We start from the raw sequence: 71040 nt of genomic DNA, 5'->3' as shown, positions 1-71040 counted from the left end.
TGCACAGATCTCCTGGGTGGGACAAGGCAACAGGCACTGAGTCAGATGCAAGGAGCAGATCAAGCAAAGTTGTTATTCCCACTTTACCTGGTACCAGTGACATTGCTCTTGGAGCACTACAGGAACCCCACGTCATGGTGGATGAGTATAAGTTGGAGTTGGTCTGGCACAGGGTTTCCAGTGAGCCTTGATCATGATCTGTTGTAGTTTTAGTCCAGCAAAAAGGATGTTAAGGGCAAAGTAATGACAAAATCACAGACTGGTTGAGGTTGGAAGGCACCACAGGGAGTCACCTGGTCCCACCTCCCTGCTCCAGCAGGGCTATCCCACAGTACAGGGCACAGGATTGTGTCCAGATGGTTCTGGAATATCCCCAGTGAGGAGACTCCACGCTCCCTCTGGACAGTCTGTTCAGGGCTCAGTCACTGCCCAGGACAGAAGTTCTGCCTCATGTCCAGGTAGAACTTCCACCTGAGCATCAGTTCCTGCCCATCCCACTGATGCCACTGCTGGGCACAACTGAAAAAATACCACAGGGCAGCCACAAAGATGAGTGGGACAAACTCCCCCTGGATGTGGGCAATGGCAGAACTGAGGGCAATGTCCTCAGACAACAATTTGAGACTTCAGAGGGAAAAAAAAATGTCTTTGGGAGGTTAGTGCCACATTGGAACAGGACACTCAGAGAGGTGCCCTCCATATTGGGAGTTTTCCAAAGCCACAGCAAACCTGATTTAGGGTGGGCAACAGTCCCATGGGCATGCAAAGATCAGTTAAAAAGGGAGAAACTATGGAAGACCAGACTGGCATAAAGAAAGGTCATGTGGGAGATTGAACTTCCAGAGGTCACTTCCATCCAGAGCATCCATGGATCCGTAAATGCATTGTTGAAATGCCTTTTTGTTGTTCTGAACAGGTGCCCTAATGATCAGGTCTGAGGGTGCTGGCTCAGTAATAATCACAGGTGTGAAGAGTGGACGTTACCTGTGCATGGACACAAAAGGAAACATATTTGGCTCGGTGAGTGACCTCTCCTAAGCCTTGAGGCTGAATGGCTGAATGCTGTGGTGCCCATTTCCCCAGCCAGGGCAAGCCTGGGTAGCTGCAGGTGGAGGGGGAAGTGTTAGAGAAGATCTGACAAAGGTCAAACTTTTCTCTCTCCTTTGATTGTATTAAGTTGTAGAGCTGACAAAAATCATCTGAGATCCTGCCTGGGTAAATGAGGACAAAAAACTCCCCAAAAAAACAAAACCACAAAACCAACCAAACAAACAAAAAACCACCATCATCAACAACAAAACCCCAAAAAACACCCAAAAAACCACCATCACCAACTTTCCCATATTACAGAAATTGGATCTAGTGAGGGACCAATCTGTAGCACAAAGCCATGGTTGGGGACCCTCTGGAAGAAAAACAGGGTTTATCATTAAAATTCCTTTGCTGAAAGCATAGACATGCAACTCTGATCTGCATTTGGGTCAGACACAGACCTGGGGAGATTAGAAAAACACCTGCTGCAAGATCTCACCCTTCTTTCCCTTTTAACCAGTGTTTGCAATTCATCAGACTCCTCTGCTTACAAGTGTCCTATTTCTTCCCCTCAGCATTACTTCAACCAAGAGGACTGTGTGTTCAGCCACAGGACACTGGAAAATGGGTACGATGTGTACCAATCCCCCAAACACCACTTCTTGGTGAGCTTGGGCAGAGTTAAACAAGCCTTCTCCCCTGGTATGAATCCACCACCATACTCCCAGTTCTTGTCCAGGAAGAACGAGATCCCTCTGTTCCGATTCAACACCCCCGAGCCCCACAGACACACCAGGAGCGCAGATGTTGATCCCGTAGATCCTCACCAGATCCTGGTCCCGCAGAAGAAGACCCCAGTGTTTGGCTCCCTGCAGCAGCAGCCAGCAGACTTTCCCCATATGCCCAGGGAGCCCATGAGGATCAACCAGAACGACGTGGTGAACCCCGATGATCCCCACGCTATGATGGAGGCCAGGAGGTTCCCAAGCCCCCGCTTCTACATCACGAGATAACCGCGGCCCCCGTGCTCACCAGGGGCAAAAGGAACTGTCTGTCAGACTCAGCCTGAATGCCAAAGTGGCTCTTAGAAACCTGGGAGACATTGGGAAAAGTTCCTTAGCTTCAAATCTTGTTTTCTCAGTAAACTGCTGTCTGTAAGTACAAGTCAGATTTTTCCAGTTCGGGCTCTACTGGAAAGAAGATCCATTTTTGAAAACAGTCACACAAACCAAACCTTTTGGGGTCTGAATCACCTTAAGTTTGCATCAATGATGAAATCAAACAAAACAAGGAATCCCTTGTATGAAATGGGAAACTGATGTTATGTTACTGATGAAGAGACCTGAAGCATCCAAGATTTCAGCAGAAACAGGGAATCTCTTATTAGCACCATCCTGTCCAAGCACAGCAGACAAACTGCCAGGTGGTGTGTTATTTTATTATTTAAAAATTATCATGTCATGTATCCAATATCTGAAGGGACTACAAGGAAGCTGGAGAGGGGCTCTTCATCAGAAATTGCAGGGACGGGACAGGGGGGAATGGCTTCACAGTCACAGGAGTAGGTTTAGATTGGATATCAAAAAAAATTGCTCCCTGTGAGAGTGGGGAGGCCCTGGCACAGGGTGCCCAGAGCAGCTGTGGCTGCCCCATCCCTGGAAGTGTTCAAGGCCAGGTTGGATGGGGCTCTGAGCAACCTGGGATAGTGGCAGGTGTCCCTGCCCATGGCAGGGGGTGGAATGGATGAACCTTAAGGTCCCTCCCAACCTGTGATTCTTTGTTTTTAGCCTTTAAGTTGGAGCTTCATTCTCTCTTCACCCATATAAGTCAAAAAAAGGTATTCTGCTGTTATAGGAGCAGCAAACATGGAAAATTGGTGGAACTGACAGGACAACAGAGGATTAAAGGCTCCTGTGGAAAAAGAGCAATTTCTGACTGAATCTAAACTGAGGTTTTGAAAAAAAGAGGAGAGTCTCACTCTCTCCCAAGTGGTTCTCTATCACAGTTCTACATTTACTAAATTCTAGAATCTCAATATGGAAATAAAGATTATTAGTTTTGCATATTTCCAATTCAGAGAGAAGTACCAGGATTAATAATAATCAGTAGTGTGTTACACAAGACAGTTTGTTTTGCATAATAATGAACTCTACAGGGGAAAAATAAAAAAAAAATTATGTTTTATAAGGATCAAAGGATTAATACTTAGACTATAATGAAGACTCTCATCTAATGAGTGGAAATTAGGTTTGTATTTAGAAAAGGAATGTCCAGTTAGCATCCATGTTTGTATTCAGCTCTGAGCAGGGATCAGATGCTTTACACTTGTAGGAGTGCAATTACTACTAATCAGGAGATCTCTAATGGTGACAAAACCTTTTCCCTAGTTTGGTTTATGCTTTGGGTGAGTTCACTTTGAAAAAGCTATTCTTGATAAACTCTGCAGAAGTCAGGTGCAAGGCACTGATGAGCAGCACAAAATCCAGTGTGGCAGAGATTTGAGGTTTTTATTTTGCGGGGATTTTTTGCATGTCAAAACACAGATTCTTCTGCTTTGTTTATTTAGAGTATTTATCAGCCTGACAACAATTTGAAGTGATACACTGCACCTCAGTGTGCTCATAGCAACATACAAAAAAAATTACGTTGGATGCTGGTTTCTTTTTCTTTTTCATGAAGTAGTTCACTGAAGCCACGGGAGTTACATCAGTGCAACAAAAATCAAAATAAGAACCCTCTGTGCTTCTTGCTTCCATTTAATTTTTTCTGGATTTAGCACAGCAGCAGGACTGCTGACAGCTTTTAAAATAATATCTTTTTTTTCCCCATATTTGTATATATACACAATATCTTTTTATCTACCACATCCAACTCATTATGTTGGAAAAGTCATAGGTCCCTGATTCTGCTCTTAGAACAGTTTTCCTAAATTGAGAGATTCCTAAATAATATAAATATTTAGGAGCATAGGACAAGCCAAATGATCAGGATTAGTCCAAGAGTTCCATCTCCTGGAATTTGTTTTTCTAAAATTATTGGGGTTTTCAATTAATTTCTGAAGGAAAAGAGTGATTCTAAGGAATTAAGGAAATTGCAGGCAGGCAGACAGTTGTGCTTTTTCTTGCTTATTCAAAATACAGCAAGACTTTTTAACTTGCTGTCTATACAATGGAGAGGTGTGATTTTGTTTATGTTCTATTTTGATCTTTTTACTTGATTCCTATACCATTATTCTTGGCTTTCGCTGCTTGAGAGCTCTGGTCTTCAAGTATACCAGCAAAGTTTGCATTTTGAATTAATTGTTGGAAGCTCCTCTCCAGGACTGAGGCAACTGCCCTACAACAACTGGAACCATTAAAAGCTCTGTCCACATTAAATTTTGATGGGAAATATTGGTGGGGTTAAATCTATAGACCTAAATTCTTACACTAGAACAGAGTAAGAAGGCTTGCTCACTCTATCAATACCCGGGAGGAAAGTAAGCTAAGACTGAATATAGGATGTATTTCCATCAAAAAAACCATAAATGTAACTATAGGCAACTGTATCAAAACTTAAAAGAATTTATTCCTCAATGGAGATGCTGGCAATCACCAGCTAGTAAGAAAGCATTACTTATTTATGTCACAGTATTTATTTATTTATTTGAGTGGGTCTTAAATCCTGCAGAATATTTATAAGTATTTATAATAATGTATTATAGAGACTATTTCCTTTTAAAAAAGTACCAATAAACTTTTCCATTATCTCCAAATGGTGGATTCTGCATTGTCTGTTCAAGCTCCCTGTTCCAGAAGTAATTGAGTGAACAAATAAATGGTAGCAGCAGTGTCTGAAAATTTGTGTGCTGCTGTCCCCTGTGACTTCCAGCCTCACAGGTTTCAGCTTCCTAAGTGTTTCATGCACCCCAAATACAAAAGTTCTGTGAAAGATGATGAGAAAAACAGTGTCTTAGTAGGTCTAGACTGACCATGAAGGGATTTTAACCTCTAAAGGGAAATGTCTTATACAAGCAATGGGAAACCACAGGTCTGTCAGTTCAGTCCTGCTGGGAATTATTTGTGATCAAAGATCTTGGGATAAAAGACACTTGGCAAATTAAAAGCCTCTGCAGGAGGGCTCCGAGCAGGGCCCAGGCTCTGCTCCAGGGCCCAGCAATGGCACCAGAGGAACGGGCAGGGACTGAGCCCAGGAGGCTCCACCTGGGCAGGAGGCAGAACTTCTGTCCTGGGCGGTGACCAGGCACTGAACAGATTGAACAGAGAGGGTGTGGAGTCTCCTCAATGGGGATATTCCAGACCCCTCTGGACACAATCCTGCGCCCCGTGCTCTGGGATGGCCGTGCTGGAGCAGGGAGGTGGCACCATAGGAGCCACTCTCAGGGTCCAGCCTGACCCATTCTGTGAAGACTCAAGCTGTTGTAAGATTGGAAGTTCATTATTTGCTCCTCTGCACACTATTCTGCCCCACATAGTTATTGATGATGCCTTCTCACTAACATTTCACATTCCTGTATTTTTATTCAAAGTCATTGCAAAAAAAATTGCCCCTTAAGGGCCTTAAAAAGCAACTTTACTCCAGGTCATGCTTGACCTTGGACATTACTACTTCTATGCCCACTAATTCCTTTCATACCTTCTTCGTCATGTTTTTTCTCCTGAGCAACATTTATCTTTACCAGCTGAGCTGATGGTTTCCATTGTGGCATTAAGCCTTCAATTAAGATTCACCTAGATCATATTTAATTTGTCCCTTGCCTATACATTAGTTACTTCATGAAAGAACTACCCATTTAGTAGAGTGTGAACTACTTATGGTAAAAACTCATTTAATTAGATTCCAGGTTTCATTTACCCCTCTTGTCTGCAATTACTTTCTCCTTCAGAATTTGTTGCATTAACCATTATTTCAATTTCTTTGAAGAAGTAGAATTGTGTGATTCTTGGGACAGTCCCATGTAGGGCCAGGAGCTGGACTCAGTGATTCTTGTGGGTGCCTTTCAACTCAGGATATTTCACCATTCTAAAACTAATTTTGTGATTCCTGCCCTCTGAAATCAAAACTCCTTTCTTCACCTCAGCTTTTAAATTCAGTAAATTCACTTTTCAGTGGCCAGCTGTTCCAAAACACATTCAGGACTTATTACAGTCAAGTGTGCTGCACTACCCTGCTCCCATTCAGCTCTGGCTGGATGACCCAACTGGGCATCAGAAGGAAAGAGTTTTGCCTGGAGCATTCCTTTGGTGACCAGTACCAGCTTGCTCAAGATTCCTGGCTTTTATCCCAGTATTCTCCTGTTCCTTATGCTCAGTGCCCTCGGAGCCCTCCTGCCAGGCTCTGCCACACGGGGTCCCTGCACCCCAGGAACCCCAGAGCTGCTTGCAGGTGACAGCAGAGCTGTCTGTCACATGAGACCCTCCTGAATGGCACTGGAGTCACCACACACACACACACACACACACACAGATGCCCCACAGTGGCTCTGCCATATCCATGGACACCAGAGAAGCAGCTCACAGATCACTGTGCAGTTCATTTGTGCCACGCAGCTGCCATTTGCCTGGGAATACCAAGATCTAAAAACCTCCAGCTCATGGCCAAAGCCCTCAAAAGCAGGACACATCTGGGGGAAATCTGACATATTTTAAGTCTAGGCTTGTGGGTTGTGGATCTGAGGCAGCTAAAAGTTTGGATATATAGAATGCATCTATATGAATTATGTTTTAATTTTTTTTTAAAGGAAAAACCTCCTTTTGCAAAGGCAGGGATATGTCTGCACTACAGTCTTCAACAGAGAACTGTGGGAATAGAGAACATATCTTTGCTTTAGAGGAAGGAAACTGTGGTACTACCAGAGCTCTGTGCCTGTTAGCTGCTTGAGGAGAGGCAGACCTGTGAGGAAATGGAGCCAGCATCCATTGCCACTACTGAGTAGTCCCTCAAATATTTATGTTCTGTTCCTATTCCTAACAGACCCATCTATTGCTGCAGCTCTCCTTTCCCATGATCCCAATAAACTGTACAGATTTACTGTACACATGCACAAGAGTCACTTGATCAAAAAAGATTTAGTCTCAGTGCTGATGTAAAAACTTTAAAAGAGCAGTACTATACACAGACCTAAAGAAAACAGCTTTTAGAATTAGCTTCAGAAGCTTCCAAAATGAGTGACTTTTTAATGCAGAGAGAACCTGACATGTGACATAACAAAGGAGAAATAACAAATGCAACTATTTTGGGGCAGGCTGTAAGCCTACCTAGGCTGGCATCCTGCCTCCAGCAAAGTCAGCAGCAGATACTGAGGGAAAAAGCACATCCGGGCAACTGTAGGACACTCTTGACTGCTTGTACTCCTCTGGCAGATGTGTTTGCAGCATTTTAGTGTGTTTTCCAAAGTCTGAATAGGGAGATTCTGATGCATTTTCACTGAAAAATGTGACTTCATTAAGATAGGAGCTGTTCAGAAAACCTGAGTGGTTTCACCCTTTGGTATTTTTCCTTGTTAGGCACCATAGTACCATCTACTTGCCCTGTGTGAGACTTACCAGAGGAAAGAATTTGGTAACAGCAAGTTAAAAGAAAACAATCACACAGGTTCCTTAAGCTGGATTTAAATTTTAATGACCTATAAATACAAAAAAGAAGGTAAAGCATATTATAGAGGAAGAGTCAAAAATCCCTCTGGGAGTAGTGACCAAGCAGCGGCAAAGCACTTAACAAAGCAGATGTTCTCCTAAATTATGGGATCATCAACCAGAACAAAATATTAATTACCTGCTTGAGAGCAAGAAAGATAAAGGCAAGAAAGATAAAGAAACCTTTTAAAGTCAGAAGCACTCCAATCCCTAGTGTGTTTTGAAATATTTGATGAAATGACAGACTTAGGGAGAAAAATGTGTCACGTGTCCACTCATCCTCTCGTCTTTTCAACTCCATTAAGAATTGATGAATGGTTCCAAGAAGAATTGATGGAATGACTGGCAAAATCCTGGATGTGGCAGTTCCAGGGGAGTTTCAGCAATTTAAAGCACTGGCAGGAGAATTCCTTGCCAGTGGCATGCCTGAAATAAACTGGCACTACCAGGGACAGGCAAATTCAGAATGAACTCCTGCCCCATTCTCCTACCATTAACTCTGTTAGAAGTCATAATTAAAGCTTTGCTATCTTCATTGGCTGTGACCACCAATTTAGTTATGAGGAGCCTTCCAGGAAGATGCATTTCACAAAGAGCTTGAGGAGTCCATGCAAAAGTCATATTCCCATTTTAGCTTCCTGTGAAGACTTATTTCCTTCAGTATATTGAGAAGGAATTATTTTATTACTGAAAAAGAGCTATGAAAACCTCTAAACAGCATCAGCCCCAAGAGTCTTTTTCACAGTAAAAGGCCAGGAAGGAAAACAAGTTATGTGATCTGAACAAAGCTTCACAGGGCAATATTAAGAAAGATTTTTACCTCAAAAGAAATACAGATGAAATGGGAGTTCTATTCAAGAGCCTTTAATTTATTTTTTTTAACAGGCCAAAAATATGCAAATGAAGAAAAAATACATGAATCTTATAAATAACATAAACCAGATAAGCTCACACTGTAACACCACAAACACCCCAGTGGGGAAAGAATGCAGTATTAACACCAACTGTCACCAAACAATCAAACTTGCCTCATTCTAGGAAAAAATATTCATAAAGTCAAGTGCATGACTGCAGCTGACAGAAGGATTCCAGTCAAGTACAACTCACTCCAGAGAGAAAGTCCCTTTTCCAGAAAAGAGACCACTACTATGTGCACACAAGGTTCCTCATCCTGCTCACAGCTAAAAATAAATACTCTGTGTTTGTGTACAGTGCTCTTCAACAGAGACCTCGAGAACCTGAACAGTTTCTTAGGAAATACTCCTGGCGAGGTAGGTTTATCATCATTCCCACATTACAAATGGAAAGGAGACTTGCCCAGAGTCCCACAGATATTCAGTGTCAGAGTCACATCCCTTGGCTCTGCACCAAGCCTGTCCCACTGGGCAATGCTCCTTCCTAGGTTCTACTATTGCATTCAAAAATCTATTTTAAGACAACAAGTACATTTCATATTACAATATAGCATTTTGTAATAAAACAGGAATACAGTATAGCTCAGCTTTGAGGTACCACTCCTCTCCTGTCCCCAACCCTTTCACTTGGAGGTAACCAAAATAATTATGGAGTAATGCAAAGGAGTTGTTTGAAATATGTGCTGTAGGAGCAGATATGCAAGTGACTGCAAGTATTATGCTTCTGAGAACAGGGAATATTTGTTTTATTTTGCTACTGCCAACTTATTCTGGGCACTAGGACCATGCAAATTGTAGTTTTTAGGATGGCAAGCAGTTGCATGTCTCCCTTTTTGCAGTTTAGTGTCAGCAATTCCAGTCAATCCCAGTAATTACTACAGATACTTTTCCCAAGTTTAGCAAAATTGATCTAAGTGATCTAATCCCACTTTCCCCCCACAGAGACCCTTAAAACACTTTTGAAGCTACACATTCAGCTCCCACATCCACTAAGTGAGAGTCTTGGTTAAGACAGACACACGTGATATTGGGCTTCAACAAATTCCCATTTTCAAGTTTTATAATGAAATGGCTGACTCCAGTATTGGGACTGACAGAAGACAGCTGGGACTTGGTTAAATTTGCTGGTAAGGTACAGTTGAGATCTGAAACCATGTAGCCAATCCAGTTCCTCATGTAGGCTCCATGACTCACCACCAAAATATTGGCATCTAATACCGTGGAAGATCCGCTGCCCGCAGAGCTCATCTCCGCCTCACTGCAGTGGTTTGTCCAAGGGAAAACAAACTGCTCTCCAGATGTTCCTGAGCTCCTGCCTGGGGCACCGGGCTTGCCATGCTCCTTCTGCTCCAACTCAACAGCCAGCTGGCAGAGGAATTCAAAAAAATCCTTCGCACGCTCTCTCACCTGCAGGGAAAGGCCAGAAGGGAATGTTGCGAAGAACGAAGAGATCGTGGTGAAGCAAGCACAGATTTGGCTTTCAGAAATCTGACACAAAACTATTTCAGCTACAAGACAAAGATTTCTCACAGACAAGGCTCAGAAGCCAATGCAAGTTACTGACTGCTGTGCAAACTCCTCGGCCCTCCAGAGAACAATTGCTATCGTCCTCCTGTGAGCCAGAGCTTCACGAGGAGTCAGTTTCAAAATCAATATTTTAGTTATAAAGAGATTCCCCACTTGGCAGCCACTGTTATCAGACCAAGCAGTATTTTTTAGCTTAGAGAATATCTCTGGTTGGGCTGAGCTCTCAGTGGGAAGCTCCCAATACCTGCAACTGCACTGCTAAAAAAGCCCAGAAAGCAGGACAAGAATAGATAAATAAATAAATAAATAAATAAATAAATACCATACTTCATCCAGTGTTTCTCCTCCAGAAGGTGTGAATGAAGGACATTGCTCTCCAGCATCCTTTGCCATAGCCTTGAGGTCAGCCAAAGGCTTTCCTTCTGCAACACCATATTTCTGTGAGGGAAAAACGAGGTTTGGCAGGATGTGTCAGGTCCCCTGTAACCCCTTCCAGAGGCTGCAAACAGCTCTTCCCTTTGTGAAGCTTCAGCTTTGTTTTCTTGGATTCCCAAGGCATAGCTACCTTTTACATTTTATCCCAATTTTGGGCGAGGAAATATCTTTATAGGTACCCTTTTAAACAGCAGATAGATAGATATAGATATAGATATAGATATAGATGATATAGATGCTCAGTAGACAAATACTCTAAGAGCAGCATCTCATTTAAAGCATGGACATTCAACACATGACCCTCAGCCTGATCTTCGTATGGAGAGTTTTTTTCTTCCACTGACACTCATCCCCAGCATACAAAATTCAAGTGTCATTGTGACTGAGGTCACAGTGCAAATGCTTCTGTACGAAGCCCTTCACATGAGGATAAACTCCATTTTCCTTTTGCTTGCAAAAAGGCTACAGGAAGTTATTTTGCACATGTTAGAAACCAGTATTTTCTCTAAAGAGCTGTGACCTTCTCTAAAGACCTTCCTCTTCACAACAGAGGAAAGATCCATCTTCAATTCGGAATTTTTGAAAAAGACATTAAAAAAGGAAACAAACCTACACAAGTACCCTTGCAATTAAAAGTAAATAATAAGGCCTTGCTGATTTCAAGTGAAGAACTGGAATTTCTGAGAGAAAAAAAATTCAAACAGGAAATGCTACAATCACATGCTGCTCCTTAAATACTAAACTTTACCATTAAAGCATCATAGTTAAAACATTCATAACTTAATTTTGGCTCTGCTTCACCCTTCTGCAAACAATTTATTGTCCCTGATGTGAATTGTTCAGTTTCCAGTGATTAAGTAGTGCTCTCCACTGCTAAATCTACCATTCAATAAGGCAAGTTACCCATGAGCAGGAAGTTACATTTTCAAATAGTTCAATATTTGATAATAAATTCTTTTGGCACCACTTACTCTCTCTCGCAGTCTTGCATCGTACTTGATTTCCAAATCTTTGCAAAACCTGTTTTTTCCTAGAATGGCAGCAGCAGTCTAAAAGTGAATATACAGTCACATCAACTGGACAGAACATAGACACACCACCTTACACCACCAGAGCCAAGGTGAATCCCATCAGCAGCACCCAACAACGCAAACCAACAAAACAGGAAGTTTTTCAGCTACCAGTCTGGCACAATTGCATAGATGGCCCAGGCCAGGCCATAAAAATAGAAAAGCTGCAATCTTCTGGCAATTCCTTCCCAATTCAAAGTCCAGAACAGCTGAAGAAACAGCACCCATGAGAGGTGGCCAGCAGGGTTTACTGGGATAAGAGCCACATCTTCTGTTGAACAGAACACAGAGCAATTGTGTGGACATTCTTTACATGGAGTACATGGGCCAGACTCACAGCTGTGCTGCCTGAAACTGCTCAGTTAATTCAACTGAACCAACATCTGACACTCTCTGGCTGCCACAGCCAATCCTGAGGGCTGGAAGGGACCTCTGGAGATCACCCTGCCCAGGCAGGGTCACCTGGAGCAGGTGACACAGGAATGTGACCTGGTCATGTGTCCTTGGAATGTCTCCAGAGAGGGAGACTCCAGGCCCTTCCTGGGCAGGTTGTTCCAGGGCTTTGCCATCCTCAGTATACAGAAATGCTTTCTCATGTTGGAAGGTGGAACTTTTTATGTTTTGGTTTGTATCCATTGCTCCTCATCCTGTCACTGGGCACCACTGGAAAGAGCCTGGCACCATCCTCTGACACTCCTTGGAGATTTTTCTATGCATTAATGAGATCCCCTCTCAGTCTTCTCCAGACTAACCAGGCCCAGCTCCCTCAGTCTCCCCTCATAAGAGAGATGTTCCAGATCCCTCATCACCTCTGTGGCCTCCACTGGGTCCTCTCCTTGTCTTTCTTGGGAACCAGAGGACAGCTGCTCCTGATTCTTACATGCACCCAAGTGTGAAGGCTGCACTGGCTTCAGAGGCAGTTTGAGCTGTGCAAACATCCACACCAAATCAATCTGACACTTAAAGAATTCATTTTGAAAAACACTCCTTGGATTCTGGCACAAGTAAGCAGCCTTGTTGTACTACTGGCACATTTAATATCTTGCTTAAGACAAATCTGGTCTTGGAACTTTAACTTTCTCTCAAAGAATAAGGCAGAAATAAAGACAGGGTTGAATCCACTTCCTTGTGTATATGCACAGTACAGTTATTTGTATGATCACATGCAGGAATTTCCTCTTTTGCAACAGAACTTGTACATTCCTCCCATATTCAAGCTGTGAAGTGACAGTATAGTAACAGGCCCTTCACAGAACTGCAGCTGCCAAGAAAGCTGCACATGGACCACTTGGAAACCTCAGCTTTACACATCTTTGGGAAAGCTTTCCAAACATCTGGACAGCTTGTCAAACAAGTGGCAAAACACATTTCCTGTATGCAAAAGAAAATTCAGGTCTTTCACGTTAGGAGAGTGCAATTCTGAAAGGGCTCTTCATGGAAAAACCTGTCCCTAATAAAAGAAAAAATATCCCAAACTAATTCCCATAAAGCAGGCACACAGCACAGACAGCTTTATGAAAGTTAGAAAGCACTCTTTAATGTTTTAAAATATCATCACTGCCATTCACACACATAAAGGAAGTGACTCAGGCAGCTATTCTGCATATTTAAAATATACAACTATTGCACTCTTCCCTCCTTGTCTCTTTTGTTTTCTGCTTAAGTTGTGCTGCTACAGCAGTTTCTGGAACTGTGCTGCAAAACTGATGAGCAATGTTGATGGTGTATGTTTTGAGGGGAAAAAAAAGAGATTTATACTACATTTGGTTGATCTGGTTTACAGCTTCACAGACTTCTAGCAGGACAACACAGCAAAAAGCAAGCGAACAAGAATGGCTTAGGAGTTTCAACTCCCCACATGTCTCTTGAAAACACAGAATCAGTAACAGAAGAGAGAATTAAAGATAGGGCTCCATAGGAGACATGACATTCCTACAACAGTTGACCTCTAACTTAGAAAGTTTTGCTTCTGTAATTTTGAGTATTTCATAATTCTGCACACAAGGTCACATGTAATGCCATGTAGAAACTTTTCCTCTTTATTTAATCTGTATTCTGGATTTACTGCATCAAGGCAAGAGGTGTGAGATGCCTGACAAAGTCCAACATCTCTGCCCATTTAATGATCCTTGTACTGATTTCACAGCAAAACTCGACCTTGCCTGCATTGGTCTGCACTCCTCAAAGGAACACAGCACTCAGCCACAGTGCCTGGGACACCACAACAATGTCACAGGCAGTCTGGTTTGCTTCTTAGAGAAAAACTCAGTCCTGTCTGTGGTGATGGGGACCACCAAGTTCCCATTACTCCTTTAGCAAGAACAATGTCCATATAAAATAACAGCAAATCATGGAACCATGGACTGGTTTGGGTTGGAAAGGACCTTAGAGATCACCCAGTTCCAACCCCCTGCCACAGGCAGGAACACCTTCCACTATCCCAGAGCTCAGAGTCCCATCCAACCTGGCCTTGGACACTTCCAGGGATCATGGGGCAGCTTTTGGCTCTGTCACTGCATTATTTTTGCATCACCAACAGCAAATAAATGCCAGATTTGGGAGCCAGCTGTTGCCTCAAGAAGCACTTACCTGCTTTGCTCGAAGGAGGTCACTTGAAAAGACGTGGGTAAACTTCACATTACTGAGAAATAAACCAGCAGCATCTGCTTGCCTGAAACCAGTTGCAGAGAGTGGCTCATCCACTCCTTGACCTACAAAACAAAAACCCCACAGCATTAAAACATGCAAATTTTAGACTATTTAGCAGCTGACCAGGCATGTCAGCAATAAAGAAACTGCCCAGTCATAAGAAAAACTTTCTCCTTTAGCAAAACCAACCATTAGGAAAAGTCACTGCTCTTCTGGTCTTCCCTAAACTCAGTCACATATATTTAATGATAAAAGGGAGTAAAGCCTAGGAAGACAATTATCATTGTCAATGATAATTATGTTAATCTATACCTTTGACAAATTTTAAACATAAGACAGAGACCTACATTTAATAAATGTGACCATTTTTAGAAGGGTCACTAGTTCCCTCAAGAGGTATCTCACAGCTGAAACTCCATAAACAGATTTGTTAAATGTAAATAAGAAAGAGGACAATACTGCTGAGAGAATGAGATGCAAACACAATCCATTGTGGTCTCTTCCTCTCCATCTCACACACTGACAGTTATGCTCACACAAGCTGGAGCAAACCCAGCTGCAAAGCAGCAAACCTCCCAAAAATTGTTTCCAGCCAGGAAGTCTGTGAGAATAACTGGTCACAGAGCTCTAGGACAGTGGTGAGAGAAGCAGCACTTTGGAAATCCAGCCTGAGTTGGGCAGGTGTGCTCCTGCCACAGCTCAGAGTCTGCAGGAGAACCCAGAACTGTGGCGGGGGGACAACCGTGTAACAGATTGCTACATCCACACCTTTTACCCATTCTAGCTCTGCAGGAAGCCAGAGCAGACAGAGTGAAATTCCCATCAGATTCAGAACAAAGAACACAAACTCCTTTCACCCAGAAAATGCCCAATCCAACACCAAAAAACAGGACACCAGAAGTCCAGAACCTGAGTTCTGAGCACCTCATCTGTAATTCAGACATGTGAGACGTGTGACCCCAGTGTGCTGGTAAAGGCTTACACCTCTCAATTCAAAAGAGGCTTGCTCAAAACCAGAAGCTATGTTCTCTCCACACTGGAGAAGAGCCCTATACACATCATTTGACCCAAGGAGCTAGGAAATCAAAAGACATCATCAATATTTTTAAGCAAGTAAAGCAGGGGAATATTCTTTACTCATTTTATTATGAGCACAAATCTATGTTGCAAGACCTGTATTGTAGAAAGCTAATTTATTTGAGTAAAACCCCAACCATTATTTTCCTGCAGCAGACGTACAGGCAGCTCAGTGTGCTCAGTTCTGGGTGTGCAAGCCAGCAGCCACAAAGGTGAAATCTAGTTTGAAATGTGTCTACTCAAGACTGCCTTCCTAGAAAGAGCTGGGATTGAGCAATTCAAGCATTTAAACAACCTCTACTTTTCATTCTCCCTTGCCCTACTGCAGGTTTTTACTGCACGTAACAGATTCCCTTCTTGAGGCAACAGCCCCCCTCACATCAGGATCTTTACCCATCCTTCTGCAGCTCCTTTTCCCAGAAGCCCTTTTCCCAAACTTCCCATTACTGGGATTTAACACAGTGGTATGGAGTCCTTAGTAAAAGGTGCTGCTACCATTTTATTTGATCACATGCAACATGCAACATATTTTTTCCCTGTGGGGAAAAAGGAACTCTTCTAACACCCCTGTTAAAACACAATGTGCATCAGCATCTGTTGATATTCTGTGGAGGGTGACTTAAAATCTCCTGTACTGTTATGAAAGCCATGTCCTGGCTTACACATGAAGTCTCTAAAGGTTTACAGTATTATTGCTTAATGACATCTGAGCAGTTGGTGACAGGATTTCACCATGATTCTCCATCTCTAACCAGGTAACAGAATAACTCTTACTAACCTTGCAGTATCTTGTCTTTGTTGTATCTTGTTTCTCCACTGAAAGAGAATGTAAACAACAACAACAACAAAAAATTAACTTGTCATAATTTAAGTGGATTTTCAAAAACATTGCTGTATTAAATACCAACAAGAGACAGCACCACCTGAAGGTAAAAAAAAAAAAGATACAATGCAGCACAAACCCTTTTCAAAACAACGCACATGAAGATTTTATAACAATAAAAAAACATTTTCAAATCAATTCCAATCATGCTGCCAGCTTTTAATGAGACAAAGCCATCTGGAATGAAAGTAAGAGAAGTGATTTCTTAAATTTATCATAAATGCAGCACAATTTATCTCTAACAAATACACCTCCATGCTGGAGAGAACAAAGCTGCAGGAAGACTCTGGAGCCTTCTTTTGACAAACGTGTTGCAGCTGGTTCTCTGAACTTTACAGGAAGCAGTTCCAGAGATTATCAAGGGTAGCAGCACAGTTGCACACCTGGAAGAAAGAGAGCCTAGGAAGCCAAAGCAGAAGAAATCACAGACTCATGGAATGAACTGGGTTGGAAAATACGTTAAAGATCACCCAATGCCAAACCCCTGCCATAGGCAGGGACACCTCCCACTATCCCAGGTTGCTCAGAGCCCCAACCAGACTGGCCTTGAACACTTCCAGGGATGGGGCAGCCACACTTCTCTGTGCAACCTATGCCAGGGCCTCAGCACCCTCTCAGGGAACTTTTTGTACCTGACAGTCAATCTAAGCCTCCTCTCTGTCAGTGTGAAGCCATTCCCCCCTTGTTCTGTCACTCCAGGCCTTTGACAAGAGTCTCTCTCCATCTCTGAGGTTTCCCCAAAGCCTTCTCCTCTCCAGGCTGAACAATCCCAATTCCCTCAGCCTTTCCTCCCAGCAGAGCTGCTCCATCCCTCTGCTCCCCTTGGTGTCCCTGCTCTGGCCTGGCTCCAGCAGCTCCCTGTCCTTGCTGTGCTGGGCCCAGGGCTGGATGCAGCCCTGCAGGGGGGCTCAGCAGAGAGGGGCAGAATCCCCCCTGCCCTGCTGCCCTGGTGCTTATGGTAAAGGAGAAAAAAAGCTGAGCCTTCCTACAAATTAAGGAGTTTTCTCCTGACAGCTGCAGGCAGCTGGAGCTACTTGGTTCAGTCAGCCACAAACCTCTGCCAACAGAGCGGGAGAAAAAAGTCACCTCAGGAATTCCAGCCGAGTCACAACCACTTTAACCTTTCACGGGGAAAAGGTTCACACCACCCTTGCCCCCCTGAGAGCTTTTGCTCAGCTCCCCCCTCCCGCTGCCCGTGACCGAGGAGGGGACGCGGCCGCCGGGGCACGGCCAGCGCCGGGGGTGCGCGGCCGGTACTCACTGCCGCACGACCGTCAGCCCGAACCGAACCATGGCGCACGGCAGCGCAGGTGAGCCCAGGTGAGCCCAGACGTGCCCAGATGTGCCCAGGTGGATCCGAGGTGCGCGCACGTCCCACCGCCAACACTGCGGCGCCGCGCGCCGCGCCGTGACGTCATGCCCGCGCCCCGCGTGCCGCTCTGACGTCACCGGAGGCGGCTCCCGGCAGAAAAGGAGGATCCGGGAAGGGTTTGTGGCTCCGCGATGGTCGGGGACGGCTGGCGCTGCTCCCGCTCCACAAGCGACAGGACGAGAGGGAGCGGCCTCACCGGAGGCTCGGCTTGGGCACCGGGAAGAAATTCTTCTCCCAGAGGGATCAGCAGCATCACACAGGCTGGAAGTCACCGGCCCCGGTGGCATTTGCGCGCCCGTGGATGTGGAGCCTGCGGACAGGGTTCAGTGGCGGGCGTGGCAGGACGAGGTTTACACCTGGACTGCCGCACCCTAAATGGTTCCGCATTCTCACTCTGCAATTGCAATCAGGAAGCTTTCGCCTTAAAAGTCCGGGTTTGGCAGCGTCTCGTGATGCTGGTGTTAAGGAAAGTTCCTGGTCTGAGCATCCCGGAGCCGCTTGGGGTGACACTGGCGGCGTCTGAGCTGGGACTGAAGCCCCTTCCCAGCTGCATCCCCCGCACTCCCAGTCGGACCGGGTTTCCTTACCGGCTCCATTCCAGGTTTCCCTGACCAGAGTCTCGGATGTCCAGTTCCGTAACATCCTTCAGTCACGGTGCAATTCCTAAATGACAAAACAACAGCCCGAGCTGGTGGCCTTGCAGGAGGGACGCAGCGCAAGAGAACCCCTGTGCTTTTACACCCTCACAGATTAAGGGTAGGAAAAATCTGAGTTTTCATCTCCTGCCGTGACTCTTAGTGTCCGTTCCCTGCCCGGTGCCACAGGGCTGGCATTTCCCAGCCTCTTGTCTCAGCTGGGCTGCTCCAGAGCTCAGCCTGCAGCTCCACTGCAGCTGCACCCCGAGCTCCCTGCACTGACTGTGTTCCTCCACACAGGGACCAGGGATAGACCCAGTTTGCCCCTTTGGAGAACACAGAATGCTTGGTGATGTTCACTCTGGTTACATCAGCTCAGTTAACACTGATTGGCAGCAGCTCTTTGCTCAGAGTAATATCAATACATTGATATTTGTATTTAGATAGATAAAAGACATTACTCACAAGTCAGTTGTGGCACTCACAAGGCAGCCTGGGCAGCCTAATCACACCCTGGATTAACCATCAGCAAAGGTGAGCTGGTTCCAAGGAATAGTTTAAAGCAGCAGTTTCCAAGGCAGAGCAGTGTGAGATGTTAGCACCCACATCCAGCTGGGACCACACTGGTCTTGTCCTGCAGAACCCACAGAATCACAGAATGGCCTGCCTTGGAAGGGACCTTAAAGATCGTCCAGTTTCAACTCCCTGACGTAGGCAGGGACATCTTCCACTGTCCCAGATTGCTCCAAGCCCTGTCCAACCTGGCCTTGGGCACTTCCAGGGATCCAGGGCCAGCCATAGCTGCTCTGGGCAACCTAGAAATTCCTGCTGGTAAAATGGACAAAGTAACACAAGAAGTAACTTGAACTTGTCGCCCTGATTTTTTAAGATTTTCTAAGCGTTCTGATATTTACATTCTTGTAGCAAACTTTTTCACACACTTTCTATAAATAACTTATTGTTTTGCATTCTTTTATGGAGGAGGAGAAATTTGATAGACTGTTGGTTTGTTGGGTGTCATTGGAGAGGTGGCACTTTCACCCTCCAATCCACTGTCACTTTTAGAAAACTATAAATGTTGGAGTCAGAAAATAAACTTCCCTTTTTTCTGCACCTTGAGAGCAGTGGTGTGTGCGCTTGTGTTGTGTCCTGTCGCGACAGGAACTCATCCTTTTCCCCTCAGAAAGCTGAAGTTTTATGGCTTGCAGACAGTGTGATTAACCAAAATATTAGTTGGTGAGCTGAGTATACTTCCTTCAGGATTTTTCAACTAGATCAAATAAATCCTATCTAAAAATCTGAGAAATTCTTCTGGGTTGCCCAGAGGTATGACCTCAGTTTGAAAGTGGTTTGTGCTTTAACATCAAATACATTCTGAATGAAGACTGAAACATAATTTGTTTCAATAGCTGTTTAAAGCAGATGCAAAAATTAAATATTTAATGCAACAGTTGTGTCTGTTTAGTTTCCTTTTTGTCTTCCTTTCAGAGCGTGGTGTTAACCTCAAATTTCTGCAGTGCCTCTCCTCCACAGATTTCGGAACTGACATTTTCAAGGGGTGACACCAGTGACAGTCTTGCCTGTAAATGAGTCTGTGCCAACTGGATCAGCTCTGGCCTATTTCTGTTGTATCACCATTAAAAACAACTGTGTTTTGCTGCAGTGATAAAACTCCAGCTGTGTCTCACGCGTAGTTTAGGGGATCAAGTCTCAAACATGAGCCTACACTGTTAACATCTCTTCTAAGTGCATGCTTTCATACAGGTCCTTTTGCAAAACTGACAGCCCTTCAGGCAAAGTTAGTGACAGACTTTGTCTGAAGTCACCCACTTTGGGTGACACATAAGCCACTTTGGCTTTGAGAGAAAACAGCTCTGAAAGCCTGTACCTTCTGACTTAGAGCCTTGTGGCTTAGCTGCTAGGTTAGGTTTCCCTTTTCAGTTGTTATTTGGGATCTGATCTTGCTCCTTGTGCTTACAAATACACCCAGCAGAAACCTTTGCTGAATTTCTTCAGTTCTCTGTTGCTGCACTTCTCTGCCTGCACAATGCTCCTCTGAAAGATGTGCTGGCCTGAAGAGAGGCATAACCCTGACAAATCCTACCCAGAGATTGTGCTGCAGACAGGCCTCAAATTGGCTCTGCTGGAGAACACAGTTCCTAGAATTTCATTCGTGGCAGAGTAACTTCGGGGATGTTTTTAATTGTTTTTAAGCTGGTTCTCAGTGCGGTATACGGGCTGCGAGCAGGGAGCAGGGGCAGCCCCGGGACGTTCCTTTCCCAGCGCGGGATTCCCGGGATTGTCCCGGGGCCCTGAGGGCGGGGCGCGGGCGCCCCCTGGCGGCTCCCACCGCGCTCTGCAGCGCCCGCCGCGGCCCTTCCCATTGCACAGGCCTCCCGTTCCCGGGCTCACGGATCCCATCCTTGGCCATGGCGCTGTCAGCGCACACCAAAAAGATCAAATACTTCGTTGTGTCCAAGAATCAGATCCAAAGTAACCAGAATAAAAAGTTTCTCTGAGAAGCAAACAAGCTGAATTTACAGTCATGGAATCATAGAACATCCTGACTTGGAAGGGACTCACAAGGGTCGTCCAGTCTCGCTCCTGGCCCTGCACAGACACCCCAACAATCCCGCCCTGTGCATCCCTGAGAGCAGTGTCCAAACCCTCCTGGAGCAATTCTGGCAGCCTTGGGGCCATGACCATCCTTGGGGAGCCTGTTCAGTGCCCCAGCACCCTCTGGGGGAAGAACCTTTCCCTGATACCCACCCTGACCCTGCCCTGACACAGCTCCAGCCGTTCCTGGGTCCTGTCCCTGGTCACACAGAGCAGAGATCAGGGCCTGCACCTCCTCTTCCCCTCATGAGGAGCCTGCAGAGTGAGATGAGTTCTCCCCTTACAGACAACGTGAGGAAACTGGAAAACTTTAGATAAATTTTTGAGTGTGCTGGATGACAATGCTGATTTCATCCCTCATCCTCCAGCTGGTTATTTCCCACTCACAGCTTTGCTCAAGTTCTGAAAACCCTCATCAGAAACTTCAATCTAATGCTCTTCAGGGATGCTTGCGAGTCCTCTGTCAGATGAACCAGAGCTTTTGCTCTAAGAAGGGTTCCTGAGTAACTTGAGGAGCCAAACACAGCCAGTCTGCTGACCTTTCCCTCTCTCCTTCACTGCTCTGGCCTAATTCTTCTTGCAGTTTCTGCATGTTGCATTTTGGAAGAGCTCAAATAACAACCCAGTTTATTTTTAGAGAAAACTCAATGGCAAGACCAAGCTAGCACCACATCATTTCCACAGAATGACAGGCATTTAAGGACACAGACATTTCCCTTTTTACTTTTCTTCTTTGCATCAGCTCCTTTCTCTCTCTCTCTCTCTCTCTCTCTAGCAGGTTGCAGCAAAACTCAGTGGTTATTCTTATCTCAGTGTAAATACCTCAGCTTTACTCACCTTAATTTGTAATCCTAACAGGTCTTGATTAAATGCCACTGCTGCTGAGGGATGCCCTTCCTCACAGTGCCCCTGGAGCCCAGCAGAGCACTGACCTGATGTTCTCCCTGGCCTGACAGTCCCACAAGTTTCAGTGTTGTCTCCTGGCTGCATCAGCAGGGACATCAGCAGCCCAGCTGGAATGCAAATCATCTTTGAGAACCCTTTTAAATAGAACCACAATCACAGAAGCACAGGATGGGTCAGGTTGGAAAGGACCACAGTGGAGCATCTGGTACAGTCTCCCTGCTCCAGCAGGGCCATCCCAGAGGACAGGATTGTGTCTAGACAGCTCTGGAATATCCCCAGTGAGGGAGACTCCTCATCCTCTCTGGGCAATCTGTCAGGGCTCAGTCACTGCACAGTTCCAGTCCTTCACAGGCTCCAAGTTGAGCCTAGTAAATACCAGAAGTTGCTGGTCATGTTGTTCAGTGGTGGTCAGAGAAAACCCTGGACTTGTGATGTTTTAAAATCTCTACCTCTTAGTGTAGATAAACTGGGAAATGTGAGGCTCACAAGACATTTGGCAGGGAAGTCTTCAGAGACTTTCCCTAAAACCACAGGTCCCAAGATTGTGTGAGTATGGCTAGAAAGATCTCTATCTCCTCACTCTAAGCCTCCTGATTTAATCCCTATTTCCTATTAATTTTTAATGCATTAATATTCATTCCATAATTAATAATTAATTCATATTTCCATCCACTATTTTTCTATTTGTTTCTGTTTATTTTTTGTGTGTTTCTTCATTTTTGCAACATTCATTTTTTCCTTTTGAGTTTTTTCATTCTTCCTGTTCATATTATCTTGAATTTTGTCATTTGGAGTCTTTTCCTTTCATTTATCTTTGGGTTTGGCAGTATAATTCACTTTATGATGATGTTTCCCCCAGTATGTCTGCCCAAATGCCTCTTCTTCATTCTTCAGGGTCTCTTTGCTGTCCCCAGGGGTGAAAAAGGGCTGGAAATTCAGGAGAAAACTGCTACTGAATGCCAGTGGAGGAGAAGTTAGGCCAAACACATCCCACAGGAGCTTGGTAACTTCACAGCAGGCATCCACAAGCAGATGTGGAAGAGGGGAGAGGTTGAGCATCCTGCCCCCCTGGCCACAGACTGAGGAAGCAGACTCTGGACAATGGACTCATTTCTTCCCACTGGCCTCACCACAAATCCCACTCCTTTTACTCACGGTTTCCCCAGGTTTACAGAAAGATAAACAATCTGATTTTTTCAGTAGCATTCCAGTGCAACAAACAATTGAGTGAAGATTTAAATCGTATTTCAATTCACTGCAAAAATATGCACTCTGTGTGGCTTTTCACCAGCTCAATTTGATTCCCACAAAATATTTTGATCCTGCAATTTACCAATTTTTAGAACTTTGTTCTTCTTGAATCTCAGGGCCAGAATTTGCCTATGCAGTGGGAATGCAGCTACATTTTAGAGGCAGGCTCGTTCTGTGACTGCAGCCTTCATTTTATATGCCAGCTAGCACCATCTACCCAGATCAGAGTCTTTAGAATTACATCCCACCAAGGAAACATCACCATGCAGTGAGTGACACAACCAAATTCACTAAAGGAATAAAAGCAAGGCAAGTAAATTTAGGTCAAGGTGAGTTTATTGTCCATACAGCATACCTAATCCCGCCAAAACACTTTTCTTAGAACCATCTTTAAACTAGTCAAAACAATAGGTTATTAATAAAAATGACAACACTGAACAAAGACCTTTTAAAAGGCAATCAGAGTCTTATCCATCAAAAACAACCTCATGTACTTTCTAAATACTTTTGTTTACACTGATGTCTACTACCACACTTTCTAGCATCCCCTGACCACATAAACATCCACACCTCTTAAAGAGCACATTTGTGAGAGAATAACGTTGACTTGATATGGCATCACACTCAATAAAGCAAAAAAAAAAAAAAAAAAAAAAAAACCAAAAAAACCTAAAACAAAACCCAAAAAAGTTTGAGAACAGAAACTGTGCAACCAAGAGTGATTTCTGAGGTACATGAGAACATGGTAATAAACATAGTGGAAAAAATCCAGTGGCCAGGTAGTTTGCTGAGTAATTAAGAGCTGTCCAATTACTCAAGCATAAATCATAGACATTGAATTAGTTGGACGTGGGATTAATTGGTATTTTTCTCTTTCACAAGCATGTTAGCATGTTGGAAATACAAATAAATACATTATGAGGTGCTCCTACACTACAGTAACAGGAAGGAGGAGAAGACCATCAAAGTACCATCAATAGGAAGCTGAGAGAGAAACGCTTTTAGCAACTGTACCAATCCTTTGGCACTTGGGAAGGCAGAATCAGCAACACATCATCTATTCTTTTTTAATTAATCAATTGGGAGGTTTACAATTTCTACAGTCCAGGGGGGGGAAATCTCACACCTCATTTGCAGTAACAACACTTCCTTTAACATCTGTTAAAAGAGAGTACTAGGCAGTCATTTTATTCTGAAAGCTACTGTGAAAGCACTCAAGTTGTAGGGTTTGCAGCTTTCAAACATACAGTACGCTGTAACCAGAGGGTTGGCACTTGCTGAGCATGTCACTGCAGCCAAGGTCACTCCTCATCCTGGTGGGGACACACACAGACCCACCAGGACCCTGCGGAGACTGGGAATGCTGAATGGTGCTGCCCCTCCCAGCACAGCTCACCCCCACCCTGCTGCGGAGCAGCTGACCATAGAGGTGGCCCTCAGCCCCTGTCCCTTCAGTTCTGCAGAGGGGTGACACTGTGGGATCACCCCAGTGATCCACAGCAGGGATCATCCCCGTGATCCACAGCAGGGATCATCCTTGTGATCCACAGCAGGGATCATCCCTGTGTTCCACGGCAGGGACCACCCCTGTGATCCACAGCAGGGATCACCCCTGTGATCCACAGCAGGAATCACCCCAGTGATCCACAGCAGGGATCATCCCTGTGATCCACAGCAGGGACCACCCCTGTGATCCACGGCAGGGATCATCCCTGTGATCCACAGCAGGGATCATCCCTGTGATCCACAGCAGGAATCACCAGTGATCCTCTGCAGGGATCATTCCTGTGATCCCATGGCTGCTGTGGGACTGGGGTGTGAGGGAGGCTGGATGAAGAGCAGGGGCAGGCACCCTAAACACAGGTCCTGCCTACACCTGGCCTATGGCACGGAGCCAATCACACCAACATGAGGGACACAGTGCCAGTGCTTGGAGAGGTCACCCCACCATCAGGATCCGCTGGCACAGCTCCCCATGAAGCCACAGGGCAGGGCTGCCAAGGAATGATCTGATCTGACCTGATCTGATCTGATCTGCGTGTGGCTCCACAGTCTTGTTTCTATAACATCAGCTACGTTTTTCCTCCAGAACAGAGACACCGCCGCAGAATTCCGGGTGCTCCCAACGCAGAACGTCGAGGCGGGAGGTGAAGCCAAGGCTGTGCTCAGCAGCAGCTTTGGGGAGAACAGACCTGCTCACCAGTGGAGAGTCAATGCATTTTTTCCACTATGAAAAAGATACCAGAGACCAAAAAGGAGCCAGTGCCCCGCCTCGGCTGCTTGCAACCTCTCCCGGGCGGGCCCCGGGGCAACCAAACTGTCACTGTGTGAGGTATTGTGAAAATGGGAATCATTTCTTGTCCAGCAAACCTGAGGTAAGTATACCATCTTTGCAGGATGTGATCAGGAAGGAAGGAGATTTAAAAAAAAAAAGGAAGAAGAAAGGAGGAAAAAATAAAATAAAATAAAAAAAAATAATCATGAACACGCTATTAGGGGAAAAAAAACCTGTACAGGGCATTTCCAGTAAATCAAAGAACTCATCATATCTCCACTTAACCATCTACTTCAGGATTTGAAATTTAAGCAGTAAAATAATATATTATAAAAATGTTTATAAAATAGCAGCACACTCAGTGAAACAATACAGCTAAGTACTGTTAATGTGAATAAGAATGAAACAAATCATAGCTTCTTAGCAGCGCAAAAAAAAAAAAACCAAAACCAAAAAACCCCCCAAAACCAAAAAAACAACAAAACCTTAGAACCTTACTCCATTTTCTACCCTCATCTAGCCAAATAGGCTGAGTCCATACATATAATATTCTTCGAAGTAGCATGTTCTTTCTGGATTTTTGTGTTAAAAATGCGAACATTAACATTTCAACCAACAGCTTCATATTGGATATCTGCAAACTGTTAATACAATTGTGCAAAAAAAAAAAAAACCAAACAAAAAACAAACCAAAACAAAAAAAAAATAGAACCAAAAAAACCAAAAGTTGCTCCAACTCCTTTGCCATCTAAATGCCTCTTCGTTACAGGTGGAGCAGGAAAATAAATTCAAGTACACCGAATACACCTTTGTAATAAAACTCCAAGTCGCGCACCTCGATGTTTACCACCATGGCTGTTGCACCAGCAATTTTCTTTCCTTGTCCATAGATAAACATGCAGGTGGTATTAAGATCCTTCTGTGACACTGAACAATACAGATGGTCAGGCTTTTCTCAGGAATGTCATGACAGGAATGTCATCTGAAGCGGGTGTTGGTATTTCCAGCAACACCACAGCTAACCAAGTACACCAGATACTGGAAAATATTGACTATAAAAAGCTATACAAAGCCTTGCTTTTGTGACTTCTTTCTTTTTTTTTTCTTTTTTATTTTTTTTCTCTTTTTTTTTGTTTTTGTTTTTGTTTTTCTTTCCTCGGCAAAATTGTCATAAACCATCTCATTTAATCCCTTAGGAACAATTTTCAAAGTGCTTTTCGAATGAAATGGTTTACAAAAACGCTCACTGTGGATCAATAAAATTAATGAAATGCTGAAAAAGTGTGCGGGGGGAGTGGGGGGAAAGAGAGATGAGGAAGCAAAGCCTCATCTTCTTTAACACAGTGAGGGGCTATTACAAAGGAAGATGAACAGAGCATCATTTAAATGTCTTTGTGGCCAAGCTAAGAAGCTGCCAGACGTTATCATGGACGTGAAGCATTAGCACTGTAAAGGAATATAATGCTTTTCCTAGATGATCCACCACATCTTGCAATCCAAAGGTTGGAGGTGGCCTGCCCAGCCAACTGGTCAGGATTAATGCGTGCATTCCCCCCACTGACCGTGAACACTTGGGAACTTTGGCTCGGCCCACGGCTGGGTAAAAGGAATTGCCCTCATGCCAAAGATGCTGCTGTGTTTAGAATGAACCATTTCGGAAGGAAAAGTAGATAAAAAGTCAAGAGGGGCAGAGGGGAAGTTGGGAAAAAAAAAAAAAAAGAAAAATAAATCAACTGAAAAAAAAAGCCCAAAAGACACCTGCTCTTCTGGCTGGTAAAATAAAGCATCTTCTTTCTTAGGTAGCAGCTACCACAGACAGCAAGAGTAAACAAAACTAACATACAGAGATCCAACAAACACTTCTGACTAATAACAGAGGTGACAGATCAGCAAATCTCTTCTGCATTCAAAATGGTTCAATTGCTTCAGGGATCTTTTCCCACTTTGCCCTAAACCCCTTATTCTATTGCTTTGCAATCTAGTCAAGCCATAAAATCGCACACACGATTCCTTTCTTAAATCTAAAAAAGGGGTGTATGCACTAGTTCATAATACACAGACAAGTATACTCTACTTTGTTCCCACAAATGCAGGCTTACATTGATCTAGCTACTTTGTATGCTTTTATAAGCATTTAATATCACTGATACATAATCAAATAGCAATTACCAAATATATCGTGGGATTCCCTTCTGTAGAACATCACAGGCACCAAACGCTTTTTTTTTTTCATTATTCAGTTTTTGTACTTTTTTTTTTTGTTTTTCTTTATACCTAAAAGAGCTTTAAATATGTTCTATGTGGGAGCAGATTAAAAAAAAATTTCACTCTAAAAATAATAACAAAAATAAAGGGTCTGGGGGAGCAAGCGTGACTTGGTGTGCCGATGTCCTCACAGGTTGATGTCTCTCACATCTGTGGGAGTGCTGGCCTGGTCCAGTTCATCCACTGTCTTGGAGGGGTTGCTCTGCTGCTGCTGCTGCCGGACTTGCTGCAGGCTGTTCACGAGCACCGCCTCGATCTGTTCCTGACAAGCTTTAAGGCAGTCCTAGAGAAAAGAAAGCAAATTGTTCTATTAGTAAAGATAAAGGTGGTTATTTTTTCCTTACTGAGCTAGTAGAAGTTGGAAGAGCATCAGTCAGGTATTTCCAAGAAGTGGCTGCTCTGACACAAATCAACCTTGAATTACCAGAGTTAATCACTGTGTACAAACCCCCTGGGTCAACCACTATTCATGCTGTATTTATTAGCCTCTAAATCTTAATATTTTACTGGTCTTTGATTGTAGAACCATTTAGGTTGGAAAAGACCTCTGCGATCATCCAGTCCAACTTTTGAGCAAATACCACCTTGACAACCAGAGCACTGAGTGCCATGTCCCATAATTTTCTGAACATAAAACCAGTTCCCAGAGACCACTGCATTGAAAACTACAGAACATTCAGGGGAACAGTAGGGTACAGTACAGCAACATAAATATGGGAGCCTGTCCATTAGGAGTCCCACAATAAACATGAAGTATAAATACAGAAATAAATGTGAAGGATTCACCCCATTTAAACCTGACACAATGAAGAAGACGACTATTAAAGTACTTACAGGATGTTCCACACTCTTGATAATACACTGGAAGACCAAATAATGTGGTCATTTAACCAGAAAAAAAATTGTGAGAAAACCTTGACAAACCCTGAGTTATAGGAGAAATTTAAAAATAAAACCCAAGCTGTGACTGCATGAACACAATGCCAGCCACGTTCATTGTGCTGGCACTGGGAGTATCAATCCAACACTGTGCAGGGGGACACGTGGTGCTTCAAGAAATGGCATTTTCTAAAGGCAGCCCTGAGGAGTCCTTCTGGAAAAGGCACTAATACTGTAAACTTCCTGTGGCTTCAGCCTGCCTAAGAGCTGGGTGTCTCCAGAAGTCTTCAGGGAATAGAGGAACACAAGGTTTGGTAGGAGGATTTTCACAGCACAGTGCTTTAACCAGAGCCCTCAGAGCATCTGGCTGGGGTGGTGAGACTGAGCATCACCATTCCCACTGTCAGGCACGGGAGCTGAAGAACAGAACACAACACTGACCTCCACAGGGCTCCACAGGCACTTGGCATCCTACTTGGGAATACAACTGCAACACTGAGGAGCTGGGCCCTGACCAACACATCCCTTTTTCTACACAGTACCTGGTTATTGGAGAGAGTTTGAAATATTTATACATGGAGGATTGATTTGTCATCCCAGCTGGACTGGGCAAACACATCCAGTGAAGAGGATCTGCTCCGCTGGCCACGCTGATGTTTGTGATGGGCACAATTAGCTCCAGTGGGTAATGAACACCCATTTTTCTTGGCTACCAGCCAGCAGCTGCTGGCTGCAAAATCCTGTCCTCAGATAAAGAAAATCCCCCATTATCAGCTGGGGAGGGCTTTAGGTCCATTGTAAGCATTCACCTGTGTGTAAGAGGGCAATGACAACAAATCACTGTGTGGGTCAAGGCATTTTCAAGTGTGGGGGCACCAGTTTGGAGACTCTTGTTACAGACAACACTCGTAATGTGCTTTTTTGGGTTGTAAGAACCTCTTACTTTAAAGCGGTTTCAAAGTACTGTGTCCTTCTGAAAACAAGCCAGATTTTTTTAAGCAGCTTCAGTCTGAAAAGCTTAATGAGGCAATTTCCTTGCAGGCAGGCTTGGGGAAGGAAGGGTGGTGACAGGCGGAACATGTGGCTCGAGCATTTGGAGTCAGTTTTGTCTGTTCCTAAACACCCTCATGTATGGTCATTTACACCATCACTGTACAAACTTCTGATGAGTAGTGTGATGATTCATTTCAGGTATGAAGAGGCTGAAATCTCCAGGTAACCCTATAGAGAAATGGGTCATTTCTGGTGTCTTCATTTTGTACATAAAATCTATAAAGTGGCCTCGACTGGAATTTTCACATAGATTTTGTTTCATATGGGAATCCACAAGCCACTGTGTATTATTTCTCTGGTCTACACATTTTGAGCTTAAAACCACTGAATTCTTTAAAACAAAGAAAGCTACAGTAAAAATGACCAGCACACTGCATTCAGCATGAAATAGTTTTCAAAAAAAGTGTTGCTATTTGCATACTAAAGCTCCTTGGATGTTAAATCTCTCAGTGAAACGAAAAAACCCTAATTTAGAGTACCTTATCAGCCCAGCTGTCACAGCATCATTAGGCAAGTAAGTGGCTTTATTGTATAGATGATGGCATTGCTGGAACTTTCTGTCAATCCCATATTAAGGGACACGATACAAACAACTACTAAAAACCCATCAGGACAAACAGCCTAGCCTTCCCATGACACATATTTTTAACTCCTCCAAGATTCATGGGGATTTGTTGCATGTGTATATATTTTACTGGTGGATTTTCATTTTTCAAGTTCTAGATGGCTCTGACAACAGAGAATTAAGTTTTAAGAACATATCAAAGGAAAAAACCCCATGAATTACATTATTTTCAACAAATCTTCCTTGAAAGAACACTGTAATGCACTGCAGTATGACCCCAGATTTTGCAATACAAGGACTAGGCTATTCCTTCAGAATACTGCAGGGTTTGCCTTTGTTGTTTTTATAAAAAACTTTTTTAAGTGTGTGTCACATGGATTAACTTCCCCATTCTTCTATATGGTCTAGTAGTTTTAATGATTAAAATAGTTCTGGTACTTTCCATTCCATAGTTTTATTTATACTTCAGCATGTACAGAACTAAAAAGGCAATTAACTTTGGGTTTTCTTTTCTTTTTTTTTTTCATTCTGAAACTCTTTCATCCCCAGGTGATTTTACTAGCGCATTTGAAAAGTATTTGAAGGAGAAGAAAAGCTCTCCTGTGTCTGGTGAGGGGTAGCCTCATGGCTGTGATGGAAATGGGGGCAGTGAAAATAACTGGAAGGAGGAATCAGCAGCTCTATGGCATGAGCTACTTATTCAAGTCAATAATCATTAAAGATTTCAATTTCCATTCATGACAATCTTGAAAGAAAGCACAAGCCCTAGGGAAGATTCTGCAGAATATTACACATCATTTACTTTCTTGAACTTTTCAACACTTCTGTGGTATATGTATGTCCTATACTGGCCCCCAGCTTCCAGCTTTAAACTGGCATTTATGGTTCATTGGCAAGCTATGAGGGAAGGCCTCCCACTCAACCCAACTCAACCAACAGGCTCTTGCTTTGCACTGCCCAAAACCCCAAAGCTGGGAATACTAAAAAAGTCCTCTGGCATTTTTGTATTGAAGAGTGGTTAGTTTTCCACATACTTATTAATTACTTCACAAATTAGTGTTAAGGCCCTCAATCTCTTCTTATTTCTTAAAACTAACTGCAAAAAGAAAATCAGAAAAGGACATTTTTAGGTGCAGGATCTGGTTTGATAAATGGAAAGGATGCTGGAGATACCCAAAATGACAGTACTGTTCATTGGTCATGTACGCATTGCTTGGATAATCTAAGAAAGCAGCAATCAGACATGCATTAAAGAGTTGGATTTACATAAATTCCAGCGTGGAACATGTCATCTGTACTCCTACACACAAAAGCTGGCTGGATTCCTCCACTGGTTCACATTTAAGCCCCAATTCAGACCTCTCCAAAGCACATGCTTCATTGTTGACATAAACAGGGATTCCTTCCCAAAGTGGGGCCTTTGTGTGCTGAGCGCTGGCCTTTACCTCACTGACCTTCTCCAAAGCAAGAGCCTGGAAAGCTGCTGTGAGAATATCTTATCCATTTACTGTATTTCCAGTGATCTCACATCTCATGGATGCAGTTAAAAAACAGAACTATTTTCCCTCCTGAATGGATGTTTTTGCTACTGTAACAAAGAGCATCAATTACAGGTAAGTGTCTATGTTTCTTTTTCCAACTGGAAGTAAAGGAAATAGTAATTTGCTGTTCCAGAGGACACCTCATCTGGACTAACAAGGACATCTCATTCAAAAACAAAACAAACAAAAAAAACCCCACAAAAAACTAATTAATGCCAGAGCTTCTCCACTTATTGTTGCCACATTATTGCAATAATGCAATAAATAAGGTGACTAACATTAAGAATCTGAAATATAGGGCATTTTTCTCTGCATTTTTTTGGTCTTTTCAGCAGTTTCAACAGCGTCCTTTCTAGATTCAGTTCCACTGTGTGCTTCACCACTCAGTTTGCTGGTTTCCTGTTGCTGCTGTGGGTATTTCTCATTGCAAACAGGAGAGAACAATGTTTTTAGAACTGGGAAAAGAGAGAGTAAAGACAACATTGGGCTTTACCAGCAGGGTGATATAGGGGCAGATGCCATGATACTCCTTGCTCAGTGTGACTTGGGATTTCTGGCAATCTCTGCCAGGTAATACTTTGAAGACGTGAAAAGGTGAAAAGGTGAAAAGGTGTGGGATTTATGCTGTTATAACAAACACTCTGAGTGTTCAGTGAAAAAGGGGATTTTCAAAAAGCTGGGAGGACCTGCCTGCATTACACAGAGCTGCAGGAGCTGAGCAGGGATTGATTCCCTGCCGGAGTGGCTGATCCATGGGAGCTGTTCCTCGGGGGCCTGGCTCCCCTCGGCCGCGGCTGCCAAGGGACCCGACGGAACTCCGCCATGAGCCCGTGGTGTCACTGCATCACCCCATTGTTGCTACACACGCACAGCACTCACTGGGGAACAAAAAGCTGAATGAAACGGAGCAGCTGCCAACTCAGGCAAAGACAACTTAGGAAACTATCTCATTCTTCCTTTCTCTGGGAGGCTATTTCGCCTGTTGTTTCCTTGCATACAAAATGCGGTCTGCAACAAATAAGGCAGGATAAGATACAGCGAGTCCTGTTTCTTGCTTCCAAAACCACAGGCCCTAGACACTACAAAAGAGAGGATAAATGGTGTATGTGCTCTAGGGACAACGTTTAAATGCGATCCATTCAAGATAAATTTCCATGATTTTTTTACTGCAGCTGTGAATTCTTGAGTGTGGTGGTTCTTCACTTCCGTTTCTGTGCAGAAATCTGCCGATCTTTATGAGGGGATGTCTCTGATCTTGGGAATTAAAAAAAAAATCCCGGCACTGACATATGTGGCACGTGTAAGTGGAGATATTTTAAATGCCATTTATTATGGATCCAGTCTTCAAAACAGCCCCACTCCACATTTTTAAGGGCCCACGGCCAGCTGCTTCGACAAGCCTTTAAAAAATGCTTGGTTCCTTCCTTTTTTTCCTACTTCAGGCCCTTAAATATGCTTTAGATTTTCCAAACCACTCAATATACACCAGTTACCATCTGGGAACAGACTTTTAGAGATGACTTCTGCCCACATACAGGCACTGGCTCTGCCTGAAAACCTCTCCCTGGCTGCTGATGCTGGAGAAACCAACTCGGTGTGTCATCCAGATGCAACCTGGATGGCTGCTCTGCCAGGAGGTGAGGAAATAGATTTACCCAAGAGAGATCTCAAGCAAAGCACAATATTGATTGCAAGGTCCTGAAATGTGCGCTACCCATTCTGCTATCCTTCCTCACATCCCGTAATTGTGCACAGCGGGGATGCTCGTATCCTCCTCCAAAGCATCTGGCTCCACCAGGGACAGGATACTGCTCACACTGGAGTGCTGGTCTGGGATGCTATGGGAATTCCTGACTTCCTGAGTTGTTTATTTTTCCTTTGCAATGACCCACCAAGAGATGCACAGGGAGCTCTGAGGCTTCCTGCCAGTAGGTCTGTTAACTCTTTGCTCACCAGCCTCTCCTCTGCAAGCAACTACAAAGGAAATGTTCCCAACCCCTGGCAGGAGAACAGACTGGAACATGCAATCCCCATCCTTCAGAGCTGTGTGAAGTCAGAGACAGAAGCACAGAACAGTTTGGGCTCAAACAGACCTTAAAAGTGATCTTGTTCCAGCCCCCTGCCATAGGCAGGGACACCTAGCTCTAGACCAGGTTGCTCAGAGTCTCATCCAACCTGGCTTTGAACACTTCCAAGGATGCGCAGGACACAGCTTCTCTGGAAAACCTGTGCCAGGCCTCAACACCCTCTCTAGTTCTAGTTCTAGTTCTAGTTCTAGTTCTAGTTCTAGTTCTAGTTAATTCTAATTCCAATTCTAATTCCAATTCTAATTCCTTCCTAATATCCTATCTAAACCTACTCCCTTTCTGTTTAAATCCATTCCCCCTTGTCCTGTTGCTGCAGTTCCTGATGAGAAGTCCCTCTCCAGCTTTCCTGTAGCCTATACAGATGCTGGAAGGTGCTCTGAGGTCTCCACACAACTTTCTCTTTTCCAAGCTGAACAGCCCCAGCTCTCCCATCCTGTCTCCACAGGGGAGCTGCTTCAGTTCCTTTTATCAATTCTGTGGCCTGCTCTGAACTTGCTCCAACAGTTCCATATGTTGGGGGCACCAGGACTGCATACAATATTTTGGGTGGAGCCTCACAAGAAGAGAGGAGAGGTGGAGAAATCTCTGCCTCAGTGGTGTGGGATTAGCTCTTAGTGGCTCTTAGGGGCAGCAGCAATCAGAGAATGCAGCTCAGATGCACCACACAGAGCTACTTTCACTACCCTTCAGGGTGCTGAGCTTCTCCAAGAGCAGCTCCCTGCTGTTTATTCTGGTTGGTGGAAGGAGTAATGAAACCGGGATTTGCCTGGCCCTGCTGTCACACTTTCTCCAGCCTGTGATTCAACCCTCACCTAACAGCCCAGGGCAGCTATTTACCAGAAATAACTGTTATCCCTAAAATAGGATGCCTTGAGCCCCATCTCAAGTCTAGGGCACTGCCCTGGATTCACGCAAGGATCCAATACCAATGTGTTTTTGAAAGAAACACTCGTGTTGGTTGTCTGCTTACCCAGCAGCTGGGCTCTAAATTACATGCTGTTTATTAATAATGTATTTTGGTCTAATTCTTAATGAAACATCCATTAAAAACATTCATTTTAGTTGTAAATGTGAAACTCCAGTCTCAGTAAAGCTAATATAACTCCACTGATTTCAGCCTCCTGGTTAATGCTGCTATTTCCCAGCAAATAAACTGCACTCTTAAATTATCACTATAAAACAGTGAAAGTTCAGAAAAGCTCACTGCACTTTAGTTGCATCAGGGTTTCATTACCATTCTTCCTTTTCATCTGCTTGCAGCTTTGAAGCTGAGATTTTTCATGCTTCACCTCAGACAGTGACATTTTTTGAAAAGCCAGCGGGAAAGTCCTATCATCTGTTTCCATGCTAAGCAATCACACGCTCCAGTACAAAAATGAAGCAGAAGCCCTGGCACCCTCTGGCTGGGAAGGACTCTGATGGTTCCTGTGGGCTACCACGAGGCACAGGGGGCCAGAAGGATTTCCTCTGCAGAACTGTTCATTTCTGTGACTTCCCCACTTTTCTCCCACATGATGGTCCTAAAGACCAGGAACTCTCATTTCTCCTTCTTCCCTAAGCCCCCACTGGAGAACAAAATCATTCACACAGTGACAATGAATTAATTGTGCCACTGCAGGAACAGCTCTCAGGCACCAGAAATTCGGAAGTGAGAGAACTGAAGCTCTTCATTCAACTTTAATTAAGTCCCAGTGTAAAATGTATTACAATAGTCTTTACTCTTTACTAACACAGCCTTGGGCCAACTCTTACACAATCCAGACAGTAGGTTTTTTCCAACAATACATTTTACACATGAGGCTGGTATTACTACCTATTGCTAAGCCTGCCCCATGCTTCTCTGAGACACCATTTTCAGTTGCTTTTCTCTCTCTCAAGCTTTAGCATGTGGGATGAAATTTTCCAGTCCTGGCCCCTTTTGTAGTTTTTCAATGCAAAACTCACAAGAGAAAATACCTAGCAAAATATTTCTCCCAATTTGAAACAGCAGGCTAATGAAAAATACACTATTTTGCCCAAACTCAAAAATTTTGGCAACCTTTGGTTAGGCTGAGGCTTCAAAGCTTGCAGGGAGTTAAGGCTACCTCTGCCTCAAAAAGGAAAACACCTTGAAAAAAATAACAGCACCTCTAATTTCTGCCAAGTCTTATACTTTTTAGCAATTAAATTATCCAGCAGCTCCTTTTGTCCCCAGTTTTTTCTGATTTGGGGGATGAGTGAGACTCTCCTCTATAGTTTGTGCTGCTTGGGCTGAGACCAGGAGCAAAGAGAAGGAAGCTGGTCTCTACCCAATGCTAAGAGACTCTTGAAGAGAAGATAGGAACAGTAAAATGTTAGGAGTTCTTTGTTATTTGGGGAGAGTATCAATTTTTTCTTCTGAAGGAATGTAGGCACAGTCAGATCTGGGAATATTTTCACCAAGATGGCAAAAAGCACAGTTTTGACCAAAAAATCCTGCTAAACTTAAAAGAAAAGGTTTGAAGGCATTTTCATTGCAAAATTAAACCCCCATCTTCTAACTACTTAAGAACTACTAAGATGTTTTTGTAGGTTTTTTCTTTCAGACTTAAACAATCTGGATAGAAAAGCACAGTAGATAAAATCTTTCCAAACTGCAAGATGCAGCAAAAGGGCCTTATAGGGCTTACACACAATTCTCTCAGGCACAGAAGGTGTCCCTCCTCTAGAGGCATCAAGGGGATCAGAGGGATGGAGCAGCTCTGCTGGGAGGAAAGGCTGAGGGAATTGGGATTGTTCAGCCTGGAGAGGAGAAGGCTTTGGGGTGACCTCATTGTGGCCTTGCAGTGCCTGAAGGGAGCCCACAGGAAAGATGGAGAGAGGCTCTTGACAAGGGCCTGGAGTGACAGGACAAGGGGGAATGGCTTCACACTGACAGAGAGGAGGTTCAGATTGGATATCAGAAAGAAATTCTTCCCTGTGGGGGTGCTGAGGCCCTGGCACAGGATGCCCAGAGCAGCTGTGGCTGCCCCAGGACCCTGGCAGTGTCCAAGGCCAGGCTGGATGGGTCTCTGAGTAACCTGGGATAGTGGAAGGTGTCCCTGCCTGTGGCAGGGAGGTTGGAATGAGATAATCTTTAAGGTCCTTTCCAAACCAGGCCATTCTGTCATTCTATGGTTTAGACTTTAAGCACTCTGAATTGGCAATATTCCTTTTTCTGTGCAAATCCAATTCAAAATAAAATAAATGGGAAACCTCAGAATTACCTTTGAAAATTAGGATCAATTTGATTGTAAGAAAAAAAAAAGTATCAAAATTTTCCCCTTTTAAGTCACCTGGTCTAATTACTCCTTTTTAACCAAATCACAAACCCAAATCTTCATTTAACAGTGCTATCACAGATGTAATAATGCCACATATTTACTCTGTGAATCAAAAACAATAAATTAGCACATGCTAAAGACAGCTTGAATTGTGCCTGTCTCACGACCTGTCTTGAAATTAGCTCATTATTCACTTCTTCCAAGCTAAGAATTTTTAGGTGATACCTGAAGAAGGGCCAGAAGAGCCATTTCCAGGTTGCAAGCACAGGACCAACAGCAGCACAACACCTCCTGGGTTGCTTTATGCCCCAGGGAATGCTGCCTGCTCACCCCATCACCCAGGGCTCCTGAGGAGGCTCAGCCTGCTCCACCATCAGCCTGGGCAGGCAAAGCCTGAATAAAAACTGAATTCCAGGAAATCAATGAGCTTTGGAGACTCAATCTCCCTGCAGAAGCAACCCTCTCCTTTGCTCCACTCATTTTTCAGGATGAGGCCCAGTACTCCAGTACACCCTGGGAAGTGAAAGGAGAAGAGGAATGTGGAACACTCACCACATCTGTGTTTGTGATCTTGGCCAGGAGGTCCGTGAGGCTGTCCCCATCATCGAGCTGAAGGCCACAGATGGCTGCTCCCACACTTCCAGTTGCTATCATTGATGGTGGGTACATGGCAAAGTTAAAATCTGCAAGAACAGATCTGGGAATTAGTCCAAGCTCAGACCAGAAAAGCTGCAAAACATCAGAGGCAAGCAACATAAAAAAACCACACCCAAGAATAAAACCCGGGGAAGTAGAAGAAAGGGAAAAGTGCCACTCTTTTTGGTCCCATGGAGCTCATTAGTCACACTGCTCATCACAAGCAGTCAAAGGAGGGGGAACAGACCTGCAAATTAAAATGGAAATGCGGTTCAGTCTTTTATTCTCACTGATGCATAAAGTAAACCTGGACAATTTTTAATAGTCTTTCCTTAGTTTTAAAGAAAGGAAAGAGAAGAAGGAGGCTTTCTGTAATTTATGTCAGAAATTTGGGTCCTGGTCACATTAGACCTCTCTGTATAACTAGAAAACTAACTGGAATAAGGTATCACAAAGGACCAAAATGAGATTTTCAGTCACGTCAATTTTTAAAGAGTTAATTAATTCCAGCATTTAAAGACCTGTCCAGGAAAGAGATTTTAATTAACGGTTCATCTTTACTACCTTAGCAATTAGGAAGTGAGAACACTTACAGCCCATAGCTATGAAATCAAAGAACAAAGATTGCATTTGTCATTACTACTATTTCTTAATAAACAAGCTGAAAATACACTTCAGAACTTCCTCTCACACATCTGTTAAATCAAAAGAGAAATTAAAATAAAATCCTGTGATCTTTATAAGACAATTTTATGGTTCATGATACTGCCACAGACGCTGGTTTATCAGTACTAGTTTATCTTGCTAAATGCCAGCTCTCCCACATCTTGATATATTCCTAAAATAAAACTTGATTTGCAAGTTCTTTGGTTTAACAATAACTCATTGACAAACCTTTCTCTACCAATTTTCAGTATTAGCAAACCTTTCTCTACCAGTTTTCAGCTGGGGGAATTGGAGCAGAAGGAAGAGTAAACCAACGTAATACATAAAAAGAAATAAATTACAAGCAATACATTCCATCAATAGAAACAGATTACAGAAAACTGTCCTGCTGCAGATCCCAAATCCCCTCTGTTCACAAATTCTGTAACCCTGCTGATGTCTATGTAACCACTGAGGTTTTAGACACATGGAGAGCTGTTCTCAGCCTCCCAAACTCAGAGCTGGCACATACTTCAATAGCTGTGGAGACAGCATGTTCTTCTCCAGGCTGGAATACATCCCTGGGATTGAAGCAGTCCAGTAAGAATGGCACTTGGGACATAACATTCCCCCAGATGGAGCAGAACGGGGCTGTTAGAAGTGGGGAGACAAAAGGAGGAGCTGAAACCCTGACATGGATTTCTCTGTCTCACAAAGCCACCAGGAGATTCCCACCTGCAAGCTCAACACTGGATGCTGCTTCCTACCAGACATCACACTCTTGGACAGACACTTCTGAAGGGCAAATTCCCACTGGCTGAAGTAAAGAATATGGAATGCCATTATTATTAAAATAGTAATTTATGCACTATTGTAATAGTAAGAACCCACTGTACAAAGGAAAGCTGACTCTCGGAAATTAAATTATAGTGCCCCCCAGTAATGAGTAAGACAACAGGAGAACCTTGACTCCCAAATTCTCAGTGCAGGACACAGCCCTGAGTATGCTGATATCAGCACACTGGGGGGGAACAGGAATTACACTTCCAGGATTGCACTTTCTGCCAGTCACCAGTGGCTCAGGGTTGGGCCAGTTCTCTTTGATAAATGACCTGGATGAGGGGATTGAGTGCATCCTCAGTCAGTTCTCAGGTGACACCAAGTTGGGCAGGACTGTTGATTTCCTTGAGGACAGGAAGGCTCTGCAGAGGGACCTGGACAGGCTGGATTGATGAGCCCAGGCCAGAGAGATGAGGTTCAACAAGGCCAAGTGCTGGGTCCTGCCCCTGGGTCCCAGTAACCCCCAGCAGCTCCAGGCTGGGGCAGAGTGGCTGGGGAAGAGCCCAGCAGGAAAGGGCCTGGGCCTGCTGGCCCACAGTGCGTGCCCAGGTGGGCGAGGAGGCCAATGGCTGCTGGGCCGGGCCAGCAATGGTGTGGCCAGCAGGAGCAGGGCAGTGACTGTGCCCCTGCCACATGTGGGCACTGGGGAGGCCTCACCCCAAGGGCTGTGTCCAGTTCTGGGCCTGGCACTGCAGGATGGACACTGAGGGGCCGGAGCGTGTCCAGAGGGGGGAACAGAGCTGGGCAAGGGGCTGGAGCACAAGTCTGATGAGGAGTGGCTGAGGGAGCTGGGGGTGTTTAACGTGGAGGAAGAGGAGGCTCAGGGGAGCTCTATTGCTCTTCACACCTCCCTGACAGGAGGGTGCAGCCAGCTGGGGGCCAGGCTCTGCTCCCAGGGAACAAGGGACAGGACAAGATGAAGCAGCCTCAAGTTGTGCCAGGAGAAGTTTACATTGGATATTAGGAAAAATCTCCTCAGAGTGATAAGGCATTGGACCAGCTGCCCAAGGAAGGGGTGGAGTCACCATCCCTGGAAGTGTTCAAAAAACATGCAGATGTGGCACTTGGAGTCATGGTTTAGTCGTGAACACAGCAGTGCTGGGTTAGGGTTGGAGTCCACGGTCTTAGAGGTCTTTTCCAAGCTTAATAATTCTGTGATCAAAATCATTTTCATGTTTACCTCACATGGATTTATACAAACATGCCTAAGGGATAACCACACCCCTAAGTTGGGAAGCAGCTTCCATGTTTGATCTTGGACATACCAAACCATCTCTCACTTATGCATGGCAACTACAGGTAGCAATTGATTTTCCTTAATTTTCCCCTCCTTGTCCTGAGTTTCAGGCAGGATGTATTAAAAAGATGGTGCAGGGAGGTGCCATGTCCAGGCAGAATGGGCTGAGCAAAGGCCACAGCTCCACCTGCCCTCTGAAATTCCTTGCCTCGCATCACGACCTCCACGTTATCCGAAGGCCGGTGTTCTCGTGGCTGGTTTTAGATCCACTCCCAGAAACTGTCTTCCTAGGAAGCTGAATAAAGAGGCACAGTGTCCCTGCCAACTAGCACTGCTGTAGGTCTGCTTCCACGTGGGGTCACATGCGAACATTTCTATGCCCAATAACCTTGTTAGCTCCCTTAATGTCATTCATAATGCAAATGAGACAGCGAGCGAATGGCCAGAGGCCCAGAGTGACTAAAGCTCAGCATCCAGAAAGTCTTACATTGCCTCTAGCTCTAAACTAACTTCCCTCCATAACAAGCACCATAAACTTGGCTATCAAAGCTACACATGCCCAGTCTTTGTTGTACAACAGGCAGCGATTTGTATCACTGGCTTCTATTTTTAGCATATTAATTAACTACTGCAACTGGTGAGGCAAGTGTCTCCAACTGGAGAGTGTGGCACCATTGTCTGAAGTCATCACCTCATCTCGAGCTATTGAAAATCATGGCAGTGACCCTCCTGCTGATATGAATTTAACCTGACATGCCCACAAAGGAATGGGGGGTGGTGCACCAATTTTGTGCACATGGTTCTCCACATCACCCTGGACCCTATTAGTGTGGAAAGAGCTCATTGAAAGAAAAGAAGCCACATTGTGCTGGGCCACCTAGAGGGTTGAATAGAAAAGGCTGAGGAAAAGAGCAGGCAGCGCAATAAAGGGCATAATTAACATATTTCCATATTCAAGCAAAGCAATAACTACGTGAAATGTTTGTCAAGGTGCAATGAAAGCATAAATATTAAGTACCGTATCTGAGGGGATGCAGAACCGCCCCCCCAGTCTCTTAGATTCCATTGAGAAATTCAAAACAAGCTTTTTACATGTTATTTTCAATGATAAACCTCTATCTCTGCTTCTACCATGACAACAAGACAAGCCTCGCCATCCTCACTCGGTTTTCACCCAGGTAAAACTGTCCCTCCTACAAATTAGGCCAAAAATTTGCCCTGAGATTAAAGAAAAATTATAAAAGGGGGTGCACAGAGAGAGAACCTAAAAATGTGAGCTGAAACATATGCATTTACTGCAAATTCTTGTAGGAGATGATGAAACCTGAACTACAGGGGAAATTTTATTAAAAGCACTTCTTACTGGGCCCTTGGAATTTTATAAACAGCACTTCTCCCTGGACATCTGAAGCAAGGCTAAGGGCTAAATCCTTCTGTGTGCAAACTTGACTAACACGCACCCAGAGCCTGCATCTAAAGCATGGCTGTGACTCTAACTCTGTTGTGATTTATAGGTTTATAGTTGGGCTCGATGATCTCAGAGGTCTTTTCCAACCTAATTGATTCTGTGATTATGCCATTCCATGGGAAAAGTACAAAGGAGTCTCATTATAAGCTAGAGAAGCAGTGCCACAGCGCGTGTCCATGAGAATCTGAGCACATGAACACCTCAAGGGAAGACACTGGGTTGTTAGAGAGCAAAACTTGTTTTACTTTCTATTCCCAGGCAATATACACAAGAAACCATCCCATCCCCATTTTAATATCACCTATTTCCCAAACAACCTTAAAAACAAGTGACCAGCTCTGCACAACCCCACTGAGTTCAGCACTGGAAATTAAAAAGGCAGTGCAAGGAATAGCACCCTTTGGAACACAGCCACCTGTGGACCAGCCAGCCAGAGTCACCAAGCAAATTCAGGGTACCCTGAAGCTGCCCCCCACTTTCAGCCTGGAGCTGACACAGCCAGGGCACGAGGAGGTTTTTCTGCCAGTGGAGCACACGTAATCCACGCCGAGGTTCCAGGGCTGCGAGCACCACGGCTGAGCTGTTTTGCTGGCTCTCTCCCAATCCAGTGGTCTTCACTGCCTTCAAGCCAGGAAAATGCAAGGCTGACAGTCAGTCCAAAGCAGAAGGGAACGGGAGGAAGGAACCCAGAGAGGTCCTGCAAGGGGAAGCCTTAACTTGCAGCCAACAAATAAAACCGTCGGAAGGAGAAGAGCACTGACAAATACACAGGCTGAACATGCTCAGTGTGTCAAAGTCAGGTGGGGGAACTCTACCTACTTAAAACAAACCATTTCATTGATCTGGCTGCTGGTTGGGCTTTTTTTCAGCAGCCAATATTCATCTCTAATTTGATAGATATTTATTTACAGAGTTGGAAACTGCTGTCATAAGGAAGGCAATTCTTCCCATGGTGGGGGGAAAAAAGGGAGGAAAAAAAGGTATGTTACCTCCATCAGAAAAGCAGGTATTGATACATTAAAATCATGCAGATAATAGTCACAGCCAGCCTTAGACTTCAGCCAGCCAATGCCTGTACTATGAAGACAAGCAAGGATCTATATTTAACCATCTAAGTTTAAAAGAAAAGTCAAAGATAAACAATGGAAGTAGTGAATTTAATTCTTGTCTGCTTTGATCCAAATGCAATTCCAGAGCCAGTGTGGTGCTATTTTTTTTTTCTAATACATTTGGTTGTATCTGCAGTGACCATTTTTTTTTCTCTTCCTCTTGCATTTCTCCAAGACACTGCAAATTTTCCTCACGTTAACTATTTTTACTTTTAAAGGCAAAACCAGATGACTTCAGTCCTTCAAAGCAAACACAAAACTTTCAAGTAAACCAGGATGCAGAAGTCCTTCCATCCTTTGAGTAGGTGGAAGGGCAGACATCTAATTCTGTTCCTCCCTTAAAGCAAGCAGCATTTGGCCTTTATACAAATGGGTCTGAAGTATCCTAAATGTTAATGCTTTATCACATCACAAGAGAGGTAAAGGCAGGGAAACACACTGAACAACCTACGCAAAGCAGAGGAGCACTCACAACAATATGCTCATTAGTTGATGGTAAATACTATTTCTGAACAACTGCTAGCACTGGTTTTTATTTGCACTTATTTTACACCTTCCTAACCAAGGATCAGGATGATGTTAGTGCTTGAAGCACCAAAAGGTCAGACTTGCAGCTGGCAGAAAGGAGGGCAGCTCCCCTGGCAGCTGCAGAGTGATGCCAGCTTGTATCAGCCCTTGCTCTCTTTATTTCTTTCCACCTCCTCTTGCCAGGCTTGACTGGTCATGAAACATTCCCGAGGGCCTGAACACTTGCTGATGGCACTTCCTTGGTTCTTGTGGCTCCACTGGCTGGAAAGCTCAAGATACTGATATGAGCTGGAATAAGCAAGAGCTTCTTCTTTTGTCCAGCAATAAATTAGTGCAAATTATTCTTTCTTCTGCTATGCAAGAATATCCTGCAAGCACTGCCACTTTGCAAGATGTATTTTTATTTAAGACATTTACATAATGAAGCCTCCACAGGCTTCATTCTTCCCCTCTGCAAAGAACAGGTCCCAAATAAAACTTGTATCACACTTTCCAGGCTCCAGTAACTTACACTGGATGAAAAGGGGATGCAGAGTAGAATTGCCCAGCAGGAATGCTGAGGAGCAAACAGGCCTCATTCTGTGTGGTCACCCCGTAGACCTCTACCAGGGTTGCAGACCTCATCTCGCAGTCTTCACTCAGACAACACTCCCATTGACTTCCACAGAACTTCTGTCTGAAGAAGGATGCAGGATTTGGCCCAGAAGTTAAAAAAAGCCTTCTCAGCTTTCAAGTGTAGATGATTAATGTCCCAGAAACAGTGGGCAGAGGTTTGGCACACTGTATGAAACTGACTTAAAGCTGACATTTTGCCGCTCTTTCTCGGCCTCTGTGCTGACACAAGCCCGAGGCCTGAGACGCTGGATCCACCATGGGCACATCCCACCTGCCACAGGACTCAGCTGAGGCACAGAAATGACCTTGCAAAGGATTGAGTCCAGGCTTTTACACAAGCTGCCTTCTATCTCTGCAAGTCTGCAAAGGCTTCTGCTTCCAAGTTTTGGTTGCCACTCAGCTAAAATCCTGGGAAGCTCCTCACAGAGATGAGTGTCTCCATTACAGCTCCTCTTTCTGAAAGCCTGTCATGCACAGGCCACCCTCCCTCAAAAACCATTCCCTTACAGGCTCTCACATAAAAAGAGGTACCCTGCACCAAAACTGTGGAATGTACAGGCTCTGAGAGGAGAATGCAACACAAGGAAGCAGTTGTGCATCTGAGACTCTGAACAGGATGCAAGAGAAGAAATGATGAGTACACCCAAGGGTAAGGAAATAATGCCCAGTTCTCTCTCCAGCAGCAGCGTGGCAGGCTCTGCACACACCTCTGCAACCACTGCCCTCTCCCACTCCTTCCAGCAGTGATTCCCTGGCTTGGAGCTCAGCACAGGCGACTGGCCAACCCCTGAGAGAACATTTCCAAGCTGTGCAGCACTGTGCAAAGAGACAGAGGAACAAAGGGTGCAGAGCAGTAAAGAGATGGAGGTGTGGGCAGGGTGGAAAAGCAACACAATCCCAGTGAGCAAAACAAGGATGATCTCCATTGGGCTCACAGCTGACCAGGAACATCCCATGCTGAAGAATCCCAGAATCATTAGGGCTGGAAGGGACCTCTGGAGATCACCCAGTCCACACCCCTGCTAAGGCAGGGTCCCCTGGAGCAGGTGACACAGGAGCAGGTGACGCAGGAGCATGTCCAGGAGGGTTTGGAATCTCTCAAGAGAGGGAGGCTCCAGGCTCTCCCTGGGCAGCTGCCACCCTCAATGTATAGAAATTCTTCCTCACACTGAGGTGGAACTTGTGTTTTAGTTTATGGCCACTGCTCCTCATCCTGTCGCTGAAGAAGAGCCTGGCACCATCCTCTGACAACCTCTTTGAGATATTTATACACATTAATGCGATCCCCTCTCAGCCTTCTCTTCTCCAGACTAACCAAGCCCAGCTCCCTCAGTCTCCCCTCCTAAGAGAGAAGCCATAAGCACCACTTAGAGGCCCCAAATGCATCCTCTTGGTGCCTAGAAAATCCAGAAGCATTCTGAAGGAGATTTTGGCTTGCACAGGGAGCCACCAGTGGGATGAGAAAACAATGACATGGTGACAGATCAGGCCATGCCAATGCATAGTGCCCATCTATGCACTCTTACTGCACAGTGAACAAGGCAGCTGGAGGAAAATGCCACTTCCATGCCCTCCTACTGGAAGAGAAGACTCCTGAAACCTTTGTGAGTGCAGAGCAATGAAAGAGAAAACTCTATTCAGGAGGACACACAAGCTTCTGTCCTGCTCAGCAGCCGTATGCTCCGATGGGACCAAGGGCAAAGAGGGAAACATTCCAGTTCCAGTCATGCTCATGTGAATCATTAATCACTGCAAGGACTGGGGAGAGGCCATGGGTTTATATCCATGCAGCTTGGTTCAGGAACTGAGCTCAAAATAAAGGCACAGAAACAGAGACAGTGCCAAAGTGACCAAACATGACTGAAAGGAATATGCAGAAGAATGGAATTTCACCTCCTTTTGGGGAACATTCAGATGGAAAGGAGAACAGTGATGAGTATCACTGTGGTCCTACACATCCAGTAACTGTTCATGGCTGCTTCCCTCTTCATTTGCTGACACTAAGTGCTGCAGGACTGAGATCAAAGCCAGCTCTGTACAGGGAACACCTGGGAATTTCTGGTAAAATGTTGTTGCTGGGAAATTAAATGGAGCAGTTGCTGAAGAAGATCTAAGGCTGGGGGAGAAAAGTTCAAAATATGCCAGATTTTGTATGATACTTTAAAGTAAAGCTGAGAAAGCTGTGCTGAGATGAATCAGGAAATAGAAAGAGATTCACTGCTGTGCTCCAGACCAGAGCAGTTAGCCAGGCAGCCAGGTCAGCTCTGGGAATAGTAAAGAGTCAAACCCAGCCTAAAAACACACATGGGGAGCAAGGGAAGAGGGAGCCACATGTCAGAGGAGGTCCTATTGCTGAAAGGAGGCAAATGGGGAAATGAAACACCAGGCTTAGCCTGAGCTGGCAGAGAGCAGCAGCTCTGAGGGAAAAAAAGAAGAAACAGAGTGGCTGATGAGAGCTCTGCAACAAACAGGACAAGGAAAGGAAATGACAACTGAATCTGGAAGGGAAGTCTGACAAGAAGGGGCTTTTCTTCAAAGAGTGGCAGTGAAAGGGAAATTTTGTAGTAAGAACAACATTTCCACAATGGAAACTGAGGTAGCAGTTCCCAGGTAATGTGGGAATGTGGTACTGAGTGCCTGGGTAAGATCTCTGCTTTCAAAATGAAAAAGTGTTGTGGGTCCTCCTCAAAACTACACAGTGGTCTGTGGACAATGGCATGAGAAGAAAAGAAAATCTCCAGCCAGCACCACAGTGCCCTCACTTTCGGGAAGCCCTGTACTCAAAAATTATGTCTTCCACTTTCAAGGGAAGAAACTTTAATTTGTTGTCTCTTTAAACTCTACACAAAGGACTTCATTTCATGCATTGGAGACATACAACATGAGAGGCAGATCACATGGGGGACACACACGAGGGAACTGCATGACTGGGCTGAAGGCTGGAGAGGGGGCACTGCTCTGGATCTCAGTAAAAGACTTCTAGAGCATGGAGCTAACCACCAGATAATTAATGGAGTGGAAAGAAGCCATGGACTTTGGAGACTCTTTCAGGGACCACAGTCTTGCAATGGTTTGGTTATATGGAAAACTTTAAGGGCAAAGGATTAATGGACCAGAATTTGAGATGTTAAATCATAATGAAATTCTAAGGCTCTCAAGAAAATGATGTGCTGGATAAAAAAACAAACAAACCAGAACACTATTGGAGGAAGTGAAAGCAACAAGAGTGGGAAGACTGTCAGGTTTGGAAGGCAACATGGAGCTGTATTGCAGTTTGATGGCAGAGGGTGTGAAGATCCAGGGAAATGTCCATGGGAAAGACCACCTTTTTCATATCACACAAGGCAGAACAGTGAATGCATCCTAAGTAAGGGGAGAAGGCAAAGAAATCACCAAGAGTGATCCTGCAGAATTTGAGCAATATTTCTATTGAGTCCTGTGATCTTTAGTCTGAAAAGGATCATGGAGCAGTGGGAAAAGAAGGGAAGGTCTGAGCATCATGGCAACCAAAAAGTCCATTACCCTAACACAGACCATATACAAATCTCTGAAACAGATCAATTGAGATAGGAAGAATTGGCCAACATTGTAAAAGCAGTCACTACACCTTATATACAAGAAGCAGGCATTCAAACCCAAAAGTTGCACCCCGTCTTCCCTTTCCCTCTGCAAACACACAGGCAGAACAGTTCCTATCACAAAGGACTAGGTACATCAAACTGGTGAATTCAAACACTGAGCCATCCACTACTTGATAATGACTCTGGAAAACACTGCACGCTGTTTACCTAATTCAGGTCCAGCTTCTAAAAAGTAATCTTACCATTAACCCTTTGGATGAAAATGTGGAGTACACTAATTTTGTAAAAGTAACCAAGGGAAGAAAAACCCAAACAAGAAAATAACACACAAACAAAAAGCAGTGTTTTGCAGACAGGTCAAAATTAAAAAGCCTCTCTTCCACAGAGGCAATTATTCTCACAGAAATCTTCAGAAACTGTGTTCAGCCTTGTGACAAAAAGGGAGTGCAATGCTTCCCTACAAAACATGGGAGTTTCACTGCTTTCTTGGGGTGAAGATAGGAAAGAATCCCAATTTTTTTTTAAAAAAGTAATTACCTTTTAAACTGTCATTCCCTGTGCTTCAGGAATGTGGCAGTACCACATAAATGGTAAAATACACAATTTTGCCTTTCATCTGGACAGAGTCCAGTTAATGAAAAGTTTATTAACACATTCATGTAATGCATTAGCTCAAGACATTTTGGGCTAATGTGCCATAACAGCTTCTGTATTTGGAGCTCTCCTTACAAAGGATCTGTGGCTCTCTAAAAGAAGCAGTGAATGGGCAAAATAAAACCCAGGATGCTCTAATCCATTCTTACAAGACTTGACTGCAAAAGCACCACGCACGTCAGCTGCACTATGGGTCACTACTGCAAGGATTTTGCCCAATGCCCAGTTTTGGGGCCTGATTCACAACACCCTTTGCAAACAGTCCCATGGGATTTAGCTCCTCTTCCCACATCATGTAAGGATGGAGGGAATGAAGCAGCATCAGGAACAAATCTGCCCTTCCAACCACACCATGAGCAGCAGCAGCAGCCAGAGCAGCTGAGCCTACCTGTGGCACAAAGGGCGATGAAGGTTTGTGCATGCTTCCGGATCAAAAGCAACTTGTCTTTAGGGAGAGGCACCTTCCTTAGGATGTGTTCAATGAAATCGTGTGGGGTGACGGCTGCAAGGTTCCACTTCAACTTCCCCAGCACCACCAGCTCCCATTCCTGCAGAGGGTGGACAGGGAGAGCACAAGAGAAGAAAAGCCATAAGCAAGCCTGTGAAAAACCTCTGCTTATTTCTTATTATAACTTTATCACTGCTAAATTTGTTTTGCTCAAACCCTTTTTTCCATATGCCTCTACTGCTTTGAAGTTGTTGACTTTATATTCTTTTTTTTTTTTGAGCACCAGAAATGTCAGGCTCTACTGAAAATAATGAGACCTGGCAGCTCCTGCCAAGGTTTTTTTTTTTGTTGTTGTTGTTTTTTGTTTTTTTTTTATCCAGTGCTGAATGCCCACCCAGAAAGTTTAGACTGCAATTAGATATTGCCAAGGTCACTGTGGTCCTTTCCTAGTAACTTCTTTTAAATGGCTATAGTCCTTACTTTATAGCCATTTAAAGCCCTATGGACAGCCATGCACAAAAATAACCTAGATATACATTCCTTTTCTCAAAACTGGGGAAGTTGGCTTGATGGCATTGCCTCCCAAAACTGTACTCCAAAGGTCCTGCAGATAAATCTGATGGTGCTTAAACTACTCCAAGAGAGGCTCTGCAGAAAGGAAACACACACAACACAGCCAAGAAGTAGCCTGTGTAAATTATCTGCCAGTAAATAATGTAGGAGCCATTCCCAGATTCTTTGCACGCCCAAAACTCCCACTGCAATCAAAGGAAAGCTTGGGCGTGTACGCAACTACTGGCCATTCCCTGAAATGGGATTCCATGTGCAAACAGCACCCAGATCCAGCCATGGGGTGCATGACCTGCATGTTTCAACATTTAAACCGAGTTCTGAACACCTCACAGTGCCCCACAGAGTGAGCAAAGCTCAGGCCTCCAGCTCACATTTGTCTCATCCGTCAACTATTAGCTATTAACTAAATTCCACGCACTGATTCCCAAGTCCTGATGATGCCTGATGGAGCCCAGCATGGTGGGGAGCCCCAGCTGAGCTGACAGAGCTGGCAAGTCAGGAAGAAAAAAAAAGTCCTTTAATTTTGCAGCCGCGGAGACGTCAACCAGCGTTGCTGAGAAACCATAAACATGGACCCCACAATGCCATTTCTGCAGTCCTTTCCCTGAATAGATGCCCACTTTAACAGCAAGTTACTTTCCTACGGACATTCCTGCTGGATTATGACAGAGCCCTCCATGCTCTGAGAAATCTCACATCTTTGCAAAAGGCCGCAGAAACCAGACGGGATTTTTGAATTTCTCAAGAAAACCTGTAAAATGTTGGAACATAACGGTGATTGTGTGAACTCAAGGCTGCTCTTCCCAGCATTACTGATGTGACAGGTTTTGAGAGAGAACAGTCAACCCAGAGGACCAAATACAAGGAAGCACTTTAAACACATGCTTAAATCCACGTGGCACAAGAAGGTTAGGGATGTTGCTGTGCATAACTGCACGTGGGGACCACGGCACTTCCCCTGCCCATCTGTGCCAACAAGGGGACTGACACCTCATGGCCCTGACAGCCAGGCAGGATTTGAGGGCAAGGCTCTTTAACTCTGTGGAAGCACGAGCTATCAACCCCAGCCCCACCCCAGGGGGAATTCCCAGTGATTCATAGGAAAAATTCCTTAACAACTCAGATGGCCATTTCTCTGACCTAGCATCCATATCACCAAGAAGCCCTGGTGCACATCCACTGCTCCACATCATGATGTATACATCACTTATTTCCTTCAGTAATTACCAAATTGTTTCACTTCCTTTGCATCTGAACTGAGAAGAGCAGCAGACGTGAGGTGATCTGACTGAGCCTTATCACACAGGATGGCTCAGGCTGGAAGGGACCACAGTGGTGCATCTGGTGCCACCTCCCTGCTCCAGCAGGGCCATCCCAGAGAACAGGACACAAGACTTTGGCCAGACAATTCTGGAATATCCCCAGTGAGGGAGACTCCACACCCTCTCTGGACAATCTGTTCAGGGCTCGGTCACTGCCCAGGCAAGAAGTTCTTCCTCGTGTTTAGCTGGAACTCCCTAGGCATCAGGGGGTGCCGCTGCCTCTCGGGCACGGCCGAGCATCCCGGGCCCCCCGGCCCGGCCCCGGCCCCGCACCGCCGCGTGTCTGCCGCCAGGTGGCGCCGCCGCGCCGCCCGCCCGCGCACGTGCGCCCGGCGAGGTCCCCCGTGGGGACACCGTGGGGACACGGCGGGGACACAACCGGGACACGGCAGGGACGGACCCACCCCCGGCACCGCCAGCCCCAGAACCCCCGGCAGCGGCCGGAGCGCTGCATGGCATTGCCAGGCGGCTTGGGAGGACAGGGATGTCCCCGCGGGTGTCCCCCGCCCTCAGCGCTGGCCCCTAGAGCTTGTGGCCGTTCAGAAAGGCGGGAAAAGCGTGGGTTTTTCTAAAAGGCAGGGGCTGGGTGGCGAAGTGCTGGGTGCTGTGCCAGAGGGAGAAAGGTGCTGTGCCGGAGAGGAAGGAGGAATTGGGGCTGCTTACCAGCAGCTCTTGGGGTTTGATGGAATTGTCCGTGTATATGCACAGCTTCTCGGCTGTGAGGGGGATTGTCTCTTTCAGCTTGGAGGCCAGGAACATGCACACCGCCCCCAGCAGCTGCAGATGGCACTTCCGAGTGGGCACCACAGCTAAGAATCTGTCCAAGTAATTCATGGCCAGAGGGAAAACTTCTTCTTCGCACTTCTGCTCTTCGCAGACCTGCAAGTGAGGAGCGTGGGGAGGGAATGATGGGGCAGTCCGGGGGGAAACGGGAGTGGGAAGCAAGAAAGAGACAAGAAGGAAAAAATAAATAAATGAGTGAACCCACCAAACAGACCACTACTTCCCTTGCTTTTGCTCCTATTTTTGTTTCCCGGGGAGCTAAATTTTGGGGGAGGGGGAGATCTGTGGAGAGGCTGGGAAGGCTGTCAATCGGCTTTCACATTCCTTTAGTTCATTCAGTAAGAAATGAATTCAAGACACTGTGTGGGAGAGCCGAAAAGCCCCATCCAGCAGCAAGAGAGCAGCCTCAGACTTTTTTTTTTTTTTTCCTTTGCGACCCAATTTTTCTTTTTTATTTCGTCATATTTTCAAAAAATCGATAAAAAATATCAAAACTTCCCCGGCGGTCCCGGTTTTGGGGCTGGTGGCATCCCGGGACGATCCCCTGTCGTTTCCGACAATTGTAAAAATTCCCCCGCCGGGTGTCCCCCGGCCCTGCGCCCCAATCCCGCGTTGTGGGGGAAGGACGGGAGACATAGCGAGGGCGAGGTGGGGTGGAGAGAGCCCGAGCCGCCTGGATCCTTTTAGCAGGCAGCAAGGAGCAAAATTCTTTTAAAAATTTACAAAAAATCGGAGCCGCGGAGAAAAAGCACAAATCGCACATGAAAACTAAGCGGGGAGTCTGGGCTTTCCAGCCCACGGAGTTTAACTCCGGAAAGGTCCCCCCCAAAGGAGATCCGAAGGGGCAAAGGATGGCTGGTGGGGCCAGCGCAAGGCAGGCGAGTCTGCGGGGCTGCGGGCCCGCTGCCGCTGCGCCTGAAGCCTCGGGGCGAACGGGGGGCTCAGCGCCGGCCCCACGGCCCCGACACACCGGGGGTCCCGTTCCGCGGGGCCGGGGGGCACCCCCGAGCCCCCCGGGAAGCAGCGGGGGCAGCCGCGCTCGGCGCCTGCGAGCAGAGTCCGCATGCAGCGCAACATGGCGAGAAGAAGGCACGTCCTCTCCACTGCATACGTGGGCACGGAACCCTCGCCGGGCAGAACGCGGGGCACACGGGGCACCCCCCGACCCTCGCCCTGCCCCGCGTGCTGCTCCTTTTTCCCAGGAATGCCTCAATCACAAGCGCTCCCGGAGGCGGATTTTCTTTGCTTTTAATTGCAAATGACTTTTCCAACTCTCCCCCCCCACCATCACCACGCCGCGTTTCCTCCCCTCCTGCACCCCGCTCCCGGAGCCCCCCGGAAGGGGCGACCTCCCCCGCGGGCTGTCGGTGTCCCCCGCGCCCCTTTCCGCACCGGCTGGGCTCCGGACGGGGACAAGGAGCAGAGGGGATCGACAAGAAGAAGGCACCCGGTGACCAGAAGAGCGAGGGGCTGCAAGGGGAGAGGGGCCGGGGTGCTGCCCGCGGCCGCTCTGCCTCCCCCCGTCCGAGGGGCCGGGGTGTACGAACCTCCAGCATCCAAGTGGCCACCATCCTCCTCATGAAGGGCTGGATGTCCTTCTGGACGCACTTGAAGTAGGAGCATTGAGGCAGATACCTCTCCTCTATGGTTAGTAAGTTGTGCAAAACGCGGTCATCGTAGAGCAAGTTCGGGTCAGGCAGAGCTCTCCTCATGGGATCCACCTCGCAGCACAGCAGCTCCATGTTTCCAAAGAGATCTCCCTCTTTCTCTGATGGGAAAGGTTTTTTCCTTTTTTTTTTCTTTTTTTTTTTTTTTTTTTTTGGAGGGGGGGAAGGGGGTGGGGATAGGAGAGGGGTAAAGGAGGAGGGGTAGGTGGGTGGGAGGAAGACGGCAGGGCTTTCCAGCTCGCTCCTGCCTCCCTTGAAACTTGTCTCTGCCTCTCTTGATTTCTAGCCTAAAGTTGAAGCGAAGTGACGCAACTCGCCAGGGCAGGCAGTTCTCTCTCTTGTTATTATGGAGAACAGCAGCTGGTCAGACGTAACATCAAACGCTTTTTTTTTTTTTTTCCCCTCTGTATAAGCTAACAAGGAACCAGGAGGCCCTCGTATAGGGACACACAGACACAAATGACAGCTTCTCTTTTGCTTCCTTCCAGCAACTAAATTAAACCCGTTCCACACTTGCCTTCTGAGGGAGCCCGTCCCGATCAATTTCCTTCTCCTTCTCTTATTGCAAGGAACTGTGGGCGCCCCTCGGTACCCACCCAGACGATGGGGGCGAAGTATGAAATGCCCTGGCATAGCAGGGTGCCAGATCCATGTCTCCCTCTCCCTGCTCCGGCACCTCCTTAAACCTGCAGCCGGAGGGGGACAGAGCTCCCCGCTAACAGCAAACCCCCCAAAAAGCCCTGGAGGGGTGGGGGTTCCGCGGCGTCTTCGGGGCGAAATCTCACAACCACCCCGCTACTTCCTCCGGCACACATTCGTGGTTCGAGCAGGCGAACCGTCTTAGCGTTGCATGGCCACACTGATACAACTTTCTAGGAAACGCAGCGGAGGGAGGGAGGGAGGAGGGAGGGAGGGAGGAGGGAGAAAGGTTGGCTGGGGAGGAGGGGGGAGGTGAGAGGAGTTATGTCCCACACAGGGTGACTTCCACTCGGCTCGCACTTCGCCGGTAGTCGCTCCCCGCCTGCAAAATGTGACAACTCTGCGAAGTCTCTGCCGGCTGCGGCAGAGCGGAGGCTCCCGAAGGGGAAGGCGCTACCGGGGCGGGCGCGGAGCGGCCGCAGCCCCGCGGGGAGCGGGGTCCCCGCAGCGGCCGCCCCTCAGCCCCCCGGCGGCGGCCGGCGCGGAGGGTGGGCCGGGGGCGGCGGGCACGGAAATTCCGCCTTAAAAGTGCGAGCGGGGACTTTGGGGCGCCGCTTCCCCTCCCGCTATTTGCATAGCCAATAGCTCTGGGGCTCTCGCCGCTGCGCGCTGATTGTTACCGGGCAGATTATATTTTAAGGGCGCATGGTGCCCGGGCATCGAGAGCACTCCGGGAGGGATGGGGCGAGAGGGAGCCCTCTCACCTGAGCGCACCGCCGGAGCCGGCAGCCGCACGGGCTCCGCCGGTACCGGGGCACGGCGGGCGAGCGGCCGTCCTTGCCCGCGGGTGGGCACCGGCGCCCCCTCCCACGGCAGCGATCTCCCTTGTGCATCAGAGCGGATGGGAGGGGTGGGAACAGCTGTGCCGACCCCGCCGGAGTCCCGCGGCAAGGCTGCCCCGGCAAAAGCTGGCTGGGACACGGCCCCGCAGCGAACCCGCCCGTCGGAGCAAAGGGCTACTCGGGCAGCAAAAAGCCCAAAAGCGGGAGTGTCGCCCGCCCCCATCCCCCTGTAGCGGGGGACAGCCGAGAGCAGCATCTCCCCACAAACTCATCCCCGCGCACCCCTCGTCCCGTCCGCGCAGCCCCCGGGCGCAGAGATTGTCTCTCCCTCCCGAGACGTGGGGAGCCGCCGGGCATCGTGTGTGGCCCCGGCGGCCGAGCCGCGGGGTACCGGGACCCGGGCAGAGCCGTGCCAGGCAAGGCTCGCGTTTGAGGGGCGGCGAGGACGGGGCACCCCCGGCGCACGGCGAGGGCGGCGAGCGGGACCCGCTGCGGCGCGCTCCGCAATGAAAGGCTCTTTAACGTCCACCATTCATTTCCCCTTCCTGGCTGCTCCTGCGAACAGGGAGCGTGTTGTGTCAGCGCACGTTTTCCTTCTCCAAACTTAAATTCATAAGCGCTCCCGTCTGGCTTTGTAGCCCGACAATGCAGCGATTGTGATTTATGTGGGTTTCGGGGGGGAGGACAACGGGTGTCCCGATTGTCCGGCAGCGACTTTCCGAAGTGGGGTGATGTCTGGGGCACGGCGGGGAAGGGATGCGGGGCCCCCCGCGCCCCGCGATGGGGCGGCAGCCGGGAGAGCAGCCGAGGGCACCGCGGGCGGGCCACGGTGCTGGCGTGTGGTGGGGATGTCCCGTTAGGGAAAAAAACCCTCCCTAAATCAATAATAAATGGAAGCGTGCCAGCTCTGCACGCGGAGGTGCCACTGATCTGCAGCAACGTCGTGCAAAAAAAAAAAAAAAAAAAAAAAAAAAAAAAAGAAAAAAGAAAATAAAAAACCCTACCAAAACAACCAAAACACTTCCTCCCGGTGCGACGGCTTTTATGCGCTCGGTGCCCGTTTCCAGCGGGAGAACACCGTTCCTGGGAAGCTCGGCCGGCAGGCAGGGAGCCAGGGACCCGCGGCCGCGGAAGCCAGCGTGCCCGAGCTGCCCCTTCGCCTTGTCCCCGTGCCCACGGGCGCTGCCGCATGCGTTTGGAGGCAGCAGATGTTTTAACAGCCTCCGTGTAGAGATTACCGAGTGCCATATGTTAAATACCACCCTTCCTCCGGAAAAAAAAAAAACAAAAAAAAAAACCAAAAAATCCCCACCAAAAACAAAAAAACCAAAACAAAAACAAAACCACCAAAAAAAAAAAAAAAAAAAAACCAGCCACCCCCAAAAAAGGGCAAAAAAATAATAACAAAAAATAATGCAACGGTACAGCAGCAAAACCCACCCTTCTTGCACTCGCTGCCCTTCTTTTGCTGATCTGCCTCGCCCATTTAAAAGCATAAATGATTGAATCAAACATCGCGGGGATGTGCGCCCAGCCCGTCGGGGGAGCCGCGCTCCGGGACAGCCGCTCCTCCTTGCCATCCCTGCAGCCCCGAGGGAAGGGGACTGCGCTGCTCCCAACCCCACCGCAGCCGCCGGGTGGCAACACCGCCGGTATCATTTGCTATTGGGACACTTCTGCGGGGCACCGAGTCCGGTGTCACCGCTCCTCATCACCAACCCGACGCGCGGTTATCATGTAATCGATAATATGTAATGATGTTTTATTGGCCTCTGTTGGGGAGCGCTGCAGAGCTCTTGGGGTTTTTTAATAAATCCTAAATTCGTCACCACTCCTATTTATTTTATTTGTTTTCCTCAGAGAACCATCAGGAAGATGCTTCAGGGTACAGGATGGGCTCAAGCTTTGCGGAGCAATAGACACGGTGTGAGTGCGCCCGGCGGCCGCGGGGTTTTTGTTTGTTTAAATGGAATAAGTATTCCTTTGCAGTGCTTGAAACCTGAAGGCTGGAGTGTGAAACACGAGAATCTGAAAGTGAAACCGACTGGAAGCCAAAAAAGAAACAGATGAACGTGTTTCCCCCGTCCAAGCTGAGGAAAGCCCCAAAAGCAAACAAACACCATGAATAATAAAATGCGCAATAGATTTGAAATAAAGTTATTCCAGCTTCAGTCACTGGAAGGAGTCTAGTTTGGTGGTTTGGGTTTGTTTGGGTTTTTTTGTTAATTTATCTGGTTTTTAGCCATTCAAAGGTAAATCTCATAATTCCATGCTGTGCATTCAACAGGAAAAACATGATAAAAATTATCTTTTATTTCCTCTGGTTTTTGATGAAAGACTGGGAAAGGATGTGAATAGCACAGGATCTTCTGGGTATCATCCATGTATTTTCAAGGAGTTTTTAAATTATACAGGGTAGTTTTCAACTCTAAATAACTGTGTGCTGGCAACTTTATGATTAACAGCTGCATTAGACAACGCAAGGTATTGAGCAGGTGAAACATAGCCTGTAATAAAACTATTTTCACCTTTACAGGATGATTTTATGCAGGCTCAATAGTTAACAGCATTAACTAATGGATTCCGTGTGATTGGTTAATATATTTTTAATTAATTGCTCCTTTCTGTTTTGTGCAAAGTTTCTTCTTTAATCTTTCTCATTCCCCAGTTTAAACTTTTTCAGAGCAGTAATTAGAAACTGTGTTTGTGCAAAGAGTGCACAGCTCCAGTCAGATTCCTTTATTAGGCGAGATGGGAAAGGGGTCTGAAAAAAAGCTACAAGGATGGTCATGTACCTGGGATTGATGTTTTATGCTGGAAGACTCGATAAATTCATCACATTTAGCCCAAAGAATTCCCAGGCTGGCATTACTGCCTTATCCTTCGCAGCCGCCGCGCTCCTCTCCGGGGGGGCAGGGTGATAGGGCTGCGCTCGTTTGCTCGGACAGGGAACAGGGAACAGGTGCCTCCCACGCACCAGGAAGTCCATGGAAAGTGACATTTTTCACCCTGGCATGCAGAACTGTACAGAGAGGCTGCCATTCTTTTCTTGGGTTTGGGTTTTTTGTTTTGCTGCTTTTGGTGTAGATGTTTGAAAGAGCAAGCAAGGTTCTGCTAATTTACGGGTATGAACCGCTGATATTTATTTCATCATTAATAATATGATAGAATCTCAAGGTGACAAACCCCCCCCCTTTTTTTGTCTTCTCACTGCCTATGAATCAGCTTCCTTTTCTGCTTAAAATGGCTTGGCTGTTAACCTCTTGCATTCCCTACCTGCTGGCATGTTTGTATCACTCCTTAGTTCAAGAATGGCGTCAGCATTCAATGTGCAAGTTTTTGGGTTTTTTTCTTTTCAGACTGTTGAGATTTATCAATAAAAGACTTTCTGTCCCCAAACCTGCAGCTGATCTCCAATTTTTAGAGCATCTTGCTGTGACATTCCTTCCTTCCTTCCTTCCTTCCTTCCTTCCTTCCTTCCTTCCTTCCTTCCTTCCTTCCTTCCTTCCTTCCTTCCCTCCCTCCCTCCCTCCCAATACTCAGTCTTTTCTCTGTGGTCTCTCAGGTGGTTCTGCTCTTACTGAAACAAATGTGGAGCTTGAATTCCATTTTATTTGCTTTCTGTCTACACTGAGGAAAAGATTTTACATTTCATACACATGTGTAGCATGCCCAGGTCGATGCAAACAAGGAATAGGAAAGCAAGGTGTTAAGAGAAAATTGCTCATTTTATGGAGATTTAGGAAGGGCATATTTTATTTGTTTTAACAGTGCTGTGGATTGCTAAATAATCACAGTATTTACTCCCAGGAGAGCAGCTGTATTTGAAAGGTAAGTGCAATGATTCTGTTAATCTGCAGTGACAGAATTATCCTGACACTGGGTCCCACATTGAATAGTTTGCTGAAACATATGAGGCATATATTGTCTGCCAAAGAGTGAGATATCTTATATGGAGCTTCATCAGGGTGGGATTTTGGTTTGGGAGCCTTATGAATGACTGTGGGATGGGGATGAGCTGGACCTCTCATTGTGTGCAGATGTGTAATGTACATCCAAATTCTGAAAAAAGGTGTATTTTTTAAAGGAACAATAGCTTATCTTGTCACCTCTGTGAAAGTATCAAAAATTTTCCATGAAGAAATATAAGGCTCTCAACCAGTATTTTGGATGTCCTCTTTGCATTCCAGGGACAATGAAATACTCCATAGATCTGCTGATTTTTGTCTTCTTAACACGATCAGACAAAGAAATAGAATAAACTTTTATTGCCTGACAAAGAGACAAACACATAAACCCCTCAAAACAATAGTATCACAAAATAAAACTGTGTAAATAAATTCTCTCTACTGAGGTAAACTATTTTACTTGTAATTTCCTCCTCCAAAACTACTGAATTAAAAGCTATTCCCATGGATAAACAATCAGGATATTTTACTACTCAACTCTGTGTCAATTACATCTACACCTGGGAAAATCAATTGCTTTTAAAATATTAATAGCCTAAAATACTACATTGCATATAATATTAATGACCACCTGAATACAGTGCTATCATTTGCTTCTTTTTTCTCTGCTTCTCTTTAGGGAATGTTCCAGCCCCAGTATGCCCCAAAACTATGCATTTTATAGTGGTCAAATTGAAGCACTTTGGAAGGTCTTGTCTGTTTTCACAATGGCACTTATAGCCAGAGCCCTCAGTCACTGGCGAGGTGCCACATGGCTTTTGACTAAATGGCTTTATTGAGAATTCAGACAGTGTGGACAGTGAGAAAACCCTGTCACCTATGAGCTCCTCAGCATCCCTGGCTTCCTCAAGTCGTCCTGCTCAGCGCTGCTGCCTGTGGTGAGGCTTTGCTGGGCATTTCAGTGAGCAGTGGGCAACCAGGAGCTCAGGCACTGTCCCTCTGTGCAGGAGAGTGTGCATCCTTGTTCCGAGCTCAGCCCTCAGCTATTTCAGATCTCAGCTCCCAGCATTTACACACAGTCAGGTTTTGGCTGACTGAGGTGTCTTGTCAGGCATGGTGAAAGTCATGTCTGCTTTGTCTGAGTTCCATCCAAAGTCTGAGGAGGCTCTTGTTTGGTCTGGACACAGTTCCTGATGTGGGTGAGAAGGTCTTTTGGGCAGAGTCAGGAGGGCTGGTGAAGTGATAGCTGCTCTCCCGGTGAAGTGGACAGAAATTCTCACAGGTGTCTGTGAAATCCACTGCTGCTGCTGCCCCTGGAGAGCTCCCAAAGCTCCTCCATCACTCCACAGGGGCAGAACACTTCAGCAGCAGCTGGGCAATGGTGAGCACTTTCTCAAGGGCTGCATCTCCCCAGGGGTGTCCCAGGAAAATGTCCTCCCCTCTCTGCAGCTCTGCTACCCCACCCCAGCAGCATTTGGCTTTTCACTCTCATCTAAGACACCCTCTTGCTCCACTGCTGCTTTCCCTGAATCTGGAGCTGGAGTTAACAGGGAGGCACAACTTCCTAGGCACGACCTTATGCTACTTTCCAGATGTTTTACTGCACCTAAATAGACACAGGTCTGAGGGAAACACTGCTCTTATTAAGAGCAAGGTTGGAATTCATCTAGTCAAATCCACTGCTCACAGCAGGGCCACCTCCCACGCTGGATTGGGCTGCTCAGGGCCTTGTGCAGCCAAGACATCCAAGGATGGAGATCCCAGTCTCTCTGGGTAATGCCTCAGTGCTACACCAGCATCAGGTGGAAGAACCTTGTAAAGAACCTTTGTTAAGAAAGTTTAAGAATTTAACTTCAGTTTCTTTGTTAAGAATCCTTGTGCCTGGTCAGAGTTTGCCTGGCTATAATTCTTGTTCATCCTCTTGAAGTGTCCTGAGTATCTGAAAAGCAGAAGGAAGCAGTGTGGGTGCTTGCTGGCCACTGGCATAATTGCATATACATAGCTCAGGGTGTAGCATACAGGATCTGTAATGTGGCTTTTGTTGACTGGAACTAAACTGCCTTAGTAACTAAAAAAATCACTAACACACGTTCCACACTGCTCTCCTTCACTGAAACCTCCAGATCTTCTGCACTGTCTCCTCCTCCCTTGGCTCCATTCTTGGTCCTTCTCCATCCCTCGTGGTGCAAATCTGTACCCTAAGCAAAACTCTGTTGTGCTGTTGTCTTATTTTTCTGTGTGCTGAAACTCTCCCCTGGGCTTTCACCTCATCCTGACATTGCAATAACCTCTTGGAGCAGGTTCCTGGAGTGATGTTGGTAGCTTCTCACCCTGTCCTGTAGCTCTTCCCAAGGTACTCTCTGCTGGCTGGGCTGGGAGCCCTTTTGCCTGAGTGGGTTCTCATGCCCAGACATGAATTGTTTCTTTTTTGGGTTTCAAATTTTTATTAATAAGGCTCATTGTTGCCAATCACCATCCTCAGAAGGGAAGCTTCCCACAGGTCAGGAAAGCGTTATTTCTGTTTTACAAATATCTGAGGTTCTGTGCTGCAGAGAAACTTCTTACATGAGCTCCATGGCGCATCGTGGAGTGGCACTGCCTTTCCAGGGTCCCAGCAGTTCCTGGACAGAAACACCTCCCTCACCAGAGAGGAAGGTTCGTTTTACATTTCCACACTTTTGTTCTAACACCACCTTCTCTTCTACCCCTATCTCACAAATGTTGCACTGGAAAGAAGGGAGGGAAACTGGTTTCTCTGTCTGTGAATAGATGGACTATTCGAGACTGTTGGCACCTGAATGGGCTTGTTATCTTCAGATAACAAAGGAATTGCTCCATCCTGGAGAAGGTCAGGTTATGCAGATTCTCTGGGAACTGAGGGACAAGAATTCCCTTAGAGGAAGGGCTAAGAAGCTATTTGCAAAGAAAGCTTGGGAAGGTAAAAAATCAAGAAGGGAACACACCTCTGCAGAAGAAAACCCTTTTTAATGAGTCAAGTAGCTGTGAAGGGGAGCTATAGAAGAAAGGCTAAAATTTGATGTTGCAACACCCTGTCCAGGGTGAGAAAGTGAAAAAGGGTTGTCCTAAGAGGATTTGGAAAGGTCTGACAAAGGACAGTGAAGAACCAGAAGCAGTACAAATAGGCTCGGCTGTTGCATTCTTTGGCTCTATAGATTTTCTCGCACATCTCAAGTAAAGCGTGATTATTTTTACAAACATTACACAATCGCTTTGCTATGTGTTTTAATAGTTATTTATCCCTGAGGTGGTAAATGATGAAGTAGAGGGCCTGCAAGGGTGTGATGCAAACAGAAATATAAGCTGGAACTCCTGGAGAGCTGGGAAAGCCGGTACTAATCTCTGTTTCTGGCTGTGGGGTCTCAGGAAGGAAGACTCAGGGAGGAGCTATGTCCTAAGAACACACTTAGAAAACTCCTATTCCTGGGATCAGTTTGGTTTAAAGCAGCATAAAAAACATCTGCTATGTCCCACACACAACCCTGTTATGGATAATCAAAATATTATAGGTAGAGTTTTTAGAGGACTCAGCAGGTTTTGGGGACAGAGGTTTAGGTGTTTCTTTTTTAATTTTCTTTTTTCCTATGAAAGTCAGGGACAAATTGAAATCTGCTGACTCCAGCACTTAAAAGATGGTTCAAAGTTGGCTTGGAATTTCCAAACCCTGCTGGGAATCAGAGCATATGTCCAGAAGAGCATCAGATACCCAGAGAAAGTCAGAAGTAGATGTAATCTGGTTTATCTTCTGAGCTGAATAGTAATTATAATGTTTGCAGACAACTTTCTGATGCTTACTGTAACTGTAGCTTTTTTCCCCCCCTCACACTACAGAAACAATATATTCTTGTCATGCAGCTGTTGCTTACTGTGTCTTCCTTCTGCTTTGGGTGGATTTTCCCATGTTCATATCTGTAGCTTTTGAGTCCTTCTGTCAGTGAACAGCTGCAGGCTGATACTAGATAGAGCTGGATTTTTTTTCTGTGTTCACACACAAGCAAGCTTGTGAACAAAAGATTTTAAAGGAAGCTGATAAATGAACAAGGTCTTTTGGACGATGCAATGTTGCTAACCGTGCGGACAATGGAAATCCTTGTGCTTGTCCTCACTGAAAGCCAAGGAAGACATAACTCAAGCTGTTTTATCTGGGAGCCTCCAAGCTTTTCCCTACAGGCTCCAGAGAGGATGTTCCCTAATGGACTCATCTTTCATGTGACAGAAAGGGAAGTGCTATCTCCCAGCCTAATGCTTGCCTTTGTATTTCCATTTGACTTGGACCCTCTGAGGGGAGCCCCTGTGTTCAGAGCTTTCCCAGGAGCTCCAGATGGGGCACGTGCAAATCCCAGAGCAGATACACTTCTCTGGATGGATGTCCATCTCAGCCCTACTCTGAGGCTGGACTCTGTGCACTTTGCCAGCTGTTCAGCTGCTGGGCCCAGCCAGGCACAGTGGCTGCCATTGTGTCCCGAGGGGATGGGAACGGGAGCGTGTGTGGGGAAGTTGGATGTACATTTGTCCCATTCCTGCAGCTCTCTCACATTTCCTTTGGGTTCTGCCTGAGGACCCTGGGGACAGCAGCTTTATTTGTTTGTTTTTCCTGTGTCCTTAGCTTCTTTTTCCATTCTTGAAGTAATTGTTCCACTTATATGAAAAAAATCTTTTCAAATCAGCAGCGACTGACCCATTTGGCTGCCACCATCCAGTGTCCACTCTTGCACACAAGAGCGTGGGACAAGGACAGAGACAGATCCTGGTGCAATGGGAAGGGGCACCACAGGGAATTCTCTGGCCAGCTCATCCCAAGCAAAGTACAGGAGGGTGTTTTGAGGAGGAAAATGAGAGATCAGGGTGTTCAACAATGGCTTTGGCACAGAGCTGGCCACCCTTTGCCCTCTCTGCCAAGGGGCTTTGCCAGCATGGACATTTGTGTGTGGAGTGTGGGCTCAGAATGGGGGAGGCAAATACAGACAGATGGACAAGGGAGGATAGAAGGGTTATGGCCAGCTCTGCTCAGCCTCCCTGTGTCACAGCTGCTTGGGACACTGCCAGGGGTGGGCTCTGGGGCGAACATGGGGAGAGGGAGGGGAAGCACCAAACCCAGGCCTCACACTGGAACACAAAAAGAAAGCAATAAAGGAAATTTGAGAATAGCTGGAGACAAAATACAGGGTTAGGTGTATCCTTAGGCTGGACTGGCTCAGCTGTATCCATTTGTTTCCCCACTTTGCTTTATCTGTCTCTTGTCTTAAGGGAGATTGCAAGGTTAAAGTTTGGGCCATTGGTTTGTGTTTGGGCACAGTCAGACACCTGAGGAAATGTTGTCCATGTGCCAGCAAGGAGACCCAGGCTCATCTCCACTTCTCTTAGGGCAGCCCCAATGTTACACACCTGTGGTGAAATATCTGAAGGCTTCCATTGCCCCTCCTACAGGTGGTAGAAGGGCAGAGTGAAAGCTTGACGTGATTTTTAGCAGCTTTGGACAGCACAGCCTGCCCTGGGTAAATGTCAGCCTGCCCAGACACACTGCTCTGTTGGGGCAGTCCTCTGGGCACTATGGCCTGGTAGAGGAGAGTCAGACTTGTGGAAGGTTTATCCTGTGGTCAGCTGGTAAAAATGCTGTAGTCTGGATGAGTTAGCTCTGGTATGAACTGCTACAAAGCCAGAGTGCCAGCTTCTGCTCTGGGAAAGTTATTCCCTGCCTTCATCCCATCAGTGAGTTCAGCACCTGTAACTGAGTGGGTCGAGGAAAAGAAATATGAAGAGGTAAGTGGTATTTGGGATACAACTGGTCCACTTTTGGCACTTCCCAACAAATGTGCACTTTTCTCTGTACTGATCTTTGCACAGGAAGGGGCTCAGCCTCTTCACCATCCCACAAACCTTTCCATGCTGCCCTTGTCTCCCTCTGCCCCTCCAGAGACTTGGCAGTGGCAATGCCCCCGGTGTCCTGCGAGTGCTGCTCAGCATGCTGCATTGTCCCAGCTCATCCTTTCCCTGGGCTCCCTGCCCTCCACTGCAGCCCCACCTGCTGCCCCTCATTGTCCTGCTGCCTGTGTGGCCAGGCACACAATGGGAGCCTGGGCTGTGGTTCCCAGCCCCTCAGGGACAGAGCTCTCCAGGCAGTGTGGATGAAGTGTCATCCTAAGAGTGGGGTCTCATGCTGGGGACATGCTGCTTACCCTACCCTTATTGCAAATATGCTTTATCTGACACTGAGAATGGAGGAAAGGCTTCCTTAGAAGCTTTTTGTTTTCTATTCCTACTTATTATGACTTAATACTGTGGTGTAAGCATGGATGGGGTGTGAGTGAGGGGAAGGAAGCATATGGGACTTCAGGCACAGAAGCAGCAGGGCCAGAGAAGAAAAGTCAGAGGAACAAGAGGAAGCATTTTGCGGGGGGAGAAGGGGGAGAGAGTAAAATGTGTCAGTTGTGTGAAAAGTGGAGACCTGCAGGGAAAAGCAGGGCTTAAACTGTGCCTAGGGTGCTGTGCCAGCAGGAGCTAAGCTGCAGCAGTGGGGACTGATGGAAAATGACAGCTGCAGTTTAAGTCAGGGAGGCTTCAGGGCCATCTCCCATCACATTTTGACAGGCTGCAGCGTGGTACTGGCCCAGAGATACTGCACCATCTCTGCTGGCACAAGGGGGAATTAAGAAATCTGCCAGTAATCTGAGCAAACCCAGGAGCTGAGGTGAAGGAGCACAGTATCAGAGACAACCCAACTCCTATAAAGGCTTTTATCTAAATACTTAAAGAAAACAATATGTCTTGGAGGGATTGCTTACACAGTGGTGTAATATTTTGCACTGAGGAATTATTACTATCTATAAAAACTTATGAATGGGGACAGTACTTTGCGAATAATAGAAACAAACATGTTGCTCTGAAAACTAGCATGGGCTTAGAAGGGATCACCCTCATCCCCAAGGCAAGTCCTCTGCAAATCACAGACCACTGAGCAAAGGTACTGAGCTCAAAGGGGTTCATCCACCATTTGTTTCCAACAACCCATCAGAGCTCAGATGATTTTTTAGCACTCCATGAGAAAATCCTTCATGAAAACCCATCCAATAAGGCAATGGAGAACTGTGTCATGGGAAAGTGGATAGATCAAGGACCTTGCTGAGATGGTCAGCTCCTTCTGACCTAACAGTGAGTTTTATTTCATTGTTGTTCCTTAAAAGTGGTTCTTCATCAACAACTTCCCAACTTTCTGGTTTGTTGGTTTTGTTTGTTTGTTTTGTTATGTTTGTTTTGTTATGTTGCTTTGTGGTGTTTTGTTGGTTTATTTTTTCTCCCAAACAATTGACCCAGCAGAAATATTCAGAAAAAGGTGATGAATAAAAAGTTTTCACTGCCAAGCAGAGCTGAAGGGGAAGTTTCTGATGAGGTGGAAAGGGAAAGGCTGTTTGCAAGTCTCTTGGACAGCAGTAGGAATAGTATGCACTGGGTATCAGAATATTCTCAGCTAGAAAGGACCCACAAGGATCATCAAAGTCCCATAAAGTAGCACAGGAATTGCTGGCAAAAATAAAAAATGATACTTTCTTGTACCAGGCATGCAGACAATCATATCAGTAATATCATATCAGTACTTGTTATCACAAAGATAAAAGGGTGAATACAAGGAGAGAAGGACAGATCAGACAGTTTTCATTAGAAAACAGCAATCCTTCAAATGTTGAGTTCTTTTGTAAGCTGGATTCAGTTTCTCTGAAATCCTGAAAACTCAGGAAAAGACCCAGTATCATTTTTAAAATAAAATAGTGTCATTTTTCTCTTTGAAAAACTCTTTCAGTGAAACTTGATATTGAGTTTGTGTGACCCATCTGTCAAAGAAAATCTGAGCAGAAACTAAATGCTCAGGACTGTTCTGAAGAACTTTACCTTTGCTAATGTAATTTTTGTCTGTGGAGAGAATTTTTGGCTGTGGAATTTTCTGTCTCCTTTCTGCTTGAAGCTGAGCTGAATTTGGGCTTCCAAAGCACTTTTGTGTGAGTGAAATCCACAGATAGCTGCTGGATATGTTTCCCTAAGAGCCCTTGGAGCATCCACGAATCCAAAGTAGAACAAGGATGCATGGTGGGGGAAAGTTGTGGTGAGATGTGGGGAATAGGTGGGCTCAGTCAAGGTGCTGAGCAACCTGGTCTCAGTTCAGCACAGCTTTTAATGGGCTTAATTTCATTCTCAGTGACTCAGTAACAATTTACATGCCTGAAGTTAAGCACCTGCTCAGGGATTTTTCTGAATTGTACTCCTGGGATAAGGTCTGCTTTTAACTCATCATTTCAAGACCACTGTCCTCCTCAGTTTCTCTGCTCTAATCCAGATCCCCACCTGATTCTTCTCCCAGATTTTCCAGGTTCTGCCAGAAGCTCCCAAATACCTCTGCCTTTTTTTTTCCTTTTCAAAATTGTACTTGTGTTTGTATTTATTCCTAATTTATTATCAGCTGTAACTTTCATTCATGCCCAGATAATTCATCCATTCTTGAATGCAATTTTATAACCCTGGAACTAGCACTGATCATTTTCACACCTCAGAAATGGAACTAACAAAGCCTTTCCAATATGGCTCATTGTTTTTTGTCATTTCCCTTTGTTTCTGTTCCTCCAGCCTGTTTGCTGCCCACATGTTAGTTGTTTTGGTTTGGTTTTTTCTCAAGCCAATTTGGACAAATTTCTCCACTGTTGGTTTCATAGGACACAGGATCAAGTATTTTGTTAAAATCCAAGCACATTGTAGCTGTTTGTATTGCCTTCACCCCCTAATTGTGTAATCCATCCACAAATTAATCAAATTTTTCTGGCAAAGCCCAGTTTTCTGAACTTCTCTCTGCCTATTCCTCATGATTCACTTACCCTGGAGATATCTAAAGATGTACCACCCCATTGTGTCACACCATCATTGCTTCCATGCTGTATTTGGGATAGAAGCTGGACTTATGGCATGAGGGGGGGCACCCTGTGTTGTGCTGGGCTGTCCTGGGAAGGAGGAATGCTGCTGGGAAGGGTGTGTTCCATGATGCACAACCAGATGAAACAGTTCCCTGCCAAATGAGCAATGACTGGGAGTGCTTTCACATGGTGTCATCCTTAGTCCAGGGTCCAAAGGGCACTTTTTGAAAAGAATGGCACCAACTCCTAAGCAGTCAGAGGAAAGCAAACAAAATCACATATTTCTTGGACATTTGTGTGTCTCACTAATGGTCTGAAATGACCCAGCCATCAGTGTTGCATAGGCTGATAGTCTTCTGTTTAAACTCTTCCACCTAAAAATACCTTGGAAAACACTGAGTATCTCATCCAAGGCTCCAGGGCAGCAGGGCAGGGGGGATTCTGCCCCTCTGCCCCTCTCTGCTGAGACCCTGCTGCAGGGCTGTGTCCAGCCCTGGGGCCCTACACAGGAAGGACAGGGAGCTGCTGGAGCCAGGCCAGAGGAGGCCACAAAGCTGATAAGGGGACTGGAACATTTCCCCTATAGAAACAGGCTGAGAAAGTTCAGCCTGGACACACACAAGGTTGTGTGGAGACCTCACAGAAACATTCTGGTGTCTGAAGGGACCTCTTCAGCAGGAACAGGAACTTTCACAGTGATGGAGAGGAGGGTTAGATTGGGTATTAGGAAGAAATTGTTCCCTGTGAGAGTGGGAATGCCTTGGCACAGGTTGCCCCATCCCTGGCAATGTCCAAGGCCAGGCTGGACAGGGCTCTGAGCAACCTGGAATAGTGGAAGATGTCCCTGTCAAAGGCAGGGGTTGGAATTTGGTGATCTTTAAGGTCCCTTCCAATCCAAGTCATTCCACAATTCTTTGGAAGTAGGTACGTTGGAGTGACCAGGCTCTGAGTTATCCCTCGCTTAAAAGGGCTTTTTAAGAAAAGTGCCACTGTAGTGGGAGGAGGGACATCCTGGTGAGCCCATAACGGAGATGCGCGTGTTTGAATCAGAAGGGTGAATGTGCAGCGCTGCAATTGCTGAGGAACAGAAATGATTGTATGGAAGGAGAGAATGAACTTTAACAAGGAGCTACCACAACATAAAACAACCCAAGCAGTAAAATGAGAGTTTGAAAATAATAAATTTAATCTTTTAATAGCTAAGTTTTTGTTGCTTTTCAAATCAGGGTCAGAGGTGTGATATAAAACCATCTGGGAGAGAAAACAATGAAAACCAAAACTGGATGATCATACATCTGGCATTTTATACCATGAGTTTTCTCCATGTGTGTGGGTGCTCCAGCAGAGCTACTTGTGTTGCATACTTGAGAGCAATTCAGTGACCACAAAATATTTCTTTTATTCCGGGGGAGGGGGGAGAAGTCTTGCTGAGATTTTCAAATCTCTCTGAATCTTTCAAGCAGGCTTCCCAGCACTGCTGTGTTTCAGGTGACTGTGATTTTGAGGTGGCCCCAGATGCTTTGACCAGCAGAGACTCCAAATGAAACTGTGGAGCATGATTGCGTCCTGGGAAGCAGAGTTGCAGTCCTGAGGCTGGGATTTCTCCCAGGCCTGGAATCTCAGCCATGTAGTGGAGTTTTCTCTTTAAGCAAGGTGGCAGAAGAGCAGGGATGGGTGGCCTGTAGTGATGAAGAAATTTGTGAGCTCCTCCACTGCCCCTTCCCAGGAATCAGCATTCTGGCACCACTGAAAAGGGCTGATGGGTACATACCCAGCTCAAAATGAAACGTGCCTTGGTATTTTTGGCTTACCAGCCCCTAAAAGCCCACACCTGGACAGATGCACTGTTGGCTGCTTGGTGAAAGCTGATACACAATCAATACCTTGTAGCCTAAGTTGGCCTTTCATGGGAGCATTACACCACTCAACCAAATAGATACAAGATATTTTCTGGGAAAAGTCACTGTTGCAGGGCTACAAATAGAGCTATACTTCTCCATCTCATTTTGGGGATACATGCTTCATAATCTTAATAACTCATGGACGCTCACAGGCTTCTGTAGAAAATACATTTGTGGAATTTTTACTGCACTTCCTCGACACTTTAAACTAAATTGATGTGTTTAATGCAGCACAATCGGATTAGATATGGAACTAAAACAATCCCCCCGTGACCCAACTCCACCTGGCTAAATCCATTTCACTCTTTTGAAGAGTCTTGGGTTTGCTTGTCTTCCTGTGGCTGCCTGGTTGCTTCTCCAGGAGGGAATGGGAATAGACCGGGCTTAGGCTTTGTGTTGGGATAATAGTTGACACAGGGACCCCAGGCAGGTGCAAATTAGTGCTCTTTATTGCCAAAAACCTGGTCTTTTTAAGCAGTTAGCTGCTTATCAGTTTGCACAGTTGTTAGGCACAACAAGCCCAAGTCAACCAAGTACCATACACCACAATGTAGACATAATGTGGACATGTGGCAGTCACGCAGCATGTCTCCCACATCTCTCACATCTCTCACATCTCTCTCATCTCTCTACCCCTATTCCAGCTGAGCCACTCTCCCATAGTTCCCTTCTACTTAGCCTAAGTAACAGGCCAGAGCCATGTTACAAAGCTTTCCCTTTATAAAGCTTTACCCATTGGTAACATTTGCTCTCTGCCCAAGGAAGAGCTTTGTTTGCTGCAGAAGATCCAATGCTCTGTTGTCAAAACTGGCTTCTTCTTCATCTGCAGTTTGGTGCACTAGCAAAGCAGAGTCTCCAAGGACAAACCACTGGATTTCCAGTGTGATTCCCCCTGTTCTTTGCCATCACTAAGGCAAAGATCTTTTAACTTTTGTTGGTTTCCTTTTTCTTTCTTAGCAATCAACCAGCACCTGCAGGAATTTCAGAGAAAACAAGACAACAATTGATGTGAAACTTTATGATTCTGACATTATGCTCTGCCTACAGACACCTGCAGCAGGTGACACAGGGGTGTGTCCAGATGGGATTGGAATGGCCCCAGAGAGGGACTCCAGGCACTCCCTGGGCAGCTGTTCCAGGGCTCTGCCACCCTCAGTGTACAGAAATGCTGCCTCACACTGAGATGGAATTTCTTGTGTTTAGTTTATGTCCATTGCTCCTCATCCTGTCCCTGGGCACCACTGAAAAGAGCCTGGCACCATCTCAAAACCCATATTTGAAATACTTGTATGTATTGATGAGATGCCCTTTCAGTCTTCTCTGGTTCCAGTGGTGAAATTCCTGTGTCAGGAAAGGAGCCAGCATCAAGGCCTGACCCTGCAGGAAGCTGTTCAGTTGTGGCAGCTGCACTATGGCAGCAGTTGAGGTCATGTGTGTCCTCTGTCCCCCAGATGAGTTCCTTGGGAGGTCAGCTGAGCCCCAGAGCTTGTGGCACACACCTGGGCAGGTAGGTGAGGCCTTTCCCTGCCTCCAGGCTGTGCTGGTCCTCAGGGCCTTCCTGAGACAGGTTAGTGAAGCACCTCTGCATGTGAGCTGTGAAATTACAGCCTCTAAATAACCCCAGTTAACCCTTGAAGAGCCTTGGTGCCCTGTGGAAAACCCCAGAGCATTTGGCTGATGGATGTTTGCCTTGAGCTTGGAGCTGACAGGAGAGGAAGGGCAGCTTGCGGCCTGCACAACTCAGGTAGGGCCTGCCCTGCCCTTTGTGTCCCTTGGGGCTGTCA

At 45.9% G+C, this 71040-nt stretch overlaps 3 protein-coding genes across 3 annotated transcripts in view; 1 reads left to right on the top strand and 2 right to left on the bottom strand.

Moving 5' to 3' along the window:
- FGF23 (fibroblast growth factor 23) overlaps positions 1-2045 on the top strand; it is a 3594-nt gene extending 1549 nt beyond the window's left edge. The window contains exons 2-3 of the mRNA XM_054282196.1: positions 917-1020; positions 1608-2045. Coding sequence (XP_054138171.1) covers positions 917-1020; positions 1608-2045 — 542 coding nt within the window. The remainder of the gene's footprint in view (positions 1-916; positions 1021-1607) is intronic.
- A 6470-nt stretch (positions 2046-8515) lies between these two features.
- On the bottom strand, positions 8516-17627 carry TIGAR (TP53 induced glycolysis regulatory phosphatase). Its single transcript, XM_054281926.1, has 6 exons — positions 17484-17627; positions 16118-16155; positions 14203-14324; positions 11515-11592; positions 10436-10546; positions 8516-9988 (listed from the first exon to the last, which is right to left on the bottom strand). The coding sequence occupies exons 1-6, from the start codon at positions 17513-17515 to the stop codon at positions 9530-9532; spliced, it is 840 nt and encodes a 279-aa protein (XP_054137901.1). The 5' UTR covers positions 17516-17627; the 3' UTR covers positions 8516-9529.
- A 5839-nt stretch (positions 17628-23466) lies between these two features.
- On the bottom strand, positions 23467-53148 carry CCND2 (cyclin D2). Its single transcript, XM_054281872.1, has 5 exons — positions 52935-53148; positions 51268-51483; positions 48650-48809; positions 37501-37631; positions 23467-27825 (listed from the first exon to the last, which is right to left on the bottom strand). The coding sequence occupies exons 1-5, from the start codon at positions 53127-53129 to the stop codon at positions 27670-27672; spliced, it is 858 nt and encodes a 285-aa protein (XP_054137847.1). The 5' UTR covers positions 53130-53148; the 3' UTR covers positions 23467-27669.
- Between the last annotated feature and the right edge of the window lie 17892 nt (positions 53149-71040).

The sequence above is a fragment of the Melozone crissalis genome, unplaced genomic scaffold (assembly GCF_028551555.1).
Source record: "Melozone crissalis strain CALT ecotype California unplaced genomic scaffold, PUWL_Pcris_2 ptg000033l_1, whole genome shotgun sequence".
NCBI lineage: Eukaryota > Metazoa > Chordata > Aves > Passeriformes > Passerellidae > Melozone > Melozone crissalis.
Note: the sequence above shows the minus strand (reverse complement) of the source record. Positions and strands in the feature narration are given on the sequence as shown.

Coding starts and splice junctions, on each gene's coding strand:
- TIGAR (XM_054281926.1), bottom strand. CDS start 17,515: ATGGTTCGGTTCGGGCTGACGGTCGTGCGGCA. Junction 16,156..17,483: donor GGGCTGACGGTCGTGCGGCA/GTGAGTACCGGC, acceptor ATTCTCTTTCAG/TGGAGAAACAAGATACAACA. Junction 14,325..16,117: donor CAAAGACAAGATACTGCAAG/GTTAGTAAGAGT, acceptor TTTGTTTTGTAG/GTCAAGGAGTGGATGAGCCA.
- CCND2 (XM_054281872.1), bottom strand. CDS start 53,129: ATGGAGCTGCTGTGCTGCGAGGTGGATCCCATGAGGAGAGCTCTGCCT. Junction 37,632..48,649: donor CATCGCCCTTTGTGCCACAG/GTAGGCTCAGCT, acceptor CTGTTCTTGCAG/ATTTTAACTTTGCCATGTAC. Junction 27,826..37,500: donor AGATCACAAACACAGATGTG/GTGAGTGTTCCA, acceptor TCTTTTCTCTAG/GACTGCCTTAAAGCTTGTCA.